Below are 72,089 nucleotides of genomic sequence, written 5' to 3' on the forward strand. Positions count from 1 at the left end.
GTCGTCTTCCAGCCGTATAAACCTTAGCGCTCTGTTCCTTACTTCATCTAGAGACCTGCAAGGAGTCATCACAAGATCATCATAAAAAGGGGGAGCCCCTCTGAAGTCTCATCTTGAATGCTTCAACAGCAGTAGCCATGTCAAGATTGGGGATTTCCAGAGCTTCCCTGCCGAAACTTGTAACAAAATCCTTAAGGGATTCATCACTAGGCTGGATAACTCGGTATAAATCACTAGTTAACTTCTCAAATTTCCTGCTACAGGAAAATTGACTATTGAACAAGTTAACTAAGTGTGAAAAAGAAGCAACTGAAACGGGAGAAAGACTTAGCAGCCATTTTAATGTTGATCATGTCAGTGTGGATCCGAAGCCTTTGCACAAGCAGGCTTCCTTGAGTCTCTCAGGAATAGGATTGATCTCCATCCTTTCTCTGTACTGACCACATGTTCCTCAAGATCAGTGGTCCCATCGTAAGTCTTCATGTTGGGGGCCTGGAATCGCTTCGGGATTTCAGCATCACAGATAGGTGGAGAAAATCTGGATAACTTGTAGCTTCTTTCCGGTATCTCGGGGATTGGACGTTTCGTCCCGGGAACACTGGATATCATATCCTTATGCTTTTGTTGTTCCTTGGCCATAGCTTGGTTGATACCTGCATCCTGCATGAAACCACGATTAGCATATAAAGATATAGGATCATACAAGTTACCCATACAAGTTACCTCTTCGCTGGGCGTAGGTCGGCATCCCGGATGAGTAGCTGAGATAAGAAGCGTCTGCTACAGGAGTTGGTCCTCCAGAGGCTATGGTCTGCATGGGGATTATATCTCCTTCATGGACTTCGGAGGATCGTTGATGTTGAACTACTGAGAATCCTTGATTCTGAAGGAAGGATCCTTGAGGTTGGGAGTTATAGGATCCTTGGTGATATAACCCAGAGGATCCTAGCGGAAGGATGGATGATCCTTGTTGGAAGTATGAGGATCCTTGAGCTTGCTGACCCATGGACCCTTGTTGAAGGATAGAGGATCCTGGCTAAAACAACGAGGATCATTGTGTCTGTTGACCCATGGACCCCTGTTGTAGGATAGATGATCCTGGCTGAAACAACGAGGATCCTTGAGTCTGTTGACCCATGGACCCATGTCGAAGGATAGATGATCCCTGTGTGAACTGAGCCATGGATCTTGGACTGGTGAAGTCCAACATCCTGGGCATCAGGGGAGCGTGATCCTCCGCTGGCCTCTTAGTCTTCTTGAGATCCTCTATCTCACGAAGGATCCTCTGGTTGGTCTTGTTCTGCTGCTCCATGTATGCTTTAACCTGCGAAAACATAGATGAAACATCACTGTTAGTATTAACCACCGGCGCAGCAGCAGCGGTTTTCGAGCACTGGAAGGCTGGTAGTTGCGTCTTGCTTCCAGCAGCAGCAGTCCGTGGTGCTCTTGTGATTGGCGGAGGCATCGGTGGCAAAGTCCTTGATGAGAGAGGAACTGATGACGGCATGGTTGATGAAGCAGAGGTTGATTGAGAGGCCATTGATAGTGATATGGGTATGAAAAAATCGAAAATTGATGGGAATGATATGGATAATAGCACCAATTGCCCCACGGTGGGCGCCAAATTGTTTTGGATAAAAACAGCTAAGGATAATGTATCCAAATCCGTAAAAGTGAGGTATAGTGCTATGCTAATAACAACGATTGTGTGAACAAAATAATGAGGAACACTGAGATTTGTTGCGAAGAAAAACCCCTTGATCTTGTTCAGATCAAAGGAAAAAAAACCTCGGGTGATGACAAATCGTCTATCACCGCTTTATTAATTACAAAAAAGGGTTGCAATGGGTGGAGTTATTGATCAATGAATACAACGATACTAAGTGTGTGTGTTTGCAGAGAACTAACAGCTAGAGTATGCGAGTGTTATTGTGTAGCAGGTGTGTGTGACCTAGCATTGATCGTAACTCAATATAAATAAGAAAAGAAAAATAACAACTAGCTCCTATTTTCATGGCACTCCTCCACTATCTTCATCCACGACTTTGACCACGTGTTTGACAAGTCCAATAGCAAGATATCCGGTGGAATAAGTCTTGGAGCCGTTGCACTTGATAAATATCAACCTTCATATAAGAAACAACCGTTAACAACACCAAATACCGAGGATCCATGATCCTGACATAGCTCTGGAACTCTTCAGAAGGATAATTGATCCAGACACGTCTTCAAGAATAACATATCCTCAGTACTCAATTATTTGCGACAGAACAAGAAGTCCTATAAATCCGCCATTATCCCCACTAAATGTGTTACAGCCATTTGACCACGTGCCATATCTTCTTGACTGCAAGTTAGTGGATAGACTAAGTCTTCTAACCGTTATACCTGCTAAATATAAGACTACACATGAGAACAGCCGTTAATTAGTAATAAATACTGAAGATCCTTGATCCTGATACGATCTGGAATACATGCTAAGGATAACTGATCCAGACATATGTCAGGATAACGTATCCACAGTGTCAAATTTTCGTGCCCTAACACAAACGACTCAAAGCGACGAGTCTGTGATCTTGAAATAAAGCAAGAGATCAAACGGCTCCGCCAACGAGTCGGAGATCTTGAGTTACAACGGGAGATGCGGGTTAAGGATACTGAATCGGGAACTGTCGTCTGGGACGATGTGAACGAGGAAGAGGAGCATCCTTTCCACCATCCCGACCCTCGGTTCGACGAACCGATCTATGAACATGAATATGGCCAGGAGTTCTTGCCAAACGAAGAACCCCAATTCGATGAAGACGGGTTTAGCCCAGATGAAGAAGAGTGCTTGTTGGTGCGTATGGCTCTGATTGGTAATACCGTTCAAGAGGCCAAGCAAAATGAAGATGGTGAGGATTGCATGTATTCCGAAAGAAACGTAAGTGTTGATGATGATGAAGTGGCTTTCAAAAGTTTGCTTGCTAAAGATGGTGGTGTTTCTATGCTGGGAATTGGTATTCCGATGGCCATGATTGGCGGTCCATCTTTGTCACAAAAAGATTCGATGGGTTTGTTTATTGACCCAAGATTGTCGGTTTTTCAAATTAATGGTGATTGGCATAATCAACCGATAAATGGGGAGTTTGAAAAGGAAATAAATATTCAAAAGAAGGTAAATATTTTGGTATGTGATAAGGTTATTTGCATGCATGACCATGGTACGCATGTGACGGCTATGTGTTTTGAAAATGGAATTGAAGCTCACGGGAAGTATACTTTTCAACAAAGTTCATATTCTATTGCCAGAGGTGGGCCTCCCAATAATATTAATGACATGGGGCTGGTAAATAAACTTCATGAATTAGATATTATTAGTTGGCCAACAATCGTTAACGGGTCACAATTTAACACTCCTTTCGACCCAGGTGGTATAGGTTCAGAGTGAGACGAGACAACCCGTGAAGTTAACATGTCTAGGCGGGTTATGATGGTGATAAACAAGAATCGGGTAGATGTTCCATTCGACCGAGGTGGCTTTGGTCAAGAGACAAAACTCGAGGACGAGTTTTTTTCAAGAGCGGGGGTATGATGCAGGAGCATCCGGCCCCTTAAGTTGGCCCGGCCCAACTGTTTATTTTATTTATAAATATGGTTGTTAGGTCTTTTGTTTAGTTAGTTGTTTATGTTTAATAAAAGTTAATTGTAAGCGTGAAGCTAGTCCCCGAATATTTCGATTCGGGTTATTTTGATTATGATCAATTTTTTTTGAACCATTCGAGTAAAACCGTGGAATCGGCATCAAACTCTTTAATTTGTGTTGAGTGTTTTTTTCACTTAATTCGCCCTGCTTGCGGTGCGCGCATATAATGTATATATGTGTGAACCCTCGGGTGGGCAAAAGTAAAATTGCACTAATTTTGACGTTATTTTACTAATCTCGTGAAAATAACGTTAAAAGTGGCGGAAGGTTAATCAGGCATCATGTGGTGGCGTTGATAGCCGAAAGACAAGGGCACATGCACCGATCAGCCGGTGTCCCGATGATTGAGTGCTATGTGCCTTATGTCCAAGGCTTGATGCAAAACTACTATCGAGCCGGGGGTCTCACCGGAAGCAGCCTCTCTATCCCTATGGGATAGAGGTAAGGCTGTCTACATCTTACCCTCCTCGGACCCTACCATAGCATTGCTATTGGTGGGATATACTGAGTACGATGATGATGATGATGTTTTTTTCACTTAATGTTTTTATACTACAAAAATATTGATCGTGACATTTTTGCAGTGTAAAAATCAATAAACATAGATAAGGATAAAAGATAGTCATTATGTTCATCAAAATTAAAGGGATGTGATCCTCATATACCACCCTCACATGTCTATACGGCTCGTATAGGCTAATACGGCCGTATAGGGTACGAATGACTGACAACTGGACAAAAAAAAAAAGCTTTTTGCAGCCTATACGACCGTATAGGCCTATACGAGCCGTATAGGCATTAAATGTCTCGTATTGCTCTCTGGCAAGCCATAAAACCTATACGGTCGTATAGGGATATACGACTGTATAGAAAACATTTGCAGAAACATTCAGACTGCCTTAATCGCTGCCGGAAAACGACTATACGAGCCATATAGTGCTATACGACCTCGTATAGACAGATTTTCAGTTCTCTAAGCTTAATGTATGTGAACAAAATGTTAGAAAAACCTCAATTTTTTATTATATGTAAGCTACAAATATGCCTAGAATATTAAAAAAACCTCAAATTTTGTTTAGAAAAATTAATAATAAACAAGCTGGGTTAACCAACCACAAACAGTCGTGAGCTTTTGATGAGTTAAGTTTGAGCTCAACATTTAAGCCCTTTAAGATAAACGAGCCAGATACGACCTGTATAAATCACATATTTTAGATATATGGTCATCATTTAAAAAAAGTGCCTATACGACCCCGTATAGGGCTATACGAGGCACTACAAACGATGGCCGACGACATCAGACACAAACTGGCACGATCCATGTGCTATACGACCGTATAACCCCGTATAGGCCTATACGACCCGTATAGGGCTATACGAGGCACTACAAACGATGGCCGACGACATCAGACACAAACTGGCACGATCCAGGTGCTATACGACCGTATAACTCTATACGAGCCGTATAGGAAAAAAATGGTGTGGAAGAATCATTGGTGGTGTGAGAGGATCCCTTGCCAAATTAAATACCCTTGGTTTCGTCCTGAAATCCTCAAGATCCCTTCACCAAAGATATCAAAAGTTTTTCCAACATAATTAGAAACGGTCAAGGCTTTGACCTGAAAGCTTCAGGATCCTTCCACCTTGACCATCCGTCGTTTAAATCTAAAGTTAAAATTGTTCAAACATCACCATAAAAATAGAAAAGTAAATTGTTTTATTACAACCAAACTTAACATTTCACAACTTATTACACTTTTGCACATTTAAATTTCTTATTATATGCTTTTAACCATATTGAGATTTTAGTTTTTGACCAATCTCAATTAACTAAGTCATGACATTTATATAACCTATTTTTCAAAATAATCTATACATTTCGGATATGTCTTTCTAAATAATTAAGGGTTTGATAATAGTTCGAATTTTGATCAAAAACACATCTTTACATGAAAACTATTATGATATCTTGTATCCTATAGGATTTATAAACCTATTTCACAAATATGTCAAACATTTGATTCTTGAAAATTCATGTTACAAACTATTTTCAAACAAACCAACAAAATGTCAGAAAATGTTTTTCAATCCAAATATATAAGGAGCTGCAGCTTTCAGGTTACTTCAACATACCCTATTCTTTCTAAGATCTTCACGGGCGACTTGGAACAAAGGAAAGAAAAATGTTGTCTTAAAACAAGACAAAGTGGAAGCCAGCTTAAGGATTATGCAATAGGGACCTCATTACGCAATATTCCCTCAACAAATACCGATTTGAAATTTTAACAGCTGTAAATCGTGATAACAGCTGTCAAATTTTGGGGACAATTTTTGTGACTCAGGATCCCTAATCTCGCTGGGATCCCTGATTTCGATTTTTTCCTGGATCCTAAGTACTAACAGTTTATTTTGATCTTGGTTTTGACTTATTCTTGTAGGCGACCATTGGTGACTTAATTATATATACAAATAGTGTAATTATGCAAGTACATCGTCATAACACTATAATTACATTATGTTGTATATATAATTATAAAAATAATAAAAACATCTAAATTAATCATTTAATATATCTTAAATTTGGTGTTTTTTAAACGATGAATTATGAACCCCTTTTTCTTTCACCTAGCATCCTTGGATTCGTTGAAATCACATACTTGCTACACATAACTAAAACCCATCTAATGAAACTCACCTTCAAAACCCTCAAACAATTACCAAAACACCACTCATCTTCACCTCCAAATCAACCCACCAGTTACGAACAAATCCTCATACAGTCACTGAAATCCTCACATACCCACCACACACCACTCCTCTACACCCAACACCTCAAAACCAACCATCACTCCAACACCTTCATCAGCCTCTACACCAAATTCGCCGCCTTTCAAGACGCCGAGTCAATGTTCGTATCCCGGTATCGAACCGACCGGGTTACTTGCAACATTATGCTATCTGGGTATGTCAAATTCGGTCGATTGGATCATGCCCGCCAACTGTTCGATCAAATGCCGGAGAAAAATAGCGTCTCGTACACAACTTTGATCGCGGGTTTGGCCCGAAACGGGTGTTGGGAGGAGTCGATCAGTGTTTTTAAGCGGATGGGGTTGTCGGGTTTGCCTCCGAATGAGGTTACGTTGGCGAGTGTCATCTCGTGTTATGCACGTCTTTCGGGTGGGAGAAACGGGTTAATGGTGCACGCGTTGGTGGTTAAATACGGGTTTGACGGGTTTATTCTAGTGGCGACGAATTTGGTTCATGTGTATTGCGCGTGTTCGTGTTTGGATTACGCAAGGGTTTTGTTTGATGGGATGGTAGACCGGAATGTGGTTACGTGGAATGTGATGTTGAATGGGTACTCGAAGGCGAGATTGGTTGGGTTTGCGCGTGAGCTGTTTGATGAAATGCCTGAACGAGACGTGGTTTCGTGGGGTACGATTGTTGAGTGCGTTTTGCACGTTGAAGGTTTGAGGTCGGGTTTGATGTTGTATAAAGAGATGGTAAAGAGCGGGATTTATCCGAATGATGTTATGGTGGTGGATATAATCTCGATATGTGGTCAGCTAACCACGTTTGCGGAAGGTCAACAGTTTCATTGTGTAAGTGTGAAATTAGGGTTTGACCGTTACGACTTTGTTCAATCGATGATTATTCATTTTTATTCGGTTTGCAATAATATCGAGCTCGCGAAAATTCAATTCGAAACCGGCTGCAAAAACCATCTGCCGTCGTGGAACGCGTTAATATATGGCCTAGTAAGAAACGGGCTGATTGATTCGGCCCGAGAATTATTCGACAAAATCCCATATAAAGACGTTTTTTCATGGAGCTCAATGATATCGGGATACTCACAAACGGGCCAGCCCGATAAGGCCCTACAACTATTCCACGAAATGCTCGTTAACGGGATTAAACCGAACGAGGTTACCATGGTTAGCATGCTCTCATCGGTTGCTAGTTCGGGCTTGTTAGAACTAGGAAAACGAGCCCACGAGTTTATAATCCATAACTCGATTCCCATTAACGATAACTTAAACGCAGCCATTATCGACATGTACGCGAAATGCGGGAGTATCGAAACCGCGTTACGCGTGTTTCACCAAGTCAAACGCGACCTGGTAACCGTGTCACCGTGGAACGCGATCATATGCGGTTTAGCGATGCATGGTCACGCGAACACGTCTCTAGAAATCTTTTCCGAGTTGTTGGCACGCGGTATCGAGATTAACTCGATAACATTTATTGGAGTTTTAACCGCGTGTTGTCACGCGGGTTTGGTAGAAGAAGGTGAAAAACATTTTAAAAGTATGAGAAATGTGTATAACATTGAACCTAATATTAAACACTATGGTTGTATGGTGGATCTTTTGGGTCGGGCTGGGCGGTTAAAGGAAGCGTGGGAAATGATAACGAGCATGCCGATGAAGGCGGATGTGGTGATATGGGGCACGTTGTTGGCGGCTGCTAGAAGCTATGGTGATGTTGAGATTGGAGAAAAGGCTGCTGAATGTTTGAGGAATGTTGAACCGTTACACGGGCCGAGTCGAGTCTTGCTTTCGAATCTGTATGCGGATGTGGGGCGGTTGGATGATGCAGCGGGTGTGAGTCGGGAAATGCAGACCCGGAAGCTGACCCGGGAGTTTGGTTATAGTGGTGTAATATGAAACACTAATGTGATTTTTTTATTGTTTGATTCTGGTTTATAAAATCTGATCTTTGTAATAATGCTGATGTTGTGCAGAATGACCCTTAACTTATCTTCCTTTCATGTTAGATTACTAGCAAAGTAATATAACCTTTCATACCAATTACCCGACTCGTCTGTTTGACCCGTTAGAGAAAAAACATAACTTGAATCACCAACATACCTTGGAGGGTTATTGTGATGTCATCTGTGCTGCTAGGTGGTTGTTTAAGCTTTTGAATATCTAATCAAGTTAAACCAGTAGTTTTTTTTAGTTAAATAACATGTTTGAAATTTGTGACAATTTGTAATTATCAGGATTTAGACTGTTACTCATGGCCTCGACCCGCATGTGCTATTTACAGGGTTTTTCTTATATACTTGAGCCCTTCGAGTCAAGCTCACGCTACTAAAAGTCCTCATTGTATTGAGTTCAAGCCCGCAAATAGGCTAGGCAAGCTGTTAGGCTCAAGCTTTACGCATTGAACCATGTCGAGTCAAGCTCACGCTACTAAAAGTCCTTCTGATCCTGATTCTTAATAGAAGTATCAAGTTTTAATATACTTGATATTAAAAAGGAAAGTAGATTATTAAAATGTGAAATATTGTTCTTTTGCTATCTCATTTAAAAAGGTTACGTTTTTAGAAAACACTTAACGTATTGCTTGGCCCAGAACTAGTATGGTATCACTTGATACTTGTCCAGTTACCTGAATTCGTTTACCCAAATTCATATACAATGCCAATTATTATCCCTAGTTATAAAATATTACAAAATGCGTGTCAAACCTATGTGCTACAAAACGAGGACATAGATTTATTATATTATATATACACTATATATAATTAAGAACTTTGGTGCCGCAACTACCTGATTGGGCTGCTTGACGGCACCATATTAGTTCGAGAATTTTAGTTTTTTAATTCAGTTGACATAACGAACGTAATGAAATTAAACCCAACCAAATGTCAATTTCTTTTTGTCCTGGTACCAAACAAACCTCATGAAAATTGACCGAATTCACGCAAACTTGTCACGTCAATGCCCTTGATCGATAACGCTCGGGTTTATTAACGCGCAAACTTACCGACCGACCCCCACCCAAAATAATAATAAAATAATAAATTGGCCATTGGTCCACCTCAATTTTTTATATTTTATTTCGTTTTTTAGCTCATGTACCACAACGAACATAATCAAAACCAACCAAATTCGCATTGAGTTATCCGGGACCGACAACGTTTGGATCTTACCACTGTGAAGGTTTGGCGACGAAATAAACATTGTTTTAAATATTTTGGATCTTATTTTATTTGTTAATCTATACATACACACATTTTACCAGTCATGTGTATACCTTAACAAACGTAACTAATATTAACGCTCATGTTTTACCAACACCCGGGTTTCAACTTTGGGGGGGTTAAAAAAAACTAGTTTTTTTAACGGCAAAGAATCTCACGTGTAAACCTATCCTTTCAGGTCTATGTCCAAGGTCAACTTCTCGATCACTGTAAGACGGTATCCCTGATGCACAAGAACCGAATGAAATCCATAAACCCTCACGTCCTATTGAGTTAAAACCTACGAACTAAACTCAAATGAGAATCAAACATACCTCTGCTACAATAAAGAAATTGCTAACGTTCGTCTTCTCACTAGACCAACTTATCGGGGTACATAATAAATTAATAATATTTTGTTGTCTATCCAACTATTATTTGGTCATCCAAGTTACGTATATCAAAAAGAAAAAAAAAGAAAAAACAAGCATCACACTGTCCACGTAAATAAATTTTACCAAATGCACACGTGTCGTATGGTGAATATATCACAATTCACACAACATCGGAACACAAACAACTGAAGACAAGGCTTCAAACACACACATTCCAAACAAAAACATTAGCAAAAGCAAAATCGAAATCAAATATAATTAATATTAATATTAATTAATGGCGACTTCTTCTTCATCTTCAGATTTGAATTGGGGTTCTCTTATTCGAAACACTGTTCTCGTTCTTCTCTTCGTTGGCATCGGCATCGCATGTTATACTCTTCCCGTCGAAAAGGTCATTATATTATCATTATTATTATTATTATTATTATTTGTTATTATTCATTTATGCATTTTGGATCTGTTTACATTTATAGTCTCAGTGATTGGTTTTCACATATGTAGTTTGCTTTTCGATTTAATCCGATTTGAATTCGGATTCGGAATTTTTAATTACATTTTTGTTTCTGTGTTACGGATGTGTGAATATATGAATGTTTATAACATTACACAATGGTGCTAGACAGACACGAAGACGACACGATAACTAGGGTTTAGAAATTGTTTATTGAGTATCAACTCAAGCTGAACCCATGCGTAGTCAAAACTATGCACCACTGGGTGTTTTGCGTCACGTGACGTCTAGTCAGCTTTTCAAAGTTTTGGAAAACGGTATTGGAGTCAAAACTCTGCAGCAATCATTACCCAATTATTTATTTCTGTTTTGCACTAATGTTAAGGGCACGTAAAACTAAGTAGAGCATGTATTTTTTTTAAATATTAAAAAATAAACAAGTTAAGACACGAATTTAAACATGTCTTGAACATGTTGACAGTTGACTTAAGACACGAAACATGTTATGGCCAGACTGATATTGTTTAACTGCGTGTTGTTTCGTGTCGTGTTAACAGGTTCATGTTAAAAATTGCCAGACCAAAATTGAAAAGTGATTCTTTAAGTATTGGTTGAGATGTTTGTGTTTGTATATACAGGCTTTGAAAGACTTTTTGTTATGGGTGGAAGAAGATCTTGGTCCTTGGGGTCCTCTTGTATTGTAAGTATTGTCAATCTAAGTTATAACTTGTACATTTAAAAAATAAGGTGCCAATAGTGTCGGGCTGAATTGTTGACTTACTCGAAGTGGCCTATTTAACAAGTCAACCTGAACACGGCCCGTTCAATTATAGGGGGTTAAACATGTCAACCCGAACACGACTTGTTTATTAAACGGTGTAAACATGTAAATCTGAACACGACTTGTTTATTAAACGTGCCACACTTGACAACCCAAAAATTGATAACGCCACCACTAAATTATAAGTTGAACATTATTGGTATTATGAATTAATTGTTATATAATCCACCCTGCAGGGCCGTTGCATATATTCCTTTAACAGTTCTTGCACTTCCTGCGTCAGTACTTACCGTAAGATCTCAACCAACACCACCATGCATCAAGTGTATAGATGTAGATGAGTCAAGTTGGCTCGTTTATCTTAACGAGTTGAAATGAACTCGGCTTGTCAAAAGCTCGAGCCCGCTCTTGGCTCATTTATTTTTATTATATATATTTGACTAATATTGATGCATATACAAACTAAAAACAATATTTGTGTTTGTAACATACACATAATGCAGAATTTATAAACTATTGAATTCCTAATTTATATGTATTAAAGTATTGGTTATAATTTTGGACTATAATTTACATAATTTTAATTTTGTATTTACTTTTAAATGAGCCAAACAAGAATTTCAATAGTAACTTTTTTTTTTCACTAATAAATGTCATATGGCTATAAGCTTTTTTTATATATTAATATATAAATCTGGTCTTTAAACTAAACGAGCTGACCTTGGCTTGGGCCCGGCTTGTTTACAGACTGAGCGAATTTCAAATGAGCTTTTTCAAGCTTTTTTTAGCGAATTTTGAGCAAACCGCGAGCCATGAGATTTTAACAGCCTTATTCCGCCATAATCATTTTTTAATCATTGTTCTGTTTTTATCTTATTTTAAATTTATTTTTTTCTCTTTTGACAATTCTCTGTTACTCGCATCTCTTCCAGCTGGGTGGTGGTTATCTGTTCGGTTTGGCTACGGGTTTTCTTGCTGACTCTACTGGCGCTGTCTTAGGTGCTACTGCAGCATTTCTTCTTGGCAGAACAGTAAGCCTTATGTTCTCCTAGATTCTTGTTCTTTATTCATCTTATGTAAAATGTTGCTAATCTTGTTTCACCTTAAGCTGTTGTGCAGATTTTTAGATCATATGTCATTTCTATGTTGGGTGACTATCCGCAGTTTAAAGCCGTTTCAATTGCTATTCAGAAATCCGGATTTAAGGTTCGTTTACAAAACCATTTCGACCCTTTGTTATATGGTAGTCCAATTATGGTGTGTTTTTATTTTTATTTTTGCAGCTCGTTTTTCTGCTTCGGCTTGTTCCATTGCTTTCGTTTAACATGATGAATTACCTTTTGTCTGTAACTCCAATTTCCGTATGTGAGTATGTGCTGGCTTCATGGTTGGGAATGATGGTATTGTTACTTCACTTAATAATTGAAGAGGTAGGTCCCAGCAAAGTCCAGTTGGACCCGCAAGACACACCTTGAAAAGGTACGTCTGCGCAAAGACCAACTGGTTCCGCAGGACCCACCATGCTCAGAGAGATGAAGACCTTACACGCAGTAAGCCAGCTGTTCCCGCAGGAAAGCCTCCCTTGGTACAGTACTCTACCTGTCCCCGCAGCTGTGGGTACATACCAGGAAGGAAGGCTACCCGCACTAACGGTAAGGCTACACGCATAAGGCACTATTACACTTCAGCAATGTCACCTGAGGAAGGAATGAGCAAGGCGGGAATACTCCCGCCCAAATGAGCCAGTCCGTACGCTTCTGGAAGATCTTTTGTACTATACCTGCCAAGGTATGGACAAAATAGACAAGATCTGACCAAAGCAGCACATGAACCAATCACAGGGTGACAGCTCACCGACAACAGTACGAGGAGGAGCACGCTCTAGTACGAAATGTCACTATCAGCCGCTGCCTACCCACCAACTCCCATCGTGGCACGTACACAGCCCATGGTTGGTGAAAAAGGAATATTATACAGCTGGCCATGTCACTATCAGCCGCTGCCTACTCACCAACTCCCATGGTGGCACGTGCGTAGCCTGTAGTTGGTGGAAAAGGAATATTATACAGCTGGCCGTACCTGCTTGGAAACCTACCTTCGGCTATAAATACTCCAACACCTTGGAACGGTATCGTTATCTTAGATCATCTCATATAATCTTATCTTTAGCTATTTCTCTCTATATACACTTATATTCAGAGCAATCTAGTCTGATTCTCACGCCGGAGGGTGGTCACAAGGAGGAACCCCCCCTTCTCAGTGACGAGCTCACGGTGTCTGTTTTGTAGGTCAAGAAGAATAACCATCTTTGCCGGACCTAACCCTCGTGGGAAACATTTACTTAACCCTAAGATTATCCATAATCTGCCGGGGTCACTTAGTGTTTCTTCATTGGCGCCATCCGTGCATAGAAGCTAGGACATTCTTTTTCAGTTTTTTCAAAACTTCTGGAAAGATGGTTAAGGTTACTTCGATGCCAAGGCCAACGAGTGACCAAGAAACTCCGGTAACCACAACCCCAGCTACTGGGGGGAACACCGGCGAGTACACAATTTTTACGAACACTACCCCGGTTACCCAAGCCGGGGCAAGTGCAGTAAACAATCCTCCCCTAGGATACATTGATACCCAGTTGGAGAAACAACAGACGAGGCTCCCCCGCCAAACACTTGATCAAGTTAAAGCTTGGGCGGAAGCACGTCAAAAAGAATTTCAAGCTGAGTTGGATGAACGTTTACGTTCACTCCAACAGGCTAATGACGAATTCGGAAGCACTCGACAACAGCTCAACATGAGCAATGATTGCGAGTATTCGGATGATGAGTGGGAAGAATCGGACAGTGACGCAAACCCTCGTCATAAGACGAAAGGGAAGCGTAAGGAAGCAGACTTCCAGCCAAGAAGAAATTTTGGAGAAACCTTTAAGCCAAGGAACGCGGGGGGAAACCCACGTGACTTCTCCAAAACTTTCAGGCCAACTGTTGCAAATGCGGGAACGTCCAAGTTTGCAAGGGACATTGCGGAAGCAATCGCCCCGAAGAGTGCCAAACAGATGTCCAACATCGGCACTTATGATGGCATATCCGACCCAGACGATCACTTGAACAGATTCATAGCGGGGGCAACCGTCAGCAACTGGACGGAACCCACGTGGTGTTATATGTTCCAGATGACGTTGGTCGGAGCGGCCAGGGCGTGGTTTGATCATCTACCGGTCCACCACATCTATGATTGGGCGGACTTCTAGCACAAGTTCAGCCAGCACTTCAGTCAACAGAGAAAATATACTGAAGAGCAGTGGACAATCCTCAAATGCGTTAGAGAGAAGGACGAATCTTTGCTAGACTTCATCACTCGCTTTAACTCAAAGAAGCTGAGTTTGGGCACTAAGTGAAGATCTCGTTCGCGCTGCTTTCATCCAGGGCGCCGAATACCCAGAGCTTATCCGCACATTGACGGGTAAAGATGGCATGCCATCCACATGGGATGCCATCATGACGGCAGCTAAACGCTTTGCCGAAACGGAGAAGCAACTGGGTAGGAATCTACCCAGAGCACAAACCTCTACACGCAAAGGACCAGAGAGAATAATGTCCGCACCGCCCGACAAAATAAAAAGAGGAAGCTTGGTATTTGGCAGTCAAGGGTAAACTTTGACACCTCATCCAGCTCTCGCCCTCTATTAGGCGGAAGGGATAACACGCACTCATCAAACCGGAACCCTAGATGGACGCCACTCACCAAAAGCGTCACGGAGATATTTGCCACCGAGAAACTCCCATGGCCAAAAGCTCCAATGATCCGGCAGCGCCATAACGCGGATCAGAGCAAATCCTGTGACTTCTACGAGACAAAGGGCCACACCACCGAGGACCGAGGAGTGTACATCTTTGAAGGATGTTGTCGAAACATTCGTCAAAGATGGAAAACTTACACACCTCGTGGCATCGATCAAGAATGGAGGGAGAAATGATTATCGGTACAAGGGCAACGGACGAAAGCCCGTCGACATCAGCACTCACATGGTTCATGGTAACGTCAGAGGAAGAAAACGACGAACGACAGAACCATGTGCGTGGAAGGAAGCTGAAGTGCGCTTCCCACGAGTGCCAGGAGGGCCCAACAAAGAAGGCCCTATAGTCATCAAAAGCCAGCTGGGGCACTACATCACTTCCCGCACTCTTGCTGATACCGGCGCCTCGTCAACGGTCATGTACAGGCAGCTCTTCAACAAGCTAGACGACGAAGACAAAGAACGCCTGGAAACGGTCTACGCGTCGATGGAAGGGTTCGATGGCAGCACAAACACCCCCCTGGGTATCCTATCTTTCCCCGTCACTCTCATGGACGGGAAACACTCCCGCACAGAAGACGTGGACTTCGTCGTAACGAGGAAGCCACACCACACATACGACATTCTCTTCGGGAGAGACGGGATGGCAAGATTCAATGCCGTGGTGTCTTCAGTCCACGGCATGATGGGGTGGCCAACAGCTGAGGGTGTAGCGATGATCACCGGTATTCCCCAGGTATGCATCGCATCTGTCTCATCTAAACCCAAACCAAAGATGGCTAAACCAACCGTCACCGAACCAGAAGAATGGGCCTTAAATGGCAAATACCCTGACCAGGCTGTTACCATTGGCCCAACAATCACCGATCCTACACGCACCCTACTCAAACGCTTATTGCAGAAAAACGCTGACATCTTCGCGTGGACACCAGCTGACATGACTGGTGTACCTCGAAGTAAGGCAGAGCATAAGCTCAAGTGTGACCCGGCTTTTACGCCAGTCATACAAAAGCGTCGAGTAATGGGGACGGAACAGGCTAACGCGTGTAGAACCCAAGTCAAGGAACTCCTTGACGCGGGCATCGTACGCATTAGCAGATATCAAACATGGGTTGCAAATCCCGTCATGGTACCGAAATCTAACAAACAATGGCGCATGTGCATAGATTTCAAAGACCAAAACAAAGCATGCCCCAAAGATTGTTACCCGTTACCCAAAATTGACCTTAAGGTAGATTCGTTAGCACCGTTTCGCCTTAAATGCTTCCTTGATGCGTATAAGGGATACCATAAAATCCACATGGCCGTTGACGATCAGGACAAAACCGCATTTCGGACGCCCGATGGCACATTTTGTTATCAAATGATGCCATTCGGACTTAAGAATGCCGGGTCCACATACCAACGCCTGATGGACAAAGAGTTTCATGCCTAAATTGGGAGGAACTTGGAAGTTTACATGGATGACTTGGTCATCAAAAGCCTTGAGCCAGAAGCGATGTTGAAAGACATCGAGGAAACTTTCAACACGCTCAGAAAGATAAACATGAAGCTCAACCCGAGCAAGTGTTCTTTTGGAGTGGAAGAAGGGAAGTTCTTAGGAGTCATCGTTACCAAAGATGGCTTCAGAGCGAACCCTGAAAAGGTCGAGGCCATTATTAAAATGGAATCACCTACTTCTATCAAACAAGCTCAGACACTGAATGGACGACTGCACTTAACCGTTTTTTGGCGAATCATGCGGATAGATCGTTCCCATTCGTGTCAACATTGAGAAATTGTTTGAAGAAAACGCACTTCCGCTGGACACCAGAAGCGGAAGCAGCTTTTCAAGAGATTCGGTCACACTTGATCGAACTTCCAACGCTCACAGCACCAGAAGCGGGGGAGAAATTAATCCTATACCTCTCCGCCACAGACAGAGCAACCGGGGCAGTCCTACTAGTAGAATGGAAAGGCATCCAGATGCCAATCTACTATGTTAGCCGCGTCTTAACAGACGTAGAAACCCGGTACTCTACCCTGGAAAAATTAGTCTTAGCGCTTGTACAGGCTTCACGCAGGCTAAGACGATATTTCCAAGGTCACCCAATCACCATTCTCACCAATTTCAAACTTGCAAACGTTCTAGGCAAACCCGAGTTGTCAGGACGTCTAGCCAAATGGGCAATAGAATTGGGAGAATACGCGATAAAGTACAAACAAAGACCAGCCATAAAAGGCCAGGTCTTGGCCGACTTTATTGCAGAAGTCCCCGCTTCGGGGGAGAAAGAGTGCCAGGAGGAGGCTCAACCCTCTCCAGCACAGGACATTGATGATGTCTGGCGACTCTACACTGATGGAGCAGCCAATAACGAGGGTTCAGGCGGAGGGTTGAAACTAACCAACCCAGCAGGCCAAGAATACACTTACGCTATTCGACTAGATTTTCCAAGTACGAATAACGAAGCGAAGTACGAAGCATTCCTGGCCGGGTTGAGAATTGCGCGTAAGATGGGAGTGAAAAACTTGGAAGCCCACGTGGATTCCATGTTAGTAGCCAACCAAATAAACGGGACGTACACGGCCGTAAACGACACAATGGCCCTGTACCTCGCACAAGCAAAAACCTTTATGCACGATTTTAACGATTGTAAAGTCATACACGTCAAGCGAAGCGAAAACAAATCTGCGGATGCGTTAAGCAAGCTTGCATCATTAGCCTTCACCCACTTGGGAAAGGACATTCGTGTTGAACTCCTTGGAGCACCATCAGTCCCGCACAAGGAAATTTGTGTCATCCAAACCGGCACGGAAACGTGGATGACACCAATCATAAATTACCTTGCGGCGGGCATACTACCAGAGTCAAAACACAGGCAAGAAAGATACGCTGTAAAGCACTGAACTATCAACTCGTTGATGACATCCTTTACAGACGTAATTTTCTTGGCCCACTCCTAAGATGCGTGAACAACCAAGATGCTGATTACCTCCTAAGGGAAGTACACAAAGGCATCTGCGGAGTACACGCAGGTCCACGCGCTGTTGTAGCCAAGCTAAACAACGCGGGATACTTTTGGCCGGGGATGCATACGGATGCGCTGGCATACATCAGAAAATGTAGGTCTTGCCAGCTCTACGCACCCAACACGCATCGCCCGAAGAATGAACTTGTTCCAGTTACCTCCTCATGGCCATTCCAGAAGTGGGCCATCGATGTGACAGGCCCATTTCCCACAGCAGCAGGGAACGTTCAGTTTCTAGTGGTAGCCATCGACTACTTCACCAAGTGGATAGAAGCAAAACCCTTAGCCCAAACAACCGCAAAACATATCAAAAAATTATTTGGGAATTTATTATTTGTCGTTTTGGACTTCCACATAATTTGGTGAGCGATAACGGCACCAACTTTGCTGACAAGAAGCTACAAAAGTGGCTGGAAGAACTTCAAATCACCCACACCTTTACCTCAGTGGCACACCCGCATGGTAATGGTGAGGTGGAAAGAGCAAATAAGAGCATCGTCGATGGCATAAAGAAAAGACTCTTGGAACATAGATCCGGCTGGGTGGACGAAGTTCCACACGTCCGTTGGGCAAACAGAACGCTGAAAAAGGCAAGTACGAGAGAAACCCCGTTCAGCCTCACCTATGGCACTGAAGCCATGGTCCCGGTCGAAATTGGTCTACCCTCACCAAGGGTCTTGACTCAACCAGAAGACAATGATGCGGAAAGACGGTTAGACCTTATGCTAACCGAAGAACGCAGAGACTTAGCCGCAGCGCGTGAAGAGAACTACAAGCGACAAATGCAAAAGTACTACAACACGCGGGTAAAACTCTGCAACTTCAATGTCGGAGACTACATACTGCGTAACAACGAGGCTTCGAATCAAGAACGCCCAGGAAAGCTGGCCCCGGTCTGGGAAGGGCCATATATTATCAAAGAAGTTTTGGGAAAGGGCACATACCGGCTTGAAAGGCTCGACGGCACTCCCATCCCAAGAACATGGAATGGAGCTCAATTACGCAAATGTTACATGTAGATCAATTCCAAACTTGTAAAGTAAAGGCCTAGAGCCACTTCTAATGGAAATGATTCTCCTCTATCACATTGTGTTGATAGCCTTGCCTTTATACTTATGAACTTTCCAAACTGATATGCCGGTATTCACCGCATAAATAAGTGTGGAAAGAAGTAAGTCGTTGCGTGTGGAAGGCGGCAAAACCCGCATAAACATAAAAACGGCAAAAATTTCTAAGGAAAAGATGAGGAAAACCTTCACGCAGGTAAGACATAGGTAAAGTTTGGCCATCCTACTAAGTGAAAGTGACGGTCTTACCCGCACAATCAGGATAGAGGAAGCAAAACTTTAACTTATTATCTACCACGTTGACAGGTTAAATTATCCAAAACACTTAGAAAGTTGCTAAGTTAAACTAAAATATGCATGAATAAAACATATAAGGTTTACAAGGCAAGGCATTAACAAAAACATTTATATTCCATAAAAATTCAAAGATTACAAGAATAGCTGGGCATCTACCCGCCTATAAAAATATAAATCTATCCTAATGATAGGAAGGGATCTCAAGGTTCAAACTTCAGGACCACTCCCTCCAAACCCACTTGAACCCGCACCATCAGTTGGCTGTGGCGGTTCAAGGAAAGCCTTGAGAATAGTTAGCCCATCATCAGCAGCAGCAATCTCGTTCACCTTCTCCACCACTGGATGCGGGAAGGCAGCATACTGGTTCACTGCCTGGTCGTAAGCAGCTTCAGTATCCACGTCATAAAGAGGGAAGTTGGAAGGCGGGATGCCCTGCTCAACAAACCCCAGACCAAGCAGGAAACCAGCCTTTTCCCCATCCTCATGAGAAGCGTTAAGGGCTGCGCTCATAGCATCGTCATATGATGTGTTCGTGAAGATCCGATGCACAACCTACAAAATAAAAATATATCAAAAACTTTTCTAAGTATAAAGAAAAGCATGAAGAAACTACGGAACTACGCATACCTGCGACAACGCTTCTCGTAGAAGCCATTCTTTGGTGACCAGAGCTTCCTGGAGGGCAGCTTGAGCTTGATCACGGTTCGGCTTAGTTTTTGTTATGGTTGGCAAGCAACACATCTCTGGCTGCAGCCTCTTCAACGCCCTTCAGCTTACGCTCAGTGCGGTCAAGCATACCCCTCTGGTCCAGTAGCTCTTGGAGCTTCTTGGCATCTTCCAAGGCCAAAGCATCATGAGCCTGCCGGAGCTCTTTTAATTCGGCTTTAAGCTCTTCGTTCTCTGTGCGCAAAGGCTCAGCAACGGCTTCAGCTTTGGTGGCCCTCTCGATTGCGTTCCGTGCAGTTTCCTTAGCCAACCTAAGCTGTTCGTTAACAGCTTGGGTAGCCTTGGAACGGGCCTCATGCCGGGCCTGAACTTCAACCTCGAGGTCCTTGAAGGCCTTCTCCTTTTCCGCAGCGACGGTCGCAAGTCTCTTATTCTCCTCCCGGATAGCTCGCGCCTGGGCCACTTCCAGGCTACGCGCCGTCTTTAACTTGTCGTTTTCACGACAGAGCAACTCGACGCGCGGCTGCATCCGGGCAAGGAGAATTCGAAGCTCGTTGGTTAGCCTACCCTCCTGGTAGCTAACCATTGCTTCCCCCAACGCACCACTAGGGGCGGCGTGGCGCGCCCATTCAACACAATCCGCAGCCGTACGGAGGGTCGTCCCCCGGCGGATACTCAACCGTGGAGCATACACCTCGTTGGAATCACGAGCTGCAAAAAAAAAAAAAACAGTTAGAAAAAAATGATAAAAGGGATAATAGGCCAAAATAACCCCACGTACCTGTAGGGTCGACAACAGGCCGGTAGCCACCAAACCCATCACCTGAACCTAAGGGATATCCATCCAAAAGGTCAAGGAGATGGGAAGGAGGCAAAGATTGGCTAGAAGCCCCAACCCTGAACATACCTGAGGAACCGGCCGTAGTCGCCGGCACCGGAGGAGGCATGGTAGAGGCCGCCGCGGTAGAGACCAACGGAGGTGAACTCACTGGAGGCGAACTCACAACCGTGGCCGTCCCTGCGGAAGAACCCACAGGAAAAACCACCGCCGGCTCAGTGAAGGATGCAGTGAAGATGGCACTGACAGCCGGCGGGGATGACGTAACAATTGGAACAGTTGCCTCAACGGGATGAGAAACTGAACCAATACTGCAAACAGGCGCAGCCGCCTGGGTCATCGCCTCGGATAGGTTGACCAAACCTACCGTCGTGGGTCTAGAACTGCTCCCTCCCGCACCACTCTGGAATGCGGTTGCATCCACGCCTGCATGAAGACAAGATATTAAATATAATGGCGGAAAGATGTGCAGTTAAGATAAATGAAATTTATACTTACGGGGTTTTCTTGAGCTTGAAGATTCTGACAGGCGGGGACGAACCCGATGGAGCCGGCCTCTTCATGCCGGTCACCGTCGTCGTACTCGGCTGCTCGGAGGTGACAGCTGTCTCAACCTCCGAGACAGTGGTCTCACCATCACCAGGGTTCCCCGCCGCCTCCTCGCTTTCGGTCTCCGAATCAGACCGGTTCCCCTGATCGGCAGTGGAGGTAACCTTCGCCTTGCCCTTCACACCGGCAGCCTTCTTCTTCCTCACGAAGAAAGGATCATCTGCGGATTCCTCATCAGAAGATGATAGAATTAGAGGAATTCCAGCAGAGGTTTGAGCATGAAGAGGGCGGGGGTTAAAGAATCCCTTACCTGGCCGCGTGGCGCTCAGAATCTCGTGGCCCGGCGGGTAGACCTCCACGAACCGATCCGCCGTCTGCTCCAGGATGGGCAACTCGTTATCGTCAAGATCACGAGTACCCAGCCGAGCGGGACCACCACTCTCCCGCGGTTGCAGAAGTGATCGTAAGTTGTTCCCCTCTTAAAAAAAAAGAAAGAAATTGTTAGAACAAAAACCCTAAATTGGCAAATAAGACGAAGCATACCGTAAGGGATAGAGTTCAAACCGTATTCGAGGACGATGGGTATCTGCGGCGTCTCCGCCCCGGCATCCCTCCATACCCGGCTCATCCCAGGCATCACCATCCCAGACTCCGCAAAGCGGTAAACCGGAGTCTGGATCCGGGAGATCTTGGTAAACCATTCCGCCTCCTGGTAGTTGGAGGCGTGAAGGTTGGGGAGTGCTCTCCCGTTCTGGAATGTCATCGCAATAGGGACGACACGGGCAGAGATATAGAAGAACTCCCGTTTCCAAGATCGAAGACTGCGCTCGGTAGCACAGATCTTCAAACCCTTGATCCGAGTGACCAAGGTGTACCAGCCTTGAATGCACCTCCAAGAGTAGAAGGTCATCAGGCGGTCGACGCGGGGCTCAACACCCAGAATGTGGCACACCCATTCAAAATAGCGGATCTTAGCGATCGCCATTGGGTGTACCTCCGTCAAGTGTACACCGTGTTTTTCCAAAACACGGTATACAAACTTCGTTAATGGGAATCGGAGATTCCCATATATGAAGAATGCGGCATATACCCCTATCTTACCCTTGGGGGCATCATACACCGTCTGATGAGGCTCTGGAAACTCAGGCTCGTAGGTGTCACACCCTCAAAATCCACTAACGGAGTTTTACAGTCAGAGGGTGTGAACTAACAGGATCGGAATCATCAGTTATAATCAAATCATAAAAACGTTTAAATGAAAATAAGTGCGGAAGCGTAAAACCATAGAGAACAATGTGACGTCACGCAGGACGATTTAAAACCAATGATAACAGTTAAAAGTAAGTTTGCATAGTTAAAAGTTTATCAAGCAACGCATGTTCCTAAACCACGCGCCCGCCTCGGCTACCTGAGAATAACATACTAAAAGTGTCAACACAAGGTTGGTGAGTTCACAAGTTATATAAAAATAAATCATTTAGCGTTTGCGTTCAGCGTTTTGCGTTACAGCGTTACAGCGTTACAGCGTTTTGCGTTACAGATAGTGTTATGTCAATTATATATCGATAGGTAGCTAGTCTATACAACAAGTATTACTAAGTGTTCGACACTGAAGCTGACTCGTTTATTAAGTGCCTTGTCACCAGGTCATCCAGACCATGGTACGTGTTAGCCAAAATTACACCCGCTCGACTTCCAGTCGAGTTTAGCGTTGGGTGGGGTTTGTCAAACCCAGTAGTACTACTAAACAGTGACTCGCTATTCCAAATATTAACCGGTTCGATGTGTAGGACTTCAATTGTTTCGTTGCCACTTAGCCTTTACAAGTGATATATAATTTATAACAAAATCTTAAATGCGTTGTGGAGTATGTTATCTCCCCCAAGTGAAAAGCGTTTGAAAACAGTTTAAAGAGGGGAAAGTGTAACTCATTGTTTGCGAAGAATTTCCCAAATTAAATCACCAAGATGCGCGTCACAGAAAAACTCTCTCTAGCGTTCTAAAACAACAAAGAGATTTTTCTAAGTGTCGGAATATTATCGAGTCTCTAGACCCGGCACATAATACCTAAGCACATAACATGTTTCGTGTTTCGTTTGTGAATTGTGTGTGACTTTAACCCGTGTATTTGTGACACATTACATGTGTAAGCACTCATATACGTGTCATGTATTCATAAAGTACATCACTATCAATTATTCCCCGTAAGGGCATTTTGGTCGACAAATAACAATTAACTAGCCATTATTCCCCATGAGGGCAATTTGGTCAAATCATGGCAATCAATTAGCAATTATTCCCTGCAAAGGTATTTTGGTCAACAAATAACAATTAACTAGCCAGTATCATGTTTCATGCATTTTTACACAACTCAGCAGCTAGTTTCACCGAGACAGAAATCCTACTAGAAAGATTGTACTATTTCACCGATCATAGCATCTCAATTAATTTACCAAAAATCATCACAGAAGCACATATGTCTTAGGTTTCCAGAACATATTTAATTATATTTTTATTCCACATAGTTTTCTCAAAATCATCAAATCATTACAGCAAACTCATAACAGTCAAATTCATGCGCAACAGAATGTCATTTGCAATTCCTGTTAAACGAAAGATCCAATAAATGCAAGACCACTTGGGTTAGGTTCCTAACTCAATAAGTCAACTTCCAGAAGTGGAACCAACCCAATTGGTCTCGTAGTTCATGAGATATTGCATTTACAACACAACCTAACAGCAGGTCTAACATCTCAGCTTTGCACAACGTTTTTGTAAAATCATAAAAGTAAACTTCTACTTGTCCAAAAATTACAAGTTTATATTCTTTAGAAACTAGACTCAACCTAGTTTACTGTAGTATTAATAATCTCAACCAATTTTCATGTTTACACTTCGTTACAGTCACTTAAACATCAAATACACATTCTGTCCAGAAGCTGTTTGCATCCAAACTCAACATAATAACAATCTATGAACTATCATGCATTCATATAACACTCTAGACTCCATAAACACCATCCATGCACATCAATTACCCATTACATACATGATTAGGGTTTTTGTTTGAACTCAAATCATAGACACAACAATCAACATGTAACAACATCAATACTAGTTATTAATCATCATTAATTCAACAACAATCATGTTAACACACACCATACAAGAAATCGGCAGCTTAGGGTTTGTTATTAACCCAACAAACATCAAAATCAAGTAACAAGGATGTATAGGATAATCAATTATACCTTCCTAGCACCTAGTTCTTCAATCAAAGGCTTGATTTCTTGGTGTTATGTGTGTGTGAAGGTGACGGCAGCCAAGAGGGATGGAGGGGGTGGCTGATCGGTTTTGGGAGAAAAAAATAAGAGTTAGGGTTTATTATAACATAGTATTTATAGAATACTATGTTACACTTTAGCCCCTCCACTTCTAAGTATTACTTATCTAGCTTAACTAACTTGTTTACATCTTGAGTTAACGTTTATAACCATGTTATCACATAACACATAAGTCTAACACATAATTATCACATAATTACTGTTTTGACGTTTTTCGTTTATTCATCAATCGTTTGCGTCAACTCGTTTGCGTTTCGGTGCAATTCCCGAAAGACTACACCTGTAGTAAGTGTTAAGCGTCATTTAAACCCTAGTTTAAATGTAATGAAGTGTGCGTTATAGATTCAATGATCTTAAGTTTGAATTGACGGAGTTGAGTTAACGGAGTTAACCTGAAATTGACGATTGTCACATCATTCCCATGTTAAAGAATTTTCGTCCCGAAAATTTAAGTCAAGTCGTGACGAGTGTCAGAAAAAGTAAGAAAAATTTTCAGTTTGTCATAGTAGGGCTCGAGCATGAACTTCTTGACGATGTACTGATACAGGTCGACGGAAAGAGCACACTGGCACTCGCCAGCAGTACTCTTATCGTTCTTGTCAGACGTAGACGTCGGGTTCTCGGAATACACATCAGACTCCTCAGCAGCAGCCTCAGGATCATGAATGGAAGACATGTTTTGGATGAAAAGAACGATTTCAGGAGAATGCTCGACAAAAAAAGTTGCGCGTTCCGAGGTGTGAAGTGGGAGAGAAGGGATGTCATAATTGGGGTTTTGAATAAGACGACCTTTTTATTTTTCATTTTTTTTTTCATATTGAAAAAGTATGAAGAACGGGAGGTGTGAAGTTTTTATCATCCTGGCGTCGAGCTATTTTTCCGCAGGACCTCCCCTACAGTATCGTCACCGCAGTAGAGTTTAACCACCAAGTTCGGGATGGGTTGGTGTGGTTCCTCTACGCCTAGGACACCAGAATATCGAACCATGAACGAAGAAAGGTATGAGATAAAATAGTGATTGCGAGGCCCCAATTCTTGACTGGGGGGACACCAAAGGACTCTGCCCTTCCATCCCTTGGATAGATAGAGGGGGAGGGCAGAGCTTTTGGTTTTTCATGTTGTCAAAGAGTTGAACAATGAAAATAGATGGCGAGTGCCCGATCGAATTGATCGGGTCATGTAGGAACAAGGTTCAAGTCTACCGGTCTGTTAGGATGCCTCAGCTGCATACATCACTGCACTTCCACTTGACACCTATCGTAATGATAAACGGCTCGTCTCGCCGTGACCTTCTCTTGAATTCTCAAAACTTCTGTCGCTCCATCCTCGCAGGGGCAGAGAACCCGTCGCTGTCTCGGCTGTGCTACCGGAGGCTCTGGAAAAGTCGGAATAAGTATTCGCCGGAAATCGCTTAGAAGAAGGAGGTGAAGGTGAGTTGAGATGCATCATCTCCCCCCTTTATATACTCATCGCAATGAATGCGATGAATTTAATGCGGGGAGAGAGAAAAGCGCAAGCACAATGAGACGACGACACGTGGAAAGCAAGCTGGCAACAGCTGTCGACAGGACGCGTGCCGTAAAATTCGCGCCCACGCGCCCTAAAACTCGCGCCCACGCGCCTGAAAAAGCGTCTGGAATGACCATATACTGTCACGTCGCCATAACTTCCTGCACGTCCTGAAACTGTCAGAAGAAACCGTCGGAAGACGCTAACGTCCCTTCAACAGTTTGGATTGTTCTTATCCTTTCACCAACTCTTCGAATTTCAAAAAGATTCAAAGATTCAAAAATAAGAGGGAATATACCCCCTTAACTTGGAAAGCGAGAAACCATAAGACGAGTGCGGGTACAGTGTCAAGGCGAAACCCTTCACATACTTAGCACTTGCAGGGAATCGAAGCTAACAAGATACCTTGGGAAACAAGAAACCGTAAGACAAGTGCGGGTACAGTGTCAAGGCGAAACCCTTCACATACTTAGCACTTGCAGGAAATTGAAGCCAAGAAGGATCTTATGGACCATGCTTGCGGAAAGAGAAATAACACCTCCGCATGACAAGAACGTTGAGAATTAGATTGTTTGAAGCTTCAAGATGGAATTGGTAGTTTAACATAACTGATCACTATGTCCAAAACTACCAAAACCTCGTGAAGAATCTATGCAAGTGAAACTTAACGCTCCCGACGAGCGAAGGGGTTAAACACCTACCCGCATCATAACCAATGATCAGGCAGAAAAGTCGGGAATTTCTGCGAGTGACATTAGGAAAACTGTGGGAAGAATCCCCACGGAAAACCTTAAAAAATAAAAACCCTCTTTAAAACCCCTTGCTTAAAGTCCAAAAGTTCACCTCACTTATTAACAACTCATGAGAAGAACAATGGACTGGGGGGACTTGAAGAGGTAGGTCCCAGCAAAGTCCAGTTGGACCCGCAAGACACACCTTGAAAAGGTACGTCTGCGCAAAGACCAACTAGTTCCGCAGGACCCACCATGCTCAGAGAGATGAAGACCTTACACGCAGTAAGCCAGCTGTTCCCGCAGGAAAGCCTCCCTTGGTACAGTACTCTACCTGTTCCCGCATCTGTGGGTACATACCAGGAAGGAAGGCTACCCGCACTAACGGTAAGGCTACACGCATAAGGCACTATTACACTTCAGCAATGTCACCTGAGGAAGGAATGAGCAAGGCGGGAATACTCCCGCCCAAATGAGCCAGTCCGTACGCTTCTGGAAGATCTTTTGTACTATACCTACCAAGGTATGGACAAAATAGACAAGATCTGACCAAAGCAGCCCATGAACCAATCACAGGGTGACAGCTCACCGACAACAGTACGAGGAGGAGCACGTTCTACTACAAAATGTCACTATCAGCCGCTGCCTACCAACCAACTCCCATCGTGGCACGTACACAGCCCATGGTTGTTGAAAAAGGAATATTATACAGCTGGCCATGTCACTATCAGCCGCTGCCTACTCACCAACTCCCATGGTGGCACGTGCGTAGCCTGTGGTTGGTGGAAAAGGAATATTATACAGCTGGCCGTACCTGCTTGGAAACCTACCTTCGGCTTTAAATACTCCAACACCTTGGAACGGTATCATTATCTTAGATCATCTCATATAATCTTATCTTTAGCTATTTCTCTCTATATACACTTATATTCAGAGCAATCTAGTCTGATTCTCACGCCGGAGGGTGGTCACAAGGAGGAACCCCCCCTTCTCAGTGACGAGCTCACGGTGTCTGTTTTGCAGGTCAAGAAGAATAACCATCTTTGCCGGACCTAACCCTCGTGGGAAACATCTACTTAACCCTAAGATTATCCATAATCTGCCGGGGTCACTTAGTGTTTCTTCAATAATGATATTTGATTATATATATATATATTTTTTAAGGCATACACACATATATTATGTGTAGTTAGTTGTATGGCTCGTTGAAACTTGTTCTGTTGGTACAGCCTATTACCTTTGCGCTTGTATATGTTGGAACAACTTTGAAGGATCTAGCTGATGTTACTCATGGTTGGGATCAGTTCTCAAAAACTCGTTGGGTAAGAGATGCCTTCTTCATGCTAATCTTACACACACACACACACATAGATATATATGTATATACATACGTATATGTATATGCCCTGCTGGCGGTGCACGGATATAATGTATATATGTGTGAACTCTCGGGTGGGCAAAAGTAAAATTGCACTAATTTTGACGTTATTTTACTAATCTCGTGAAAATAACGTTAAAAGTGGGGGAAGGTTAATCAGGCATCATGTGGTGGCGTTGATAGCCGAAAGACAAGGGCACATGCACCAATCAGCCGGTGTCCCGATGATTGAGTGCTATGTGCCTTATGTCCAAGGCTTGATGCAAAACTACTATCGAGCCGGGGGTCTCATCTGAAGCAGCCTCTCTATCCCTATGGGGTAGAGGTAAGGCTGTCTACATCTTACCCTCCTCAGACCCTACCATAGCATTGCTATTGGTGGGATATACTGAGTACGATGATGATGATGATAACATACGTATATGTATGTAGGGAAGAGATTTAGAGTTTTAGACAAAGTACAAATAATTACTGGACCAAAAAGAATGAAAATGAACCAATTATTTTTTCAATCTTAGAAACTTTATAAGTAAAAGAGAATGGTATAAATTTAATGTTTGTTGTTTCATACTCTCTCCTAAAATTAAAAAACGAAAATAAAATGAACATATTAGTTTGATTGTTTATGTATATAACTAACTTACACATGTGTAAGTAAACACTACAAATATATAACATTATTAACAAATTAGTTTGGCTATATAATTAATATAACCTACACATGTGTAGCTAAACGGTACAAATAAAAGCATACATGAACAAATTTGTTTGATGGTTTTTATGTACATATCCTACACATGTATGTAAGAAACACAAAGTTTAAAATATATGAAAAATCATAAAATTAAACAATTTTCACAATAATTAGTGGTCCCTCACCTTATATACATGTGTGTGAGTGTATTTATATACATGTATTTATGTGGTTCTCGCAGTTCTCTACTTAAAATTGGTTCTGCATTGAACTGCCCTCTGTATTTGCTAAAATGCCTCTGCTTAATGCTTTTAAGATGGGATCATGCTCAATTCAAAACTAATATCAAGTATCGAACCACGAGAAGCGCATAACACTTGTACGTAGTGCTTTAAATAAAAAGTGGCATATCGTTATGATTTATGCATACAATAAAACTAGTGTGTACAAGTGTTTATGTGTTGCTCGTAGACTCTAAACTCTTCATAGAGAGGAATGTAACACTGCTGCATGATGTGTGAATCGAACAAAAACAATTTCTGTTGGATGTTGACATTTGCTATGTTTGTTTTTGGTGTATGCAGGCATTTGTTATTCTAAGTTTTTTTGTGTCGGGTAAGTTGCAGCACATAATCAAATCCGAAATTAAAATAATATCATTTTTCTGGTATCATGCATAACATGCATGCTTCAAATTGTTTTCAGTGATCCTAATGCTGGTCGTTATGAAAGTTGCCAAGTCAGCGCTCGACCACGCTTTGGCTGAAGGTGCCGATTTAGATGGTACTGGGACCGAGAGCTCCTCTGTTGTGGAGGAAGCTCGGGTAGATATCCATGACCCGCTACTCGTTAAAGGCTGAGTCTTCTTTCAAACAATGAATCAAGGATGATTATTGTTTTTAGTATTTTTTTATTAATTTATTTGTATAGTTGAATTTCCTTAGGCGAAGTGTTGTCACTGCAATAATGTTCCGAAAATGAATATTAGAAACATTATTTTTGTTGCATACCGGGATTAGTAAGATTTTGATTTTTTGGATTATTAAAAAATTCTGATATTTTTTGAACGTTTTCTGTAAAAAGACACACCTTAGTTCACGCTTCACGGGTCGCGTATGTAAAACTTGGTGCAATACCAACTTGAAGGACCCGAATGTTAATACGAAAAGTATAAGGGTGGTACGGAAGATCTCAAGGGGTGGTTTGGTGGAGATCCAAAGTTCAGGGATCAAGTTGAATAACTTGGTGTCATAGTTATATTTTATTTATTATTAAATAAATTAAAAGTTTAGTTTGATTGTGTTTCCTAGTATGAGTAGGATTAGAATTGTGGGTGTTATACCCATCAAAGTTTTAATTTAGAGAGTAGAAAGAGTACAAAGTATTTTTGTTCTTGTTTTATATTAATGAAAAGAGTCACAAAAACGTTTTATACAAAATCGCGTTTGGTGTTCTTGATTCACTTGTCTAAGGTTTAACAGCGTAGCCTCAGGCTCTTCAAAGCGTTTTCCTTGTTCCCCTCGTGCGCGTGTTGCGTTGTATAGCCAAGCTAGTTATATACACAAATAAGTTTCTTTCTTCATGTATGAACTTAGGCTCCCTCTGGAAGATGGGTTTCAAATTTGCAAGGTGACCCAGGACTGTGGCTAATCATACTAGCTAGCCAATATTTTTGTTTTACCAACAAGGAGCTCACTGTTTTGTTTATCGTTACTCAGGTGAGTACTTCGAATGTCACCCGTATTGAATTCCTCTCATCCAAGCACGCTTAACATTGTGTAGTTCTCCTTTCAAGCAGGCTGGGTTGGGCCGGGTAACGCATCACAACGGGCTTGAGTCGATACAAGCCATTAAATAACATTATAATCTGGTTCATGCTAAAATGGATTCAACCATGATAAATTCATATTGAAACGGTTCGCTTTTAAAAAAGAAGTGTTTGACATTTCTAAGTCCCCGTGATGTGTTTATTCTTTAATGTGTTGATTTGTGTTATGTTTTATGTTTAAGGCGTTAAGTACTCAAATAAGTAAAATTAAAAAGGTATTTTGCAAACTAAAGGCACCCGTATATCCTGAAATAAGTATTATTTTTTCTTATATAGTATAAAAAAAATTGTTGCTTTGCAAACTGACACAGTCTTTTAATGGTATTACATACATAGGTTAAACTCTATTAAAGTATTCTTTAAAGAAAAATACATGAAGAGCACAACTTTTTGTAGGTTGTTTAACTAATAACTAACGTTTTTATATTTGGAGAATATAATTAAAAGGTAAAGAGAAGGTAAACCATGGACACTATTTTATATTGATGGTGTGTTTATCAAAAACTATCCCAAGCTTATTAAGGTAGTTCACGGGTATTAGGGTAGAACGAGTTTTAAGCCGGAACATAGTTCGGGTCAAAACGGGTTTGGGATGAAACTGTATAGGGTCGAAAACAGGGTTTGGATCAAAACGAGTTTTGTGTTGGAATGTGAATGCTTCAAGAGTATGATGAATGGTATATTCGAAAGGGAAACTATATTGTTCTTTATATTCTAGAGATAAAAATAATATACTATATTGGTCTTTATATTCTAGAGATAAAAATAATATAAATTGTGAGATGTGAATGCTCTAAAGGAAACTCGAGATATAGGATTAGTAAGCTATCAAACAACAAGCATATGGTAAAAGAATAATAGTAGCACATAAATTATCAAAGAGAAAATAAAAGAAGGTGAAGCACAAATGCCACAAGCCCCTAAGACGACGCCACACAAGCGTCTAAGACAACTCTATAGTACATGCCGTAAAAATCCCTAATCTTATTCCTACGTTTCCACCAATATATCTATTCTCGACCATGTCTTTAAAGAAGTGTAACTCTTAACAAATTTCCTAATCCGCCCATCATTTTCAGTTTTGGTTTGCCTATATTTTTTCTCCCCTTCACACAAAAAGTTTCAATGGCTCTAACAAACAATGGTAATTCATATTAATAAAATAACGTTTATCAGACTATATACATTAAAAATAAGTTAAACGCTATAATAGAACAACAGAAACAATCAAAGAAGTATTATATAAAAAAACAGAAATTAATACAAAGATTAATTACACAACAAATTCTAGTTCATAATTTGCCTATATACTTTAAATACGGACTATGATCAAATTTGGAGCTATTTTTTAATGACGTTTTAATTTTCTTTGTCACCGCGAGATTTGAACACTTACCGTATAGAAAGACAAAGCATTATGTTAATATATTAATATCACTAGGTCAAAGGCTCTAATTTGATAGCTATTTTAACTAGATCGAGGATAATCATGTAGTATCAATCATAATTAATATAAATATTAGATAACATAATGTGTCAATGTTTAAATTAGTTATGTATTAAACGTTATATTTATATTATTCGATCAACATTATTTTGTCCAATTTATTTGTTGCATCATTTGTTTGCATTATTATACAACATCCAACAGCCAGGTTGGTGGCGTACGTATTTCACATGGATACGGATGTAGGGATAGTAAGAGACTAACAGTTGATAATTTCAACTTATTCGTATTATAAAAAGTTCGATTCAAATTATACAAAACCAATTATTGTAAATCAATTTATAATATAAGATTAATTATTAGTCGTTTAATAACGTAGTCTTAATACCAAATACCATATTGTAGCGTCCACGTCTAATGATCAATAGAATAATATAAGATTATTATTATCATTTTGAGCAACCAACAAACAACATTATTATGTACATCTAGCAAGAAGCTACACAAATCAATACAAACACGTCAAGCGCCACCACAACAACAAAACCTCCCAAACAAACCCAAACACCCAACCAAAGAACCTCATCACACCCGGAATTTACACTAATCTTCTTACGAGAAACCACTTTTTCTAGCCCTATTTTTGATCCAATTAAGAAAAGTTAGCATCTTTATTTTCTTAAACAAGCTTGAAATGAGGATTGGGTACCCCAAGTGAACCAATGCATTAGCCATTACTTAATACACTTAAGAAAGAAATATAGTATAGTAATATACGTACTTGAATATATAGTATTTGGATATTCTAAATGGAAAATCACAGGAATAAACACTCTCACCTACAAAATTCACAAAATGAATATTGACTTTCAGCCTCAGGCAAAATAAACATACCAAAATAGTCAATCAGGGACATGACTAATACAAAAACAACCGATCAAAATAACAAATGTGTAAAGACAAGGCAAAGTCTTAGTCATCGATTAAAAACGGGAGCTAAGCCTTAGCCAGCAGATAAAATTTAGGTGGCTTTTATAAATGCATTGATTTGATTTTCTATCCATGAGCTAGCTAGGTCATAGTTGATGGCGCAGGCGTAGAGAGGCAAACGGCGTACGTACGCGGGCACAAGGTTTGATCTAAAGCATCACCATTTAAACCAATTAACGCCACCCGCATTACTTTCTTATTACTTACTTTTAATTCTTTCTTTTTTTTGTCAACCTAAATATTATCTTAACTAAATTGAGTAAGCTAGTGAAACCATAAAACTGGTTGTTGTGAGGATGCAAAAGGGGCGTTAAAGCTGAGGTGACACAGGCTACACCACGTCGTTGTAACGTTGTAAGGCCAACGTTAACTCAATAACTAGCGATATGGAATGAGTAGGTTGGTTAAAACCTACTGTCAATATACTAACAACCAATCAGTTTTTATTTATTTATTTTTAATTTTCATCACCAACCATAACTAGCTTGTTAACCAATAACACGTTAATTAATGAGTATGTTAGTTAAAGCTCACTGTCTACGTGACAGTGAGTCAATGACGTGACGCTTTAACTTATTACCCAACCACAACGACCAACCTTACAATTACATACCATACTGAACCTCACTACCTATCGGCATTACGTGACTTGGCCATTTCTATTTTACCGTGGCTCCGCCAACAAAAGTAGCTCAAAAGCACCCCCTCTCTCCTTATGATCTCCTCCCCTCTCATAAATCCGTTCTAGACATATTCAATTTTTTCTCTCTCCTACACGTAAACTTTAAAACACAAAGAAAAACCATGCTAACTCTTAGATACGGGAAATTGAAATAGAATTAAACCACCGCTGTCGTAATTTATGGTTTAACATGTGCACAGATATATATCACATGCACTCGTGCATCGGTGCATGAATATACGAGCAGACAAACTTAGCCAATCCAGCTGTCTCCATTTTCGTATACTTTCGTACCTTCTTCCTTTCATATCTTAAATCATATCCAATATTATTATATTCTAAACAACATAATATGAGGTTAAAGCAACTCCTATATATACATGACACAAAACACCATCTATTCAAATCATCAGCATCATACTAAGCCTTAAACAAGTTCAAGATTTGTATCTTAACATCCTATCATCATCATCAACCATGTCAACCTTGAACTTCTTCTGTCTAAAAGACTTGCATGATTCCACAAACGACTTGCTCCATTCACCTCAACTCAAATCCACTCTCTCGCGACACCAACAAGGCCAAACACGTCTCCAAATCGTGTCCGAGTCGTCATTGAAGATGCTAGACTCTTGTGGGAGGACCAAAGACATACTCTTTCTCGTCAAAACTCATATCCAAGACCTCCAATCCACGTTTCACCGAATCACTCTCGGTGAAACATCTTCAACCGAAAAGAAATTTTCGGTGTATCATCACCATAGAAAGGATCTGAAGAAACAGATGTTAAAACGGCTAAAATCGCTTAAAATGACAAAGAACACGAGTACGAGCAACGGGAATGATGATGATGATGTAGATAACTTGATGGTTGTAACAAATGTGTTGGGTGAAGTTAGGGAAACCATAATATCGCTACTGGATTCGCTTATGTTACTTATGTCCATGCCAAACCCTAACCCTAAGGCCAGGAACTCAATGAATAATAATGGGTTTGGCCAAGTGAAGGCTAAGTTTATGAGGATGAATAGTCTGAGCCCGTGGGAGAAGTGTGACGCACACGCGGTTCGATGTGCGATAGAGCGGTTGGAGGCTGTGGAGAGTGCTGTGGAAGATTTGGAGGTTGAACTGGAATGCATCTTCAAGAGATTGATTAAAACTAGGGTTTTGCTACTCAACATCCTTTCAAGTTAAGAGAGGTGTTACACGTAGTTGTCCTTCCTTTTATTCATTTTGTTCTTTGATAAAATAGATTATGATTTCAGATGCTTGGGACATTACTTTGTCTTACATAAATGAGAGACTAGATCTAACTTTTGATACGGGTGTGAAAAAAGATTTGAATCCGAAAACGAACTTGATATATCCGAAACTTCAGATTCGGATATAGGATTTGTAAAAAAATTCGGATATAGATCCAAACATATTTTTTTAAAATAATCAAAACAATAAATAATAATAACTTTATTTAAACTTTAGGCTTTAGGTTTGTGCGTCGTGGACTCTAATTCGTACTTTACGAGTTGTGAACCCTACTTTTGAATTATTTTTTTTAAATTTTAAATATCAAAATATTTTAATTATTTTTCAGATATCCGTTTTAATATCCGAATATGAAACTTTCGGATGTTTAAATTTGAACTGCCCAAACTTTTTACATGATGTCAAGTAAGTTGCAAGATCATGTGCCACCAAGAGAATATATGGCAATGATATGAATCCATGTTAATCATGTATACAAAAGATATATATATATAGCCGATAATGTTTTGGTTGATTTGGCCAAATAGCGAAAATGAGAAAATATTCAAACACAAGGAGAGCTCGTTGACAAAGTTAGTGAATGACATTATTGTTTTCGTTGAATTAAACATAGAAGTAAAAGGACGAATGCGGATCGTGGTGCAAATTTGATTTTGTGAATTTCTCGTTATAGTTTATAATTTTGTCTTTTGTTTTCTAATTTTGTTCTCGTACGTTTGTATTTTGGGCGTCTTGCTACTCGCTTGAGTGTCCGTTTTTTTATTTTTTATTTACTTTTTAATATACTGACCTATAAAAAAAATGTATAAAAAAGATAATAATTGAACCTTCACGGCTCCAGTTTGTTAAACCACCCAATGCTAATATATAATTCAAAAGCAAAATGTCTAGAATAGCTATTTTGACCATGAAAATAAAATAGTATGATTTATGACACTTCAAAAATAGTTATTTTTAGATTTGATGGTCCGGTGCCTACATAACAGAGCCTAAGCCATGACGATCCGGCACACCATGGAACCAACACATCCCGTCACGTCGCGAGCCGGGACATGTGTAATGTGTTCCATCTAACAAGCTATGTGATAAATCCAAAATTTTATAAGGTTGAACCGTTTGTTGATTTACGAAAGATGATTTACATCAAAAAATTGTTTATTTTATTTATTCATGGTTCTGATTTCTGAAATCATTGTCAACAAGATGTGCACTTTGTCAACCACTGTCGGAGGTTCAGAAACACAAGAATCGTTTAGAATAGGACATGGGATCAATGGTGACAAACAGAAATCTTAGAAACTAAATTAAGTTCTTATGTTGCAATTATTGTTTGTTTTATTCTACGTTACATTTTTTTCCAGGGTGGGAATGCACCCTTCTAATTTTTACCCATTGTATTTAAAAGTTTAAACATCACCCAACCATAATCTGTTAACTCATTTCCACCTAACACTGTAAATACTGTTCAAAAGAGTTGTGGTAGTGTTCCTAAAATATCGGAACATCTTTTCAAATTTTAACCCATAACTAATCATTAACATCGACTTCTTATCCAGTTGTGAACATAAAACCCAACCAGATGGACTTAGAGGTGCACAAATCGGTTAACCGGTTAACTTATAACCGCTTTTTTGCTAACCGGTTTTTTTTTGGCGGGCAATAACTGGTTTTACCGGTTTTTCGGTTAGGGTAGTAACCGGTTTTGACCAGCTGGAGAAGGGGTTTTGACGGTTAGGCCGGACCGGTTAAATGGTTAATAACCGGTTTTTTATAAAATAATACTTAAAAAAACCAGTTAACCGGTTAATAACCGGTTTTGAAATCAAATATACAAACCGGTTACTAACCGACGGTTATGATCGGTTAGTAACCGGTTAGGACTGGACCGGTTACTAACCTGTTACAAAATCGGTTAGAAACCAGTTAACCGGTTATGATGTGCACCTCTAGATGGACTTGTGGAGGTGTTCTCGATAGGGCCTCCTTCACTCCTTAGGGTTTATAATTGATTAGTTGTTGACTAAGTTATTCATAATTAGTTATTGACTAACTTAATCATAAAGGAGTATCAACTACCATTTGTTATTGTTGGGCCTAAATGATCCTAAGGCATCATCATTTGCCATAATTGAACACTATTGAATTATTGATCCTAGTTGGTCAACAAACCTTAAATGACACTCAATAACAACAATTAAACATGAACACCCTAATTCACTATCACCGAGACTAATTTTTTAAACGTCAAAGATCATTAAAATTACAAGCCAACGAAGCCCCTTAAAAAAGTATCTAAACGACAAAATAAAAAAAACATTAACAAAATTGAAAATGGAAATTGCACAATTTCTCCAATTCTAAATTTGGCATTTGCTCGTTTTTTATCCAAAGAAAAGTGTTGGGCCTCGTATTTTCTATTTATTGGGTTAGGCTTATGTATTTGATAGCTCGTTAAATGCATTAATTATTGTTAGCTCTTGTTTAAATTTTTTACTGGGCCTTAGGCCATTATCTTGTAAAGCCCAAAGGACAGGCCCATTTGGACCCAAATATATGGAACCTAGGTGTATGAGTGCCCTATAAAAGGGACACAATTAACCCATGCATTTAAGAACCTTTTGCATTTTCTCTCTCTAAGCTAGATCTTTCCCTCTCTACGTGTATTACATGATTCGAGCTGAGATCTGAGTGTTAGTGATTTTCGTTCACTATCAACACGGATCGATCAGAAACATTGTTGGGAGATCCATCTGGAAAACTACAATTGGTATTAGAGGTTGACAAAACTTTTGGGATTTTTGGATTTTTCATTTCGGGTATTAATCAAGTCTTTTGTTATTTTTGACTTTAGATTTGTAATAGACGCGGGTTTTAGGGTGTTTTAGATCTTGGTTTTATTGAGCTTGGGGACAACAGGTTTGTAGCTAGTCAGACTGCGTTAACGTCGATATTGGGCAAGGTTGCAAAGAACACGAGAAAACTTGTTTACAAAATTAGCACATGTTTCTTCCTTTTGCCTGTGTTGTAGGCCCCTTCCATTCAAGGGTTTATAATTTCTTAGTTGTAACATCACGAAAATTTCAGACCAAAAATGCCAAATTTCAAAGTCTAAGGACTAAAAGAGAAAAATTCTGGTTTCTTGTTTGGTCGCGATACGCGACGTCACAGAAGATAAGCTCATTGCGTATCGCGAAGGGCCTGTTTACAAAACCCAAGAAAATGGGCGGTGGCGATACCGACAGCCAAAACACCAACGTTATCACGTATCTCGATGACGTGGTCTGACAGTGTGACACGTGTCCCACCACGTGTCACATGGTGGCATCATGTCCTGCCACGTGCCACCACGTGGCACCGTGTCTGCCACGTGGCGAAGCTAGTGGTGAGTCATCAACCCTAGGTCGCGATACGCGAGGGGCTTTTCATCAACCATCGCGTATCGCGATGGGTTCGTTATTCAGCCTAAAAATAGGAGCCTTAAGCCCTCATTTTCATCACACCAATTCACACACTCTCTCTAAATTACTTTCTCTCTCTAGAAAATAACATCTCATTACCTCGATAAACGTGCCACCGACCCACCTCGTTTTCCGTGACCATAAAACTCCGACATTTTACCTCGTAATATGTGCCATTAAACCGATGATACCTCAAAATACCGACGACACGACATTCTACCTCGAATTACGTGCCGACCTGAGACGAACCGACGACCCGCCTCGAAGTACGCGCTGACCCGAGGAACCAACGACCCGCCTCGAAGTGCGTGCCGGCGAGACTTGAAGACTGGCGTGACTCGATTTGCATGCCAAGGAGGTGTTGATCAACATTTAATTAGATTTGTAAAAAAGATGATGGATTTTGATGATATACGATATTGGATTTTCAATTTTGCAGGGTTGTACTATGGGCTTTTTGAGTGGTACGATATTGTTAAAGTGTTGCATCTTTTAAGGGTATATGTCACATAAATACACACTTTAAATATACATTTCAACAATAACAAACATGCATATCACAATTATAATCTTGATACAAAACATGAGCTAAAGTGTGTTTTTACTTTGAATGTTTTAGGGCTTGCCACCTGATAAAACAAGCGTTTGATGAAGCTATCTCTGAGCTTGATTCCCACAGTGAGGAATCATACAAAGATACCACTCTAATTATGCAACTCCTAAGGGACAACCTCGCTTTGTGGACTTCTGACATTCCAGAGGATGAAGGTAAATATTGTAGTAATGTTTGAATTAACTAATATAGTTGTTTTCTACCTTTTTAAATCATTATTGTGTTATGAATTTACATAAGACCAAAAATTGGAGATTACCAAATGTGGGGCTGGAGATGCAGAGGTTAGCAATTCATAATCATCATGCTCTGTTCAATAACGCCATTGATTATGAATGTTGTTAACTTTTTTGTTGTTACTAAGATGTTCCATTTTTTTTACTCTCTTTTGTTCATTTACTTGTAATGAAGCCTACCCAAACTACCTACAAATTTACAAGTTCAGTTTTTTGACCAAAACTATTTTCAACAGCTTGGGTTGAATTCAAACCCATTTTGTTAAAATCATTGGCATGAAAATGTATGGCAATGGTAGTATGGAAGCATGTTTATATTGTTAGCTTCTTTTGTTTTTACTTTTGATACCATTTTTGAACAATATGTATTGTGTATCATCTGCAGAATCTTGAGCTGGATTTGAGCATATGTTACATGATAATCAAACTGGTCTGGACCTCCTGGTGTATTACAAAAAGCCCGATTTATGAAAGCTGGTTACTTTGTTGCAGGAATTTTGTATGGCCAGTTTTGATGGCAAATTTGGCCAGCATTAGAGATGAAGAGAAATATATGCATATGACTTTACGGTATATATTTAACGATTTTGTTACTATTGATTGGTATTATTAGTATTGAAATGATATAACAGGTCGGCTCATTAATATTTACTCTAGGATGGAAAGCTAATACCACATATCAAGTCATAGGAGGTCCCCGAAACTAATGTCGAGCCAGTTTAGGTGGTGGTTACAAAGAGCCTTAAAGAGATTGTTTTGGATTCTGAAAATAATGGTAAGTTTATACTTGGTTTTACATTTACACATATTAAAATTTGGCCTATTGATTTAACTGTTTTAAACTTGGTTTTACACTTACACATATAAATCTTTGGCCTATTGACTTAACTGTTTTAAACTTGGTTTTACAGTTCTACTAGAGGTCTATGCACTATGGTGTGGATGTTGCAACAAGAACTTGAAGCCTTTAAGAAGGTGCTAATCAGGTACAACTACCACCTAATATTTTTTTTGCGGTTACAAATTTTGATACGAAATAATATAAAAATATAACTTTTTTATAATGTTAACTTTTAATTAAAAAGTTAAACAAAAAAAAGATATTTTTTTTGTTTGTAATTTTTTCATAATAACTTTTTAGACGTTGTTTGTTACTAAACAATTTCATATTAGTTTAAAAAATTCAATGTATTAAACAAAATATCTCTAAATTTGGGTTTCAACAAATTAAAAATAAGTCACAAAATTTGACTAATTCAATGTATTTGTTGATTTGGGGTTCAACTAATCTACAAATACCAATAATCCCAATTTTAACTCTTAATCAATGTATTTACTTCTATCTGTCAATAAAGTTAAAAATCTCAATTTTAACTCTTCAATTTTTTTTCGAAATAATTTCCTATCAACAGATTCAACGTATTTGTTGATTTGGGTTTCAACTAATCTACAAATACAACTAAAATTTTTGGGTCAAAAAAATGTGTAATATTAATTAACTTAGAGTTTTATATGAAAGATATCTTTACTTTTTTAAATTAATTTATATAACAACCGATTTTCCTTATTTACTATTTCAAATAATCAATACTATATTTCATAATATTGTAATATTTCTAATAAAATTGGGTTTTTTTTCATATTAGAAACTCATTTTAACCAAAAATAAAGATGTTTTTTTGATAGAAACTCATTCTTAACTAGAAAGAAGGCTTATGTAATGGTACTCGACTACAGATTATATCTTTAGGTACTCGTGTAGTTGAAGCCAAAATTATTTCTGGAACTAACATTGGTCATAGAGTTTTGATTCATAGATCGCCACTGACTCCATCAGACAACAAAATAGCCTACAAGTTTCAAAGACGACAATTTCCTCTTGCAGTATGTTTCGCGCTGACGATAAACAAAAGCCAAGGTCAATCGTTATCAAGGGTAGGTTTGTACGTACTTAAAAGAACCCGTGTTCTCACATGGACAACTATATGTCACCTTGTCAAGAGTTACAAGCAGGAGTGGGCTAAAGGTTATGATTCTTGATAAACAAGGTAATTTGACCAATACAACAACAAATGTTGTGTACAAGGAAATTTTTTCTTATTTATAAAATACTTGTGTAATGTTTTTTTTATAATTCTTGTAATTTTAATGTAATTTGTAATTATATTAACAATATATGACAACTGTGTTCTTGATTGTATTTTGCTTAATATTTAAATATTAAAATTTTCATTAACTGCCCATGTAATACACGGGTCTCAAACTAGTATATATATATATATATATATAGAAGTATACATTTTGGAAACGTAGATTTTAGAAAGGAAAACATATCGAACTAAAGGATAAGAGATATATGATTTGGACTATAGGCTCAAACATATTATAAAAGAAAAATGAAAAGATAAAGTAGAAAATAGTTATAGTTAATAATATTATTTAAGTTATTATTCTTAAGTAATAAGAAAAGAAAAGTATACGTTTCTTAATGAAGAAGAAACGTAAAGATTAAGAAAAAGAAAAATAAGTTAAACTAGGAGTTTTAACTTGTAAAAGAAAAGAAAAGAAATGATATTTTAAACTAAAGGTTTAAAATAAAGAAAATATGTTTTGAACTAAAGGTTCATAAAGAAATTAAAATCGAGGTTAAGATGTTACAAAAGAGACTAGAGGTCTTAAGCCGGATTGTATATCCGACTAACAAAAAGTTATACTCGTACTATAGGTGCGAGATAACAAAGAAGAGGGAAAGACCCTCGGACGGTGTATTGAAGCCGATCCAAATCGAAAAGGTGAATACGCCCCAAACTTTTAAACTTGTTTTCAAACGAGTCAAACATGTTATGTGAAAAGGATTTACATGAGACTACGTGTCTCTAAAACATTTATAAACAAAAGTAAGATCCTATCCCTCAGGCTGTCGTGTACGTTTGTCTGGATCCTTACATATGTGGTAGTACGCGGTGTGCGCATCGCACCACACCTGGTCGTAGTACGCTTTCTTGCGGGGAGCACGACCATGTGGATACGAACGGTACTTAACTAAGTTGAACGCTGCAGTGTTTACTAGGGTACTTAGGTAGAGACTTGAGTTTGTAAATAGTATTATAACTTTGTTATTCCTAAGCCAAGATGGGTCGAGGCTTGCGTAAACCTCGAGGGGTAACAAAGTAAAAGAAAATATATTTAGCGTCAGCGTATTCACCAGCATATAGCTGACGTATTTTCTAACATTTCAGGAAAAGTAAAGTATCAAGAATTAGAGCCATTCATGAAGTGGATGTTCGCAAGGTAGAGATGACTAATTGTTTTAATTATTAAAAAGATTATAAACAATATGATTTATAAAATCAAACGAGGATATTTATTATCTGAAAAGTTTTTTTTAAATAAATTAAATATTATAACAAAATAAAGATTTATTAATAAAATGTTTTAAAAGATATATTAATATTTTATTATAAATAAGGCTTTATAAATAAATTAATATTTCAAAATATTAATACTTTTTAAAGACTTCTGCTAAACTTTGATACATTTACAAAACAGGTATCAATTGTTGGTCACACACCTAGGCCGTAAGTCGGGGTGTGACATTAGTTGTTTACTAAGTTACTCTTAATTAATTAGTTATTCAATCACTCATTAATCATGATAAATGAGTATCAACTACCCTAATTTCTTATTGTTGGGCCTAAATGATCCTAAGGTATCATCTTTTAGCCATAACTGAACAACATTGATCCTAGTTGGTCAACAAACCTTAAATGGCATTCAATAACAGGAATTAAGTATGAACAACCCTAATTCACTATCATCGGCACTAATTTTTAAAACCTCAAAAAATATTAAAATTATAAGCCAGTGAAGCCCCTAAAGAGGATCTAGACGACATATACAAAAACCATTACAAAGAAAATTAAAAAACTGAAATGGAAATTGCACAATTTCTTCAATTCTAAGTTTGGCATTTGCTCGTTTTTATCCAATGAATAGTGTGGGCCTCGTATTGTTATTTTATTGTGTAGGCTTATGCGTTTGAGTCCCAACTTGTACTGGCATCGCAATAATTCATGTTAACAGGCACTGCTTTGCAACCAAGAGTTCAAAACCAAGCAAGATTCCAAAATAAGCTTTGAGAACTGAACCGGAAAAGTGGGTCTTGAACAAAGATTTCCCTGATCAAACTGTAACAATTGGACCTGCTATCTCCGAGATAGTGCGGACTTTCTTGAAACAGTTATTATCATAGAATGTCGATGTTTTCGCATGGCAACCTGCGGACATGTCGAGTGTCCTGCGGAACATTGCGGAACATAAACTAAGGGTAAACCCGTTGTTTGCGCCAATTGTTCAAAAAAACGTAAGATGGGTCCGAAACAAACAAAAGCAATGAATGAACAAGTCCAGGACCTCTTGCAGGCAGGAATCATTCGTCCAATTCGTTACCAAACTTGGGTCGCCAACCCAGTTATCGTCCCCAAAAGCAAGGGGGCATGGCGAATGTGTATCGATTTCAAGAACCTAAATAAAGCATGTCCCAATGATTGTTATCCTTTACCCGAAATAGATCTCAAAGTTGATGTTGTGGCACCATTCAAATTCAAGTGCTTATTGGATGCTTACAAAGGCTACCATCAGATCCGCATGGCAGCGGGTGATGAGGACAAAACAGCATTTCGTACCGATCAAGGCACCTTTTGTTACAAAATGATGCCTTTCGGACTAAAAAATGTGGGAGCCACGTATCAACGATTGATGGACACAGCATTTAAAGGACAAATTGGTCGAAACTTAGAGGTGTATATGGACGATCTTGTAATCAAATTTGTTGAGGAAGATCAGATGCTGAGAGATATTGAAAAGACTGTCGAAACATTGAAAGGTATTAACATGAAGCTAAATCCAGCTAAGTGTTCATTCGGAATAGAAGAGGGAAAATTTCTGGGAGTGATTGTCACGGATGCGGGCTTCAAAGCTAATCCAGACAAAGTTCAAGCTATAGCCCGCATGCCTTCCCCGTCCTCCCTCAAGGAAGTTCAGACACTCAATGGGCGTTTGGTTGCTTTGAATTGATTCTTGGCAAACCATGCAGCCAAATCTCACCCATTTATCTCAACACTAAGAAATTGCCTTAAGAAAGCATATTTCAATTGGACTGCGGAAGCAGAACAAGCTTTTTTGGAGGTTAAAAAAATGTTTGATGGAGCTGCCCACGTTAACAGCACCCTGTGTCCTCCTGACAGATCGAAAGAATATTCAAACACCGATCTACTACGTCAGCAGAACATTATCGGACCCGGAAACAAGATACTCCATGCTTGAAAAACTTGTTTTAGCACCGGTCTATGCTGCCCGATGCCTCCGCAGATACTTTCAAGGGCACCCCATCAATGTTTTCACCGGATACAAGCTCAAAAATGTTCTCAGTAAGCCCGAATTATCTGGCCGACTGGCCAAATGGGCCATCGAACTAGGTGAACATGCAATAGAATACAAACCTAGGCCAGCAATCAAAGGGTTGGTGTTGGCGGACTTCGTGACAGAAGTTGGGGACTTCGAATAAACATATAGGTGTAGTATTATATACTAGCTTTAGAAACCCGTGTATTACACGGGATAAATTAATATATAAATTATAATAAATAATTTAATATTTAATACAAATAAAAAAATATAATTCAGTCTCTTTATATTATGTAAAAAAATGTATTTCAAATAGTCATTTTATGTCATCAAATAAATATATTTGAATTTTAAATCATGAATGAATTGTTCTGCCGTCGATATACAATAATGAAGCAACGTCACTGGAAACAACATTTAAAACACTGAGACCTTTCGATGTGAAAGATATAGCTAAAGTCTTTCACAAAAATGTTATACATTCCATACCTTGCCAAAGACAAAAAAGATACCAGATTTTCCTTTTTGAACAGCTTTCATGTTGTCCTTATAAACACGATGTTGTTTAACTATCACAATAGTCTTATAATAAATATAAAAATGGAAAACTTTTCTATGATTTTTAAGATTGAATATTTTTAAAAAAAAATTTTAAAAAATTATTATAGTTTTCTTTAATACGAAGATGTCTCAAAAATTGTATGTTAATGTACTATTTAAACATAAACTCTTTTAATATATTTCTTTATATTAAGTATGTTTAGAAAATATAATTTATGGCATTAATACCAATTAATATGGTATGTTTAATTTATAATTAATACTATATTTAGAACCGATATTTTTTTTCTTTTCCATCAAAAGAAAGAAGTGATTTTGGAGAGAATTTGATAATGAGAAATAACCTTAGAATGACATATGTCTAGAATTATTTTTTTTATTAGTATAGGTAGATTTATATGTATATATATGTGTATATAGTATAAAATATATCTAATTATGTTAGTGTAAAGGCATATATGAAGACTTTGGTTATGTTGTTTTGTTAGGCAAACATGAAGCCTTCGGATTCTAGCCGCAATGCAAGTATGAAGACGGTTGTTTCAGGCTGCAAGAATAAAAGTTATTGCTTGAAAAATGTATTTTATATATTTTGGTACTTTGAAACATGATATTTGCATATTTGAAAGTTTCTAATTAGTGGGTTTTGCAGCTGTAAAATACTGTATATTCGTGTATGTAGTATAAAATATTGTTTCTAGGAAATCAAAAAAAAAATTAACAGCACAAAGGTGCGGTTAATTAATTTGTCAAAAGGTGCGGCTTTGGTTATGCAAATTAGATGTCAAAAGGTGTGGTTTGTTTATGTAGGTCAGATCGTGCAGGTTCAATGCGGGTTCACCATGTATAGTGGATGAAGTCCCATTATGGGCGTTGTGCGGCATGTAGTGTAGTGGATGGAGCCCCTATCAATCATTACCTCATCATTGTTTTTTTTATTTAAAATATTCCAAATAACATTTTATTAAATAAAATAAAATAGAAAAACAACATTAAAATTAAAACAAATTCATCAAATTAAAAATAAATATTACTCGTTGAGGTTATATTTTTTTTAATAATTCTATCTATATTTTTCCGCTAGCCTCCAGGCATGTACGATAAGGTGGTCGATTGGTTCCGGCAAATAAATGAGATCTTTGTTCATTTCCTGTCGTTCAGTACATCATCGAACACCTTGTTAGAGTTAGAATTTTGTTGCGACACCTGAAAACGTTGACTCCCAAGGTTATTTAAATTGGTGAGTTGGCAGTTCATTTCTTGGAATCTTCTCTAACTTGCTCACTTGAAGCAGTCGCCGCCAACGACCCCACCCCTTTCCCATTTCCTCACCTTCTTCTACCGCTCGGTCGAGGAAAATCCACATGCTCCTGCTCGTTATCACCAACTTCGTCCGCGTTTAAGTCGAAGTTTCGAACATCCGACCGCGGTGTTTCGGGATCAACCGAGGACAAGGTTTTGGACCTTTTTGCCCGTGGCCTACTTCCAGACCCGACGAGGAGTACATCGTTCCACTTAGAGTGATAACGAAGAATATTCCAACAATTCATATATAGAAAGTTCCCCCGTCCAACTTGGTACTCAGTCAACGCCGCCGCAATAATTTCAGCATCATCGGCACCACTACCCCCACAATTTTTAAAGCCGGTTGTAAATCCCTAGAAAGTTCATGCATTTACCTTTTATATTGAACCATTTTTCCGATATAGAACGAACGTTCGGTAGTCGTCCCCTTTGCTCATTTCCTTGAAAAAAAGTTTCCGAATTTTGTCCCAAAAAATTCCTAATGTTTGATAGCTGGCTACAAAAAAATATTAGTAACCTTTAATATTTTGAAGATAAATAATAATGTTTTTTTATTAAAAAACACTCAAGATCTTCCGAGACCGCGCACCACGCCCGTGAATGGGTCAAATACTCGTCGGGGGTCTATAGTTGAGTTGTTTTTTGAGCACGAGACTCGGTCAAGTCTTTCTTTTTGTGTGACCGTCCTTGTCTGGATTTGCTCGAACCAGCTTTTTTTAGAGTGATGTTTGGTTGAGTCGGTTGTGTGGTGTTCGGGCGTTGATTGGTTTAAAATTGGCTAAAACCGTACATGGAATGGTTGAATGGATATATGGTGATAGAGAGTGGAAGGTTTTTTGTGTTTTGATTTGATAGAAAGTGAAGAATGAAAAGAATGTGTTTTAAAAAAATGGTTTGTTTGATATATATAAATAGGATAATAAAGATTAATAAAATGATTCCAAAAAAAACACGAGCCGCTGGTTAACAGTATTGTTGACCAAAATGAGGAAGAACAAGCTGAGATCGACACTGTGTGGGACCCCCCCCCCCCTAAAAGCTCCCCTAGGGGCAGTGCTCCTCGGTGATTTGGGCATCCCATCAGAGTAAGGCGCCCCACTATGGAAGGTCTTAGAAGGTGTGGTTCATAAACTCAAAAGGTTCGATGCTATAAGGTGTGGTCCAAGAACCGCACCTCCTAGCCATTTTCACCACATCTTAATATCTTATGGCTAGATTTGGGCATTTTGGACACCCTTGTTTGCAACTCCAACTCTGGACCTATCTCCTTCATACATTTCTTGCTCTCATTGTCCTAAAATATTTTGCCAAATGAGTTCGCAAGGTGGAGTTGGACGTCACCTTTAGGAATCAACAAATATTACAACCTGTCATTTCTCATTTCGGTGTTGACCAACATTGGACACGGGTTGAACTCAGACCATAGCTCAGGGGTTCTCTTTGTTTCGAGTATCAATACAATGTTTTCCTCACTTGCCATTAGTTCAAATTGGGTTGAGACTTGACCTAGACTAACGGTTTTGTATTTTAGGGAGTATTTTGTGGTTTAACATATATTTATATTAATTTAGGAGGCTTAAAATTGTCAAAAACCAGTTTGTAATGGTTATAAATGACTGTAAAGCATTATAAAATGGTCATAATATTGTTTAAAATCACGTGTTAACTTAGTAACATGTTAGCCGGTTACTAACCTATTAAAATTAATTAACTGATTTTGGTTAATCAGTTTGGAATTGGTTCAATTTCAAGTGTGTATAACCGGCTCTTAACCATCAGTTTAAATAGGTCGTTAACCGGTTTCTAGTATACCAGTCGTTAACTGGTTTCTAGTATACCGGTCAATAACTGGTTTTGGTTTGATTCGGTTTCAATTTGAGTAACCGGTTATAATTTACACCTTTAGAACAAGATACACTCTCGCTTTGATTTTTTTTTTAAATAGGAAAACGTATAAGGGTGAAATGGATTTTAGGAGAGAGAAAAATTGTTGATGGTAATTAAAAGATCCGTCATTTGATATAACACATGTCAACCAAAATATAGACCACGTCATATTTTGTTTGGTGAGTTGAACGATTACCAGGTGTTTAACGATTACCAGGTGTTTCGCCATTTCAAATGACGGATCTGGTATATTTTATTCGTGTTCCGCCATTTGAAATGGTGGATGCTAATATTTGTGATCCGCCATTTTGTCTGGCAGGTTACAATTCCCAACATAGGCCACCCTTATATGTCAACATGTATTTTAATAGACATCCGCCATTTGAAATGGAAGATGTCTTATTGACATCCGCCATTTCAAATGATATATGTGATAGTGTAGTTGACTGACTGATTTGATAATTACACTTAAACACACGATTTTTAAATACCTAATAATCAAATTCAAACACCGAACTCTAGGAAAACCTAACCCACTAGTAGTGATTTTCTAGGATATAACCCGTGGGGTGAGCTGTCCCTTTTACGGAGAACACGCATTCTATTTTTGAGGCTACCAATTCCAACAATGAAAATAGTGGAAGTCATAATCTGGTGGTTTTTAGGGCGAACATGGTGTAGTATTGAAATCACTAGACGAAATTAAGCAAGCATGGGAAAGCATTACAGGTTAAGGTTGTGGTATGTATTCTGGATTTTGACTCTATTTATAGTGATAGTAGGGTTAATGTTCACACTTTCCATTTAAACTGACGGATGTCCGGATGACACCTGCCATTTCAAATGCCAGATTGCCAAAAAGGTATTTTTGACATCCGTCATTTTAAACGGCAGATGTGAATAGTGAATATAGTACTTGATTAACTGATTTGACAATACTACTACCTTTTCCTTTTATTGTTTATTATTTTTCTAAATAACATTATTTAAAAAAAGAAAAAAATATAATATTAAGAAAGATTTTTTATTAATACTATTATGTTACAGCATATATAAGGATGGGTTGTAAAATGATGAATTGGAGATGTAGACAAATACAAGATAATCGGTCGTTAGTCATGCGTTGGACGATTCTAGTACCTCAGTTTTACAATGACCTGGTAGACTTGTGTAGAAAGAATGCCATTACCTATGCTAACAAAAAGTTCAATCCTTTTTCTTCTTTCCTTGATGTAGATTAAGGTCTTTTATCCGTTTTGTTATGGAAATAACAAATGGATACTTGTTCGTGTTGAGCTCCAGACATAGGAATTGATTATGTACTATGTTGAAAATGTAGATGGCAATAACTATAGACAGTTGGTTCACCCCATTATTATTATCTTGTTCACAAGACGGGTTTTCTAAACTAGTGTAACTTGAAATACCGAGCTCCAAATTTTGAGATTGTGTATGATTGTATTGGTGTGCTTGTGGCTCACCAGCTCTAAAATTATTGAATAAAGAAAACCTCTTAAAAGATCCATGCAACTTGTATGTTGGAAAGGAGCTATTGTTTCCCATTTTACGTAAATTTCAACTATGAAATTTTCAACTGATTCTGCTAGACAGTACAACATGCTAATACTATCCTCCCCAATGATAAATGAGGAATTACATGTGCCTTGAAATGTGTAATAGATTAGCAACTGAAGGTTATTGGTTTGTTGCTCAATTTGCACGTGGTTACAAATAAAAGCAACAAGTTTTTCGCATGTCATTTTGTATCTCATAATAAACGAAGTTGCATTGGTAGATTCATCATACTAAACAACTCCGTTTACTTACGAAATATGTTCACCGCCTCAATATAATTTTACTAGAAATGGTTTGAAAACACAAGATATTGTGATACCTTTCAAAGCTGTTAAAGAACATATACTATTTATAAAAAAATTACATTGATAGAGTATGAATTTTAAAAAAAGAGGATATCCTTTTTATGTCCAGTAGGACTATGAAAATGAAGATGAGAAGATGATAAGTAGGCTAATCCTGTTGAAATATGAATATTTTTAGAATATATCAAAAGAATAAATTGTCAAATCTGGGTCAAATATGAGAGTACGGGCAGTGTTTACATCCACCATTTGAAATGGCAGATGTCAAGAAGACACCCGCCATTTTAAATGGCGGATGTCTGAAAAAAAGTATTTTTAAAACTCCATATATATTAGTGTTTTCAATAAAAGAAATCTTTTTAATATTAATTTTTTTCTTTTTTAAATAATGTAGTTTCGAAAACTAATAAATAATAAAAAGAAAAAATGTATTCTATCAAAATTTCATATATTAGTTTTTTTTGATAAAAAAAATCTTTCTTAATATTAAACTTTTTTTTTAAAATGATGTTATTTAGGAAAACTAATAAATAATAAAAAGAAAAAGTAGTGATGTTGTCAAATCAATCAAGTACAATATTCACATCTGCCATTTGAAATGACGGATGTTAAGAAAACATCTTCCATTTTCAAATGAAGGATGCCTATCAAAATATTAAAACTACATATGTTAGTGTTTTTAATAAAAATATCTTTTGAATATTATTTTTTTTGTTTTATAATAATGTAGTTTCAAAAACTAATAAATAATAAAAAGAAACACTAAAAAAATAAGAAAAGAAAAAACGTATTTTATCAAAACTACATATATTAGTCTTTTTAATAAAAAAAATCTTTCTTACTATTAAACTTTTTGTTTTTTTAAATAATGTTATTTAGGAAAATAACAAATAATAAAAAAAATGCATTGGTGTTGTCAAATTAGTCAGCCAAGTACACTATTCATATCTGTCATTTGAAATAACGGATATCAAAAAGACATTTTTCATTTCAAACGGCGGATACCATCAAAATATTAAAACTACATATGTTTGTGTTTTATAATAAAAAAATCTTTTTAATATTAGTTATTTTTTATATAATGTAGTTTCGAAAACTAATAAATAATAAAAAGAAAAAAATGTATTTTTTCAAAATTACATATTTTAGTGCTTCTAATAAAAAAATAGTTTTTAATATTAAACTTTTTAATTTTTTAAATAATGATATATAGGAAAATAATAAATAATAGAAAGAAAAGTTAGTGGTGTTGTTAAATCAGTCAGTCAAATACACTATTCACATTTGTCATTTGAAATGGCGGATGTCAAGAAGACATCTTCCATTTCAAATGGCGGATGTTTATTAAAATACATTTTGACATGTATGGATATCTTACGTTGGGAATTGTAACCTGCCAGTCAAACTTGCGGATCACATAAATTGATATCCGTCATTTCAAATGGCGGAACACGAATAAAATATACCAGATCCGTCATTTGAAATGGCAGAACGCCTGGTACTCATCCAACTTACCAGACAAAATCTGACATAGTCTACATGTTGGTTGATATCCTCTATTTCAAATGACGGATCTCTCTAATTACCATTAACAACTTTTCTGTCTCCTAAAAACCATTTCACACTTAAAACATTTTCCTAATTTGAAAATTTATTCCTCTCGCTTTGTACCTTTGACTATTCAACTTTGTGTACTAACAATCAAGCACAAAAATTTGTCGCAACAGGTTTAATGGCATTTGCTATCGGACTTATAGTTATACACAACTAAAGAAACTCTATCGCTTAGCCGCATTTGAAACATCAACTATACAATTTACGAACCACGGAGAACAAAACCGTATATCGACCATTGTAAATGGTTGCACTTTATGTAATACGAGTCTAGATAAGTTTATTATCATTCGCTTGCTACATTGATAAAGGAAGCATCATCCTTCTATTTGTTTTGCGGTTTAATTTAACTTGCTTGCTTACCTTCATACACAACATAAGTAACCATGCGATGGTTGCTAAGATTAACGCGAGCCTCAAGTGTGTGAAATATATGGAGACGACTGAGGAAACGACGAATGCTAGAATCACAAGTTCCCATATTACAAATATCATCATATCCATCCTGCATCAACCTAAACTATGTTTAAGTTAAAAAAAAATATATATATTTTTTTGAAGTGCGAATTTCATTAGAAGAAAGCATCCCAACCCCTCCTACCGATGAGCTAGCAAGGGCTGGGAAAACAAACGACCAAACACATTGCATAGTCGAGCACTTCCATTTAGCTCAAGCTATATCTAAACAATGAAGAGATAATATCACATGCATCAAAATCCTAAGCACCCACCTTGACACCGCCTTACCAATAGAAAGTTTTAGTTATTTGACCAAAGAAATATCCAAAATAGTCAATAGAATATTTACTTTCAAAACAACGCATTGGCAAGATAAGCCAATCACATATGAACACATAGCTTATTAGGTATTTTGGGCCTACATGCAAAAGTATGAAAAACTGACAGGGCAGGACCATTTTGTGATAAGTGTTCTAAACATGATACAAAGGAGCCTAACGAGAAATTATTAGGTTAGTAAAATGCTGAATCTAGCTTATGTTAAAGTGGAGCCGTCCTTTTAGCGCTTAGAGCATCCACGATAAGGATTTCGAAAAACACTAAAAAACATACAATCATCTTCTGGCACGTCATGAAAAACACCAAAAAACTCGCCCATTAAGAAATTTTAAAAACACCAAAAAACATTGCTACGTCATTACATCTTTTACACCTAACCCCACCCCCGGCGACCCCACCACCGGCAAAAGGGTTCGCCTCCATCTCATTTTTTCTAGTTCTTAGCCAACAACTTCTTCTAAAAACGAGTCTCAAAATTCTTGTCCATAGTAAGTAAAACCTTATGTATGACGTATAAAAACACCTTATTGTGTATGCTCTTAGACTATAATGATGCCCGACTATTCTTTCAAGAATTCACAGGAATCATTCATGCTTGGCTAAAGTGGAGCTATTACTTCAGCGTCTAGTTTTAACTGGTGCTTAACACTTCTTCCAAGAATATATAGGGAGTCATGTTTATGCTAAAGTGAAGTTGTTCCTTCATCATCAAAATGACTAGTTTTGAAAGGAAAATTTCAATGCCTATATTTTGAAGACTTCTTCTATCAAATGACTAAACAAGAAATTTTCCAATGAGGGTTTCATAGTGTAAACTGGATATGTTATCAAATGTTGTGTGACAATGTTTCAACTCATTTTTGCATTTATCTTCGAATTCGATGTAGAACAAACGTGCATTAGATGACCTACAATTACATGCATTAGATGATCATAAACAATACGTACCTGGACGACGACGAAGAAGAAGAAGAAGATGAAAGTTTAGCGTTATACGAGAAGAACGAGAGGGACGTCCAATCAAGCTTCGATCGGATTTGATGTTCACGTAGCTGGTCCGCCAGATCCGATCGTTTAATCTTATTCTGTTTAAGCATCGTAATAGAATGCAACCGCATATTATTATATTAAAATCTCGGGTTAATATATCCTCCTCCCTTTCCTCTCGCTAACGGATATTAAAAAAGTTGTAATGGAGATAATGATGATGATGATGATGATGATGATGATGATGCAGAATCAGTGACACCTGAGATCCGGTAACCGGTGGCGGAGAGACCAGTTGAAGCACCGGCGGATGATTGAGACCAACAACGCAGGAGAGGGAGCGGGTGTATATTATTATTACAAACGTTCCTTTCTCTCTGCGTTTGTTGGTTGCACCGTGATTTGTTTAACTTATGGAAATTCTATTATTTATTTTATACCTTATTCATTTTCTTCTAAGAAATTAAAACAGTAGGTCTATATTTTTAACTATGCTGATCAAACATATTGTTAAATAGATACAAGCCTAGAGTGCACATAAAACCCGGTTCCGGACTAGACTTGGTGTACCTGACCCGGAACCTGACCCACGGGTACGAACAAGGTTTTAGTTTCTCCTTGGAATCGGTTTCACCTCTACCCGGTCAAAACTTCGACCCGACCTGAACCCCGCCAAAATCTGCTAAAATCCGGTCAAAAACCCAACCATGCCCGGAGTCGGTTCCTACCAACCCGATTATTGACTTTATTGACCATACCCGAAACTGATTCCTAAAAAAACCCGGTTTGTCTTCCTCTTGATACAACAAGACTGACGACCCGCCAATCATTATGTGCCTCAATGCTGAAGGAAAGTACGGGGCTCTTATCAAGCATTACAAAGACAAAATTATAGAAATTATCATTTTCATTAATAAAATATACCAAGCAAAGCCACATTTCGTAAAATGAAATACAATATTTTCAAGTTAATTATCGAGCAATGGTCGTATTTGTAGTATTTGTAGCGTATTTGATAGCTTAAGGTTCTTGTTTTAGTCAAAGTGCCCACTTCAAATGCTCCAAACCCACGACCCCAAACCAATTAATCAAAATCTAAATCTAATTATGCATCATGTTCATGAATCTAAATAGAAACCGGCGTCATGGTTTGTTTAATTACGTAACCTTAGTATTGTTTATTAATTTATTGCAAATGGCTACTTCACGTTTACAAAACTTGTCATTTTAGTCCTTTTTTAACCCCGTAGATTTTTGTCCGTTAAGTCGGAGGGTAAACTTGTAATTTCATTTATTTTATATATTCATTTAATCAAATCCTCCGTCTTGTTAAAGTTTTATTTAGTTTTTAAACATTTTAAAACCCTAGAGATCGATTGGTGGTGTTAACCGGAAAATGTGTGCAACAGTTTTGCCTAAGTCACGTGGACTGTTGTGGATCATCAATTACGTATCATTGTACCGTATCTAGGTACTGGACTTTCCAACTCGCATGAACGATTTCCGAATCATTTTACGAGCTCACTGAGTTGACTCAGTACTGTGTTCCCGAGTTCATTTATGAAAAGAAAGACAAAGAAAAGAAAGTTTTCTCTTATCTTTTCTTTTGGTATCTTCTCAACTTATTTTCCTTCCAAATCTTTCCAATTTTGAAAGATACAAATTCTTTTATTTTACTCATCATTTTCTCTTTTCTCCCCTTCTTTTCTTTCTTTTAATGAAACTCGGGAACACCTCTTTTAACTTTTCCTTCCTTTTCCTTTTTTAAATGAAACTCGGGAACACAACATATTTTTTTCATCCCTTCTTTTCCTTCCCTTTCTCCAGTTAAATGAAACTCGGGAACACAGTGTTGATGTCACAAAATTCACCCTGTCGGAAATCGGTAAACGTATCAAAAACCTCCGAGTTATATCTCTCACTAACAACCAGCTCACCGGAGCTATCACAACGTCAATTTCCGAGCTTCAAAACCTCAATACTATAGATCTCAATCGCAACAAACTGGACCTTTATTTATTTATATTGCTTGGGTGCACTAAGAGCAATTCACAACAAGCATCAGTTTCCGAGGTCCGAATCTACATGACGGGTTACAAACTCAAGAAAAACAAAGTTCACCATTGTAAGGTAAAATCCTTGGATTAAAAGTTACCTGAAATGAACTTTGTGGTGCCATATTTATCTTTCCCTATCTCACATCCACATATATATACATTATGTATATATAGTTTTAATAATTTTTTAATGGGGTTTGTAGAGGTTTGTTGTTGTGAAAAAAAGTGAGGTTTTTGAGAAAAATTTGAAATATAAAGTGGCGACGATATGACGTTTTGTATAGCTTTTTTGTTGTGAATGCTCTAATGGGGTAATAGTATAAAAGAATAGAGAAAATAATAAAATAAAGAAAAATTATTAATTTATTACTAACTTAATGAACAAAATATCACAAAAGGACTAACATGACAAGTATTGTAAACGTGAAGTTGTCATTTCCAATAAGTCCATAAATAGTAAAGTTGCATAGTTGAACAAACCACATGCACGGAAATGATACTTAACTCATATAGTCATATATCCTTAAAGAAATCTGTAGGAAAAGTGGTTCACTTTTAGTTAAGATAATAATAAAAATATAATAACGATATCTCATTAATCGTGGGAAATTCACTTTGTACAATACCGTTTACAAAAGTACATAAAAAGAATATAAAATGAAAATTTATATACCGAAATGATTCAATACATATATTACTAGGAGTGATTCCATAAGCTTTCTTCTAGTATCCATGTCACGAGTCTTCATCACTTGAGTCTTCAACAAATGTTTCTTCAAAACAACAAGTCGTTTATTGAAATTGGGTAACGGTTTTGGTTGAGGATCGTGTTAGACACGGGGCCCTTAAAACAGGTTTCGTGCCTACTCTCAAGCGTGTCTGTATCCTAGGGTACAACAACCGGACCAGTATGTGTACTGCCGGAGATGGCCACGAACCCGAGGAAGTCACCGGCTATATTGATGTTTATCAAGATGTAGGAAAATTTGTTGAAGTTGTTTGACATAAATATAGAGAGTGCTCCTCTCTAAATTTTGTCATGAGTGTGTGTAAGTGACTCCAAAATATTTTTAAGTGTTTCTACAACATGAACCAACAAGTTCATTATATACTTACACAAAATGAGAAATACTTAACCAAATTAATATGTCATAAATAAAATTAATTTAATCATAAACAAGATAATTAATCTTGTAATAAACTTGAAATTAATTATCGTAACTAACATGGTTAAATACTTTTAATTAGATTTAAGCGGTGAATCAAAACCATCATATTTATTCATGACATGAGTTGAAACAAACTGTTTGACCAAGTCCAAACAACTGTTCGCAACAGTCCGTTATGCAGGCGTGACACTCATGCGCTCCTATATGGGACCCGATGTCAAAGATAAATCCAATTTTTATCTTCTTTGGTTATTCCAACCATACAACTTCGAGCATTGATATTCATTCATCTACGCTCCATTTTGGACACTCAAATCAATATTTATACAACACATATATAAATATATTATTCATGTCCAAAGTTAGTGAAAAACCCATTTTCACTAATAAATTTTTCAAACAATCCCCCACATGAATGGAGATCAATTAAAACACAAAAAGTTTTTAATGAAAACCTCGACAGTTGAATATTGCAGGATATGTAGGTGTTACCCTTTGAACCTTCCTTTGTGAAGCATACTTAGCCTCCTAGCGGTTTGTAGACGCGATGTCTTTGAACAGACCCCCATTTGTGGAAACGACAATATACCTTCACACAATACTCTCCTTAGCTGGGCACATCCCCTCACTGTCGTTTCCGTTATGGTCATGGAACACTAGCCTGGTTCTGTGAAAGCTCTAGGAACTGCGCACCCCCCACAGTTTCATTCGAAACGACCCCACTTCTCTTTCACATAGGTGATTTTATCTCAAATCATTAAAAACATTAAGGTTAACACGATTTACATAAAATCATCAACCATACATTAGGCTTAACCTCACAACATGTCACCATTGTTAATAGGAATAGACTAGGAAGTAATTAAACTCCATTTATTTTTTTTGGAGGATATTTATATATATATATATATAAACATATATATTAGCTTGTATGTAAACATATACATTAGCGATGCCCCCACAGTGACTACCCTTCGGTTATATGATTAAGTTGTCTTATTGAACTTAGCTCTTGGGATCTCCAGTCTGCTAAGTTAGGTTTTCCTCATGCTTCCTTTTTCCCACGGGCTTTAGTCCCATTCCACAACTTCATCTCTTGTCAACCCTCGGGTTGTTGGATCCAAAATATTATCTATGACTTTGTCAAGTCATTTGTAGATAAGTTCAGTTTGAGATGAGTTGTTATGATGTGTTCTTAACTTGTAAGTTAATTTGCCTATATTCAAGCTTCTATGACTATAACAACAGGCATCACCTTGAACCTTGTTATAATAAGTGTCTTAGAAGAACATAAATATTATGTTTTAGGCAAACACGTGTTTGCAATACCTATTTGGATCACCAAATTCTTATTGCCAAACATTAGCAACCAAATATATGCCCAATATTCAAATGCAGGTTACTCCCACATTTAAGTGTTATTGGATAATATCCAAATGGGGTAATGAAACGTTCTCCCTTTCTACGTGTTTGAGAATCTTCTCATACAACCAATTTTACATACCCAAAGGGTCGGTTCTTAAATGTCTCATCCCCCCCCCCCCCCCCACATTTCTTGTCATTTGAACTACTATTTGTATAACCTTACTTATGAAACCAAATGTTTATAACGACATTTAGATACCCGTGATTTGAACAAGAGTTGCCTCATTGCATCAGTGAGTTTATCAATGTTTATTTTGGTACTCAATAGCTTTTGAGTTGACCAACCAACATATGTCATTGTCATAAGTTTGTCATCAAACCAATGAGTTTAATGCCCTTCCTTATAATGAATGAAAGTATCTTTCAACTTTCTCTACACACGAATTCGTTGTGTGTCCATATATACGTTTTGAATATATAAAGTTAATTAGTCTCCGGGGAGTACCATAATTAACTAAGTACTAGTCTAGCATGCTTTAGACTACAATACTTTAGCATGTGAACAGAAGATGCATCATTCTGATCCTTCACAGCCTCAAGGTATAACACCGTATATCTTGTTCACTTAGACACACCACAAACTTCAATGAATATAAAAAATCTCTATATTATTTCATGTTACAAAACATGACTTTATCATTCAGTACAAGAACACAACTCTTTTTCCCTTGATCTTCAAGGCTTCAACATTTGACTTATGTGGACTTACACATAAGTCTTAATCCAAGTCAATTTTGGTGAAGACCTTGTTTTCTTGAAACCATGTATTAGGATACTCTCCCAAAATGAAGGACACGTCCTCCATATAGTTCAAACAAAATTGATGGTGGTAGAAGCATCTACGAGTCCATCATTAGTAAAACTCTTATAACAAATCTCGAACGATTTATTATAAATGTTAATAATAATAACAACATATATTTCTTTCATATGTTGTAATCAAATTAAAATTCACACTTTGTGAAATTCTCATGTTGATACTCTCAACGTTTAATGATATATTTCATTCTTGTGTATATCCTTTCAATATACGTATAGTTTTTATCATGATACTTTCACGATTTAGTTAAACATTTGATATCTTGTTTCATCTTGAACTCCAAACTTGAACAATGACAAATCTAGTCCAAAACAATAAAGTTGTTTACATGACAAACTACTCACAAGTAGTTGAACAATTAATTATGTTCACAACAATAACAAATTGTTTTAACAAAATAATTTACTCGAGACTAGCTAATATATAGTTCAAGATGTGCTAATTATCTTTCTAGCAACGAACCAATATTAATTGCAAAAGACGTGTTTTATTTGTTCAAGTCATATCTTAAGTTTGCAATTGTTCTAATAATAAACATTATGTGTTTTATGTTTTGATAACCAATCAAGATGATAAACTCCAAAATATGTTTATTAAATAAAACGTTATCTAACCCGCTCGTTAGAAAATTAAAACGATTACAAATCATTTGTTCACCAAAATATAGTTTTATCACACTAAACTGATTCTAACATGCTCGTTAGAAAAATAAACGATTGCACTCGTTGAAGTAGATGGTTTATAAGATAAAACGATTCTAATACGCTCATTAGAAACAAATGTTTACTAAACGATAAAATGTTGGTTCTTATTAACATAAGCCATTCCTAACTTCTTGTTAGAAATAACCAATTTTACATCGTTTTTAATACTTGTGATTCTTATGAACCACTTCTAAGACACTCCTTAGAAATAAAAAGAATAGACTTGTTTATAAAGCTTTTTAATTTATAAGATTTAAAGTGGTTCTAAGACGCTCCTTAGAAATAAGCAATTATAAAAAAAACCGTTTTAGAGGTTATGGTTTATAAATACAAAATCGGTTCTAAGACGCTCCTTAGAAATAAACGGTAAAAGTCGTTATAAAGCTTAGTAGTTTATACGAATAACACCATTTCTAACACGCTCATTAGAAGGTATAAACCATCAATTCGCCAAAATAATCTTTTTTAACTTGTTCGCACACTGCGAAATACCTACTTCACAAACAACAAAACCGTACCTCGCATCCCACCGTGTATGTTTATAAATACATATGGTTTTACTAAACCAACCTTTTCTAATACGCTCATTAGAATATATAAACATTTCAAACCCAATAAGATCAGAATTATTACGCTAAATAATATATATTCTAACGCGCTCGTTAGATGAAGAATGATTATAAAAATCATTTTAAATTAAAAACCCAACGGTTCTTCAAATCGTTTCAATATATTGTGATTCTTTTCACACAAATATATATGTAACAAAATAAGCACTTTTGTTCATCTCATCTATCACCCACTTGAAACTTATTTTTCATATTAAGTTTTGTACTAAACAAAATCAACATGGATTTTATGAGTCAAAATAAAACCGCCATTTTATTAATGACATGTTTAGTGTCATGTTTAATAACAAAGTCTCATATTAATTCATGAGAAGAAATTGTCAAAAACTATTATACGATTTGTAACGGTATTCGGATTTAATATTGTACTCCAATATAAATAAATCCGATATCTTTTGTGCTAATCACATTATTTCCCAAATATTTATAAGATTTTATACAAAAAATCCAATTAACATTTTAAACTTTCGTGAACCAAAAATCCTTATCAATAGGTTTTAAGATTGAAACGTCAATCTTCACGAAATCTTGTTTTAAGATTGTAGGAAAAGTGGTTCACTTTTAGTTAAGATAATAATAAAAATATAATAACGATACTTGTCACACCCTCAAAATCCACTAACGGAGTTTTACCGTCAGAGGGTGTGAACTGGCAGGATCGGATTCATTAGTTATAACCAAACCAAAGAAAAACGTTTAAATGAAAGTAAATGCGGAAGCGTAAAACCTTAATTCAAAAGTTGCGTCACGCAGGACGACTTAAAACCAAATGTAACTGTTAAAATTAAGTTTGCAGAATAAAAGTGTTTTCATTAATGCATGCTCCTAAACCGCGCGCCCGCCTCGGCTACCTGAGAATAACATACTAAAAGTGTCAACACAAGGTTGGTGAGTTCACAAGTTAAATAAGGTAAATTGTTTAGCGTTTTGCGTAACCTCGTTACGATGTTTAAATGTTGCGTAACCCCGTTACGACGTTTGAGTGTGTAACCACGTTACAGCGTTTAAGTGTTGCGTAACCCCGTTACGGCGTTTGAGTGTGTAACCACGTTACAGCGTTTAAGTGTTGCATTACCAGATAGTGTTATGTCAAATTATATATCGATAGGTAGCTAATCTATACAACAAGTATCGCTAAGTGGTTCGCGACCGAAGCTGACTGTTTATCAAGTGCCCGTCACCAGGTCCTCCAGACCATGGTAAGTGTTAGCCAAAATTTACACCCACTCAACCTCCAGTTGAGCTTAGCGTCGGGTGGGGTTTGTCAAACCCAGTAGTACTACCCAAAAGTGACTCGCTATTCCAAATATTAACCGGTCCGATGTGTGGGACTTCAAATGTTATGTATGCCGCTTAACCTTTACAAGTGATATATAATTTATAACAAAATCTTTCATATGCGTTTATCTCAGAAAATATGTTTATCGGAGTATGTTATCTCCCCCAAGTGAAAAACGTTTGAAAACAGTTTAAGAGTGGGGTAAGTGAACTCACTGTTTGCGAAGAATATCCGATCTAGATCACCAAGTGATGCGCGTCGTAGAAAACTCTCTAGCGTTCTAAAATAACAAGGAAATTTTCTAAGTAGCGGAACATTTAACGAGTCTCTAGACTCGGCACATAATACCTATGCACGTAACATGTTTCGTGTTTCGTTTGTGAATCGTGTGTGACTTGAACAAGTACAATTGTGATACGATACATGAGTGAGCAATTACTTTCGTGTCACGTATTAATAACATACTTATTAGCAATTATTCCCGTAAGGGCATTTTGGTCAACAAACAAAGACTAACTAACCATTATTCCCCATAAGGGCAATTTGGTCAATTCATGGAAATCAACTAGCAACTATTCCCCGCAAGGGTATTTTGGTCAAAATACAACAATTATATAAAAACTATCATAGTTCATGCATTCCTATACAACTCAGCAGCTAGTTTCGTTATGACAGAATTTCTACTTGAAAGATTGCACTAGTTCACCGATTATAACGTCTCAATTAATTCACCAAAAATTACCACAGAAGCATACATATCTTAGGTTTCCAGAACATGTTTTATCTTATTTTTATTCCATATAGATTGCTCATAATGATCAAAACACTACAGTAAACTCCTATCAGTCAGATTCATGCGCAACAGAATGTTATTTGAAATTCCCGTTAAACGAAAAATCCAATAAATGCAAGACCACTTGGGTTTGGTTCCTAACTCAGTGAGTCAACTTCCAGAAGTGGAACCAACCCAATTGGTCTCGTGGTTCATGAGATATAACATTTACAACATAACCTAACAGCAGGTCTAACAGCTCAGCTTTGCATCACGTTTTTGTAAAATCATAAAAGTATACTTCCACTTATCCAAAAATTACGAATTTATACTTCATAGAAACTAGACTCAACCTAGTTTACTGCAGTACCCACAATCTCAATCAATTTTCACGTTTACACTTCGTTACAGTCAGTTAAACATCGTATATACATTCTGTCCAGAATCTGTTCACATCAAAACTCAACATAATCACAACCTATGAACTATCATGCATCCATATAACCCTCTAGACACTATAACTACTATCCATGCATATCAATCACACCATACATACAAGATTAGGGTTTGTGATCTAATCCAAATCAAAGACAACAATGAATCATGCAACAACATCAATCTAGTTATCAATCTATTATGCAACTAACAAGAATCATATTGATCACATACATACATATAATCGGCCTACTTAGGGTTTACATACAACCCATTAAACATCAAAATTACACAACAAGGAGGTAAGGGGTGATCAAGTATACCTTCCTAGCACCTAGTTCTTGGATTAATCTCTTGATTGATGTGTGTGTGTGTGATCTTTGTGGACGGCAGCCGTGGAGAGGGAACAAGAGACTTCCGATCGGAAGTTGTAGGGTTAGGGAAAATAGTTAGGGTTTAGTGTTTAAGTTATATTTATAAATAATCAAGTTACATTCTAGTCCCTCTTCTTTCCAAGTGTTGTTTTTCTAGAACATTCCATCATACTTGGACAATAAGTTAACATGACCATAGTATTATCACATAGCACATAATCCTAACACATAATAATCATATAATTATTGTTTTTACGTTTGTCGTTTATTTATCAATCGTTTGCGTCAACTCGTTTGCGTTTCGGTGCAAATCCCGAAAGACTACCCATGTAGTGAGTGTTAAGCGTCATTTAAACCCTAGTTTAAATGTAATGAAGTGTGCGTTATAGATTCAACGATCTTAAAGTTTGAATTGACGGAGTTGAGTTAACGGAGTTAACCTGGAATTGACGATTGTCACAATACTCTCGTTAATCGTGGGAAATTCACTTTGTACAATACCGTTTACAAAAGTACATAAAAAGAATATAAAATGCAAATTTATATACCGAAATGATTCAATCCATATCTTAGTAGGAGTCCTTCAATAAGCTTTCTTCTAGTATCCATGTCACGAGTCTTCATCACTTGAGTCTTCAACAAATGTTTCTTCAAAACAACAAGTCGTTTATTGAAATTGGGTAACGGTTTTGGTTGAGGATCGTGTTAGACACGGGGCCCTTAAAACAGGTTTTGTGCCTACTCTCAAGCGTGTCTGTTTCCCAGGGTACAACAACCAGAACAGTATGTGTACTGCCGGAGATGGCCACGAACCCGAGGAAGTCACCGGCTATATTGGTGTTTATCAAGATGTAGAAAAATTTGTTGAAGTTGTTTGACATAAATATAGAGAGTGCTTCTCTCTAAATTTTGTCATGAGTGTGTGTAAGTGACTCCAAAATATTTTTAAGTGTTTCTACAATATGAACCAACAAGTTCATTATATACTTACACAAAATGAGAAATACTTAACCAAATTAATATGTCATAAACAAAATTAATTTAGTCATAAACAAGATAATTAATCTTGTAATAAACTTGAAATTAATTATTGTAATTAACATGGTTAAATACTTTTAATTAGATTTAAGTGGTGAATCAAAACCATCATATTTATTCATGACATGAGTTGAAACAAACTATTTGACCAGGTCCAAACAACTGTTCGTAACAGTCTGTTATGCGGGCGCGACACTCATGCGCTCCTACATGGGACACGATGTCAAAGATAAATCCAATTTTTCTCTTCTTTGGTTATTCCAACCATACAACTTCGAGCATTGATATTCATTCATCTACGCTCCGTTTTGGACGCTCAAATCAATATTTATACAACACATATATAAATATATTATTTATGTCCAAAGTTAGTGAAAAACCCATTTTCACTAATAAATTTGTCCAACAAAATCTAGGTTTATTAATTATTTGTTGATATATGAAAGTAAGACACAAAAGAGATGAAGAGGGCCTGGACATGGGTTGTGTAGCTTTTGCTTCCAAAGGATTTATGGTCCATGGAACTATTAGATCCATGTAATCTTATCTTTTCACTTCAAGTGCCGGCCCGAGGATGTGCAAGCCGGATCCTCAGCTGAGGCTCATTTTAGGGCGCCCAGACATTTTTACACATATGTTTAAAAATATAAACCTTATAAAATATGTTTGGATTTTGAATATTTTATAACTATCGGCCCATAAGTTTTTTTCTTTATCCATAATCTATTTAATCAGGTTTAAGTTACTGAGCGCAAACTGAAGTTAAAAACTAAAAAAATGAAAATCGAATAAAAAATAAACACACGTTAATCGTCGTTTAAAAAAACTAGCTTATATATTTCGTTACTTGTTAGGGCCTATGAATCTTTCTATTTTGGCTATGCCGAGGTATTTAAATCCTCGAAAACCACATGCTCCTTCGATTTTATTCAAAGCCTTGATATTTAATTAAACTTTGACTATATAATATATTTATAAACCATGTGCCTTTTGGCTTTTTATACTAGATACTTACATATCCGGAAGTGAGTGATTGTTTATTTATTAATTTACTTAATAAACTAAATTAAGTTAATTTAAAAATATACATAAAATAGATTAGTACAAGTAGAGGTGCACAAACCGGTTTTTTTAAAAAAACCGGTTCGGTTATTAACCGGACCGGTTTTTTTTGGCCCGGAAAAAAACCGGTTCGGTTAATAACCGGACCGGTTAATAACCGGTTTTTTGCTGTCAAAACCCTAACCGGTCTAACCGGTTAGGACCGGTTTAGAAACCGGTTAGAACCGGTTAATAAACCGGTTTTTTTATTAACCGGTTTTTTTATTAACCGGTTTTTTTTTTTTAAATTTCGCGGTTTCAAATACGATTATTTGTTTTTTATATTTTGTACTTAATGAAGACCATTATTTTTTCACAGTATAAACAAACCGGTAACTACAAGGCAAAACGGTAACTACAAGGCAAAACGGACTGACCGAAGCCATTCTTTGCTTTCGTTGTTAGGGTTCTTTGCTTGGAAGATGAGTATGAGTGTGTGTTGGTGAATGTGTTTTCAACAAACCAAAGATTAAAAACACATAACTTTCATTTATAGTTTTTACATTAAAAATACAAACATTAAATCGTTATCGCATATTCGTAACTCAAAAATACAAACATTAAATCATTAACACTGAAGAAATCTCTGCCAAGAACTGTTGTTCATGATTTAACTCAAAAATACAAACATTAAATCGTGAACTAGCAGATGCTCCTGTTGTTCCCAATCGCAGTTTGTTCATGATTTGCCTCCATGTTTGCTGTTTCTTTAACTAAATTAGAAAAATCCAAATCAACAAGTAAATAAGAGCACATATTAGGAAAAAGAATGCTTAGACACGATTACATGAACAACTTGCTGTTTCTTACTCATGATTTGCCTCCATGTTTGCTGTTTCTTTAACTAATTTTCTTCGTTACCCGATCCCGAGCTATTTCTTAGGTAATCGTCGTACGCGGCTTCTTCATCGGTCATTGGTTGAGTGTGTCCTTCATTGACCTCGTCTTCATACAAGCCCTCTTCATACTCCATTTCCCCCTCGAGTGAGCGTTGATGTTGTGCCCTATCTAAAGAGTCCAAGTAATCCTTGTAGCAAATCGACATCTCTATAGCTGGTGCAGTGAGTCGAGTCCTCCTAATCGATATAACCCTGCCAGAAACAGAAAAAGCAGACTCCGAAGCTACCGTGGAAGCTTGGACCGTTAGTAAATCTTTGGCCATGGCGGCGAGGATCGGAAACTCATCCTCCTTACCTCTCCACCAAGCCAGCAAATCAAGACTTCTAAATTCATCCGGAGTCATGTGTTTCACAAAGTTGGTACCACCATACCTTCCAAGTTCACTGCTTGGGGTGTTTACCTTTTGACGTTTACCGGCGTCTTCCCAAATCATGTAGTACATCCCCATTTCAAGGTCGGTTTGGGATTGGGATTGGGCAACAGCTCTTAACGAGTCATGAATTTGGGAAGACGACTCGTATTTTGTAAGGTAGACATCATACATGTTTGACAAGGTGGTGTTGAAAGCATTCTTTAAAGTTTGGCTATAATAGGGGTTTTGATCGTCGTTTAACCCTAGCTCATCACAAATTTTTTCTATTAAAGCTTCAACACCCCCAACATTGATGCAAGGGTTTAACGCAGCAGCACATGTCAAAACAGCGGGTAGTTCTTGAAAATATTTTCTAAATTTTTCTTTCATTTTTACACCCATATCAAAATAAGGTGCACCCCTACAATGAAGTTCACTCAACTTTGTGCACATGACAGCAATTTTTGGTAAAGCAATGGGGCTTGTTGGATAGTAAACCCCGGATAAACTAGTTGTGCAAGATTTAAAAATTTGAAGGACCTCCGTAACGATCTCAATCAATAACCAGTTTCTAGGATCGTACGGTGCACATTTACCCCTACTTGACAAAATTTGATGAAACGCAATTAATGATTCTTTTTGTTGGATGGCTTTCTCAAACATATTACAAGTCGAGTTCCATCTTGTTGGACAATCCCAATTTGGCCCCAACCATTGACAATTAGCTTCTACACAAAATTTTTTGTATCTTGAAAATGTTTTATTGTTGCTAAAAACATCTCGTAACATTCTTTTAAAATTGTTTCTTTGCGTTTCGATCACGTTTAACCCATCTTGCACGGCCAAGTTGATAATATGTGCAATGCATCGGCTATGAAAAAACGCTCCATCACAAATAGGTTTATACTTTAATTTTAAATGGCCAACCGCGGCCGTATTGTTGGACGCGTTATCAAACGAAATTGAAAAGATTTTATGTTCAATCTTGTACTGTCGAATGACTTTATCCAAGATTTGAAAAATATTTCTACCCGTGTGCGGGTAATCAAACAATTGAAACGCAACGGTTCGTTTCATCATTTGCCACGACTCGGGGTCAACCCAATGAGCCGTCACACAAATGTATGAGTCGGGCGAACCATGAGGTACCGACCACACATCCGTTGTTAAGTTTACACCAGTTTGTAAGTTTGAAAAGTATGAAATTAGTTCGGATTTAGTGTTTTTCCATGCTTTAAGACAATCTCTTCTAAGGGTCGAACGACTTACGTGTTGGTAGCGTGGTTGAACATAGTTTTGCATCATCTCCGTGAATTGAGGGTTGTCGAAGTGGTTGAAAGGAAGTGTTTGTTGAATCACAAAGTTTGAAAACTGTTGACGTACCGCTTCAACGTCGTACGTAAACACCGCTCCTTGATTCGTCATCTCCGGCTGTGAACTACTTCCCGATTCGTCCTTCAAGGCCTTGCAAAAGGGCCTTTGTACATGCGCTTTTAAAGTGGAGTTTGCATCTTTGCCATAAAACTTCAAACAATGTTTGCATCGAGCTTTTTGGCTACCGTTAGACATTTCGCATAGGTCGAAATGTTGCCAAACATCATGGTTTCGTTTCGTGGGGATGACCCGAACGACCGTTTCTCCCGTGTTCGAGGCACCCATGTTGACGGATGAAGCAGCACTTTGGGAGGCCATGATAATCGACTACGAAATAAGAGTGGTATACTCGAGTATGAAATAAACGACTACGAAATAAGAGCGTATGGAGTGGTAATGTGATATAATTGAGCGTGAGATAACAAAATAATCGCGTATGAAATAAACGTTTAGAGCGTTTGGAGTTGTATAATCGAGTGTGATCTAACCAATACCCAACCTAAACTATATATAGATGTTTGTGGGGGTAAAATGGTAAAAAAAAAAAATGGTCCAAAAACAAAAAAAACGGGCATATAGCCGTTATAAACCGGTTTTTTTATAAACCGGTTAACCGGTTTTTCCATAACCGGTTAATAAAAAAAACCGGTTTTTCCATTAACCGGTTCGTTAACCGGTTTTGGATCTAGAACTTGTAACCGAAAGACGAACCGGCGGTTTCTAAACCGGTCAAACCGGTTTTTAAAAAACCGGTTTTCGTAAAAACCGGTTTCCGGTTTAAACCGGTAAACCGGTTCCCCAACCGGTTTTTTTGGCCATCTCTAAGTACAAGTACACTTATGTTAATTTGTTTCTTGTTGTTGACTTTTGCAAAATTGAAGTACAAAGATGCTTTTGCCAAATACATTGTAACTCATGGAATGTGTAAAAAATGCTTATTATTCTGATTGATGCAGACAATCTATGTCTGTAAGGCTGAGGGGTGTGGGGGCTTTAATGGGGGCTTTAGTGGGAGCTCCAACCAATAATATTATGACGTGTGGCAGAGAGAGAAACTGGATAAGGGGGTTGTTGGAGCCCTGGCCCCTGGTGTGGAGGGGCTCCAGCAGGGGCTCAAGCGAATTTTTTTTTTTTTTTTATAAATATATTCAAATAACGACATTTTTTTGTGTTAGTTTTGAGAGGATTTTAGGAGGAAAGGTGTATAATTGTGAAATAAAGTATATTTTATAAAGGTATATATTTATAGTTTAAGAAAATATTTTTTTTTTAATTTAATATGAGCTCAACGGCTCTTTTCCGTAAACCTATATAGAAAATATATTTTTTTTTTGTTTTTTTCGGCTCCCAACGGTCCAAAATACCTCAAAAGGTGTGCTCCTCTCTCTCTTCTCCCGCTAACCAACTCACGCCTGCATTGTTTTTCGTGTTAGCGCCCCGTTAGCGCCCCGGTGGTGTGGTGTTAGCGCCTGGGGGCGCGAGCGGAGGGGCTCTAGCGCCCCCGTTGAAGCCCCACACCCCTCAGCCTAACATGTGTTTGTATACATATATAGTCATATAAAAATCCAGTTTTATTAGAAGTAAGACACAGGAGAAATGAAGAGGGTTTGTGACAGGAGCAGGAGGTTATATTGGTTCATGGGTTGTAAAGCTTTTGCTTTCCAAAGGATATATGGTCCATGGAACTGTTAGAGATCCATGTAATTAATAATCTTATCTTCCTTCTTGATTTTGTTTATAGCCTTGATTTAGTCAAACTTTGATTTCTGGTTCAAACTCATGTTCTTGATATTTAATTTCTTTCTACTTTTAATACTTATATTAAATATTTGTTATACCGTCTGTTGCGGTTAATTTGATATGAAGGTGATGAGGTAAAGAATGGTCATTTGAAGAAGTTGGAGAATGCTGTAGAGAGACTGCATCTTTTCAAGGCGGATTTGTTGGACTTTGAAAGCCTTTGTGCCGCCTTTGCGGGTTGCTCTGGGGTTCTTCATGTTGCCTCTCCTGTTCTTGGTAGACAAGCAACTAATCCCCAGGTGTATAAATGTTTGAACAAATTTAATACATGATTCAAGCGTTTTTGTAATTAACATAAAATCAATCTAAATAAGAAAAATTTGGAAATTTAAGTCTGAAAGTCTGCAAACAACATATGATGGTTTTTCACAAAATCCCACCTGTTACACTTTTTTCGTTCATAAATTAACGCATGTAACTCTAGACGGATTAAAAGTTAAGCCCGTTGTAAGTGGCCCCGTTCTAGTTCACTTGATTATATTCGTTAGCTTCAAATATGAGTGTGCCGATTCTTGAGTTAGCTTCAAATATTAGTATGCCATATATAATTATTATTATAATTGTACTGTTTCAATAAACAGCTAAAACTTTAAATAAAATATGATACATTTTGGGGCACCTTCAATCCCTTAAGCCCATTGGACTTATATGCTTTAAAATTATTTATAATTGTACATGTTTGATGTTTTAAAAGATAAAAGAAATACAAGTCAAAGCAAGTCATTAGTTAGTAATTTGGCAGAGCTTTAAAAACTGATGTTTGAGGTTAAACAAAACAGGTGGAACTGTTGGATCCTGCTATATTAGGAACACAAAACGTATTAAACGCGTGCTTGAAGGCCAAAGTCGAAAAGGTTGTGGTTGTCTCTTCCAGATCTGCTGTTCTGGAGAATCCTGAGTTGTCCCCGGACACGGAGCGAGATGAAAGCTGCTGGACTGATATAGAATACGCAAAATCAATGCAGGTATCTCACAACTGTAACTTCGATCATCGTTTTCGTTATCAGCGTTTGTCTTATATAATGTGGTTTCCAGAATTGGTATGCTGTATCCAAGACAACAGCAGAGATTGAAGCTTTTAATTTCACAAAACGACATGATGTTAAAGCGGTAACGATTTGTCCATCCATGGTCATCGGGCCAATGTTGCAGTCCACCATTAATGCTACTACTAGCTTACTACTTTTAAGCTACATTAGAGGTTAGATATCAATGGGTCGGGTTTGGTATGATTTTTTGGTAATGTTCATTGTGTACTCGATTATAGAACTATATCACATACTCGTTGGATATCTACTATACCTGTTTACTATCTCTAGGTTAAACTAGCCTCGAAAACTAATTTGAAATAATGAAATGTCAAATGGCCAGCTACAATTTTAATAATTTTGTTATTCTAGTAGTATCAAGTTTCTAACACTATTTATTATAATTTTTTAGATTATATAATATTTTCATATCTTTGATTTTGTTGTAGCTAAATGGGTTCATGTAATTGGTGATATTCATCTAATTAATATTGATTATTAAAGATTGATTTTTGTACATTATCAAAATATTGATTTTGGTTCGCAATTTGCAGAAGAAGGTAGAAAGGGAGGGGACACGATGGAGAACATTAGACGTCCATACACAGACGTTCGTGACTTGTCCGATGCAATATTGCTGTTGTATGAAAATCCAGAATCAGATGGGAGATATGCATGTTGTGCCTACTCAGTTAGGGCAAATGAATTTGTTGCAAA

General features: G+C 38.0%; 5 protein-coding genes and 1 pseudogene across 5 annotated transcripts in view; 5 read left to right on the forward strand and 1 right to left on the reverse strand.

The window, feature by feature from the left end:
• The first annotated feature begins 2,571 nt into the window (after positions 1 to 2,571).
• Positions 2,572 to 3,551, forward strand: LOC143597415 (uncharacterized). The gene is made up of 2 exons (XM_077075926.1): positions 2,572 to 3,293; positions 3,420 to 3,551. Exons 1-2 carry the CDS (start codon positions 2,642 to 2,644, stop codon positions 3,428 to 3,430), a joined length of 663 nt encoding a protein of 220 aa, XP_076932041.1. The 5' UTR covers positions 2,572 to 2,641; the 3' UTR covers positions 3,431 to 3,551.
• Positions 3,552 to 6,369: 2,818 nt separating this feature from the next.
• On the forward strand, positions 6,370 to 8,427 carry LOC143597723 (pentatricopeptide repeat-containing protein At5g19020, mitochondrial pseudogene; annotated as a pseudogene).
• Positions 8,428 to 10,328: 1,901 nt separating this feature from the next.
• LOC143597424 (uncharacterized) lies at positions 10,329 to 30,169 on the forward strand. Its single transcript, XM_077075935.1, has 9 exons — positions 10,329 to 10,445; positions 11,144 to 11,205; positions 11,523 to 11,577; positions 12,219 to 12,317; positions 12,406 to 12,492; positions 12,570 to 12,686; positions 28,318 to 28,410; positions 29,745 to 29,775; positions 29,866 to 30,169. Exons 1-9 carry the CDS (start codon positions 10,329 to 10,331, stop codon positions 30,018 to 30,020), a joined length of 816 nt encoding a protein of 271 aa, XP_076932050.1. The 3' UTR covers positions 30,021 to 30,169.
• A 4,285-nt stretch (positions 30,170 to 34,454) lies between these two features.
• LOC143597434 (uncharacterized) lies at positions 34,455 to 35,470 on the forward strand. The gene has a single exon (XM_077075943.1). It carries the CDS (start codon positions 34,585 to 34,587, stop codon positions 35,299 to 35,301), a length of 717 nt encoding a protein of 238 aa, XP_076932058.1. The 5' UTR covers positions 34,455 to 34,584; the 3' UTR covers positions 35,302 to 35,470.
• A 17,157-nt stretch (positions 35,471 to 52,627) lies between these two features.
• LOC143597730 (uncharacterized) lies at positions 52,628 to 54,225 on the reverse strand. Its single transcript, XM_077076146.1, has 2 exons — positions 54,077 to 54,225; positions 52,628 to 52,835 (listed from the first exon to the last, which is right to left on the reverse strand). Exons 1-2 carry the CDS (start codon positions 54,223 to 54,225, stop codon positions 52,628 to 52,630), a joined length of 357 nt encoding a protein of 118 aa, XP_076932261.1.
• Positions 54,226 to 70,135: 15,910 nt separating this feature from the next.
• The window catches only part of LOC143597443 (cinnamoyl-CoA reductase 1-like), a 3,132-nt gene continuing 1,178 nt past the window's right edge, over positions 70,136 to 72,089 (forward strand). Inside the window, exons 1-5 of the mRNA XM_077075951.1 lie at positions 70,136 to 70,244; positions 70,411 to 70,583; positions 71,124 to 71,309; positions 71,380 to 71,545; positions 71,927 to 72,089. The exon at positions 71,927 to 72,089 is cut by the window's right edge and continues 39 nt beyond it. Coding sequence (XP_076932066.1) covers positions 70,217 to 70,244; positions 70,411 to 70,583; positions 71,124 to 71,309; positions 71,380 to 71,545; positions 71,927 to 72,089 — 716 coding nt within the window. The 5' untranslated portion in view covers positions 70,136 to 70,216. The remainder of the gene's footprint in view (positions 70,245 to 70,410; positions 70,584 to 71,123; positions 71,310 to 71,379; positions 71,546 to 71,926) is intronic.

Source organism: Bidens hawaiensis, unplaced genomic scaffold (assembly GCF_021521415.1).
Source record: "Bidens hawaiensis isolate Kalapana, Puna unplaced genomic scaffold, B.hawaiensis_p1.1 tig00001792_1, whole genome shotgun sequence".
Taxonomy (NCBI): domain Eukaryota; kingdom Viridiplantae; phylum Streptophyta; class Magnoliopsida; order Asterales; family Asteraceae; genus Bidens; species Bidens hawaiensis.

Excerpts from the sequence above, each read along its gene's own strand:
- LOC143597415 (XM_077075926.1), top strand. The coding sequence starts at position 2,642 with ATGCGGGTTAAGGATACTGAATCGGGAACTGTCGTCTGGGACGATGTG.
- LOC143597424 (XM_077075935.1), top strand. The coding sequence starts at position 10,329 with ATGGCGACTTCTTCTTCATCTTCAGATTTGAATTGGGGTTCTCTTATT. Across the intron at positions 11,206-11,522 it reads CCTTGGGGTCCTCTTGTATT|GGCCGTTGCATATATTCCTT; the intron begins GTAAGTATTGTC and ends TCCACCCTGCAG. Across the intron at positions 12,493-12,569 it reads TTCAGAAATCCGGATTTAAG|CTCGTTTTTCTGCTTCGGCT; the intron begins GTTCGTTTACAA and ends TTATTTTTGCAG.
- LOC143597434 (XM_077075943.1), top strand. The coding sequence starts at position 34,585 with ATGTCAACCTTGAACTTCTTCTGTCTAAAAGACTTGCATGATTCCACA.
- LOC143597730 (XM_077076146.1), bottom strand. The coding sequence starts at position 54,225 with ATGCTTAAACAGAATAAGATTAAACGATCGGATCTGGCGGACCAGCTA. Across the intron at positions 52,836-54,076 it reads TCTTCTTCGTCGTCGTCCAG|GATGGATATGATGATATTTG; the intron begins GTACGTATTGTT and ends AGGTTGATGCAG.